Consider the following 72,089-nt stretch of genomic DNA (forward strand, 5'->3'; position numbering starts at 1 on the left):
AGGTGGGTGATGACGCACAGAAACCTGGTTGACTCATCGAGTTTGTAATGGTCAAACACTTCATCCACAATTTTGAACCAGGTTGTTGCTCTGTCGGGATTAAATGGCGGCATCGTCGGTAAGCGTTGTAGAATGTTCGGAAGAACAGGTTGAGTTGAGTTCATTGGGGCACTGCCTGAATCGAGCTGTTGTTGCTGTAGTATTCCAGGAGAGTGTGGCTCCAGGGGGTGTGGCAACGACGGCCGTTCGGGTGGCAGCATGAAGGTGACTCGTTGTGTTGAGCACGATCCGTCGCGACGTGGGAGAGACACCGTAATGTGTCGATTGCGGTTGCAGAAGCTCAACATGTTGCGGGTGTGTTCAGATTGACGCATCGCAGAAGACCGACATGGATGAGGCACCGAGATGTGCCGAGAATGGTAGCGGATGCTCGACTGGAGCCGGCATGGGGGCGACAGGTAAGAAAAAGTTCAAGGTTTGAGAACGCATGTTAGTCCGCAGAAAGCTTGACGGATGATCAGAGCCGGGGCCACCTGTGTTGCAGGGAGGCTGCGGAGGTGCAGGCTGTCCAGAAGCACAGTGTGGGAAATGATGTCGAACATGGGATGGAATGTGTGAATGTTCACTGTTCATAGTCACTTCACTCAAAAAGGTGTGCGGATAAGGTGAATGTCGTGGCACAAAACACTGAGGCATAGCAGTGGGACGGAGGTGGAGTTCAGGCACAGATAACAAGTTATTGTTACTGTTGCAGGCCGAGGTATCAAAGTAGGAAGGCATGTGCTGATGCTGAACTGAGGCAGGCGCGGGCATGGTCGGATATTGAGGAAGTTGACCTGTGAACGAAGCAGTTCCGGCCATGTGGCAGGTATCCGTGTGGTACTGCACGGATTTTGGCGTGGCAAATCGTTGTCCTGGCGGTAGTATGTTGTCCGACGAAGCACTTGCAAAAATCGGCATTGGTCCCGCACTGCACGGAGATCTGTAAGAGGTAACTGCACAGTCTATGAGGGAGGGCACATGTGGCGGGAACAAAGGCGTTTGATAGCCGGAGTCATGAGCACTCCTAACCTCACTTATTGTTGCAGGCTCGAAAACGTCTGGTGAAATCGGCGGAATCATCGAGTGAGAGGCATCCTGTTGCAGTCCTGGCGGGTGTACATCACCTGCAACATGATGCATGTTGATCACAAAATCCAGCGTTAGGCGCTGGGCCAAAGTCATTGTTCGAATGCTGTGTCGATGTAATACACGTGAAAATAACCGACGTGGAAGTCGTGGACACAGTAAAATGGTGAAAACAGAAAACTTTACAACACGGGCTCACCAGTGAGGGAGAAGTTCAGGTTGGTTACATCAAACAACACCCATTTAGCAGTAGTTCATTTATTCACCTAAACACATGCAAGGCTCACAAAGAACTGAACATGGCAGAACAGCCCAAAGACAATGCTCAGAGTCCAAAGACGAATGCATATCGATACTGGTGTCGACGTCATCAGCGCCACATATATATTCATTCACACAAACAAGCACAGGTCCCGCACACATGGCCACCATTTCTGGTAGTTCGGACAGAATGCAGCTGTCATATAGCATAGCATCAGTCTACAGATGGCAAGGAAGGGGAAGGGATAGCGATGTACTGGTGGGAGGAGAGAAGAGTGCTGTGTGGCAGTGTGTGCAGAGGCTACCAACGGGTGCAGTGTTGGTAAGTTGTGGGCCAGGGAGGTGGGTAGGGGAAAAGACAGGGAGCAAAAAAGGGGAGGAGCAGGGCAAAATGGGCAGGTGTATTGGCAGAGGATGGCACATGAAGAGGGTGGGAGACAAGAATAGGGAGGAGGAGATTGGACAGAGGAGTTGGGACCTGTTGGGTGGAGGGTGTGGGGACAGTATGTTAATGTAGGCTGAGGCCAGGATAATTTAGGGAATTGAGAATGTGTTATAAGGATAACTTCCATCTGGACAGTTCAGAATGGCTGGTGGTGATGGATAGAATCCAGATGGCTCAGGTAGTGAAGCAACTATAGGAATCAGGTATGTTATGTTTGGGGCACCACTATCCAACCCCTATCTTATCCACAGTGTTCCTCTCTGCCAAACCCTCATAGCATCCAAACCCTGCATAGCTGAGCTTTCCATCTTGTCACATCCTCCAAAACTCCACCAAATGCAGAGCTGAAACATTCTCATAACAATGTTGTTAACCTTTCAACCAAAACTCTCGGCCCTACAGAAGTTTCAGTCCTATCCAAAGGTCTCATCTTTAGCCCTACGCTTAAATTTAACCATGCTGGATATGTCAAAGACCTACACTCCTCCCAATCCCTGCAGTGGAAATACTTCTTTGCCATTGATCCCTCCTATCAAAGCCTATATAATCCCAACATTGAACCTTGCCTCACCTTGTTCATACCACCATTCATCTATGATCTTCCTCCCCCCCCCCCCCCCCCCCCCCTCCCTCCCACATAACAACCCATTGGTCATCTTCTAGGAAAGCCTTACCTCCAACTTGGCCTTACCATCCTTCCCCAGGTCCCTTCCTCTGAATACCAACCATTCAGCAGAAAAAATGACAGCAATATGCAACCTCAAAACAAATCCTGACATAATCATCTCATTTGCAGATGAAGGTTCCACTGCTATTGTTATGAATCATAGTGACTACCTGGCAGAAAGCCTCTGCCAATTACCTGACTCCTCCACCTATGAACTCTGCCAGAGTGATCCCATCCTAGAAGTCTAACATAACCTCCAATCCCTGCTTAAAGCCTTAGGTCTTTCCCAGAACCTCTTCTGTGAATCTGTTTCCATCCTCATATCTATGAGACCCTGCACACCTACTTTCTACACACTCCCCAAAATCCACAAACTCAACCACTTGGATGCCCCATTCCATTGTGGCTGGTTATTGTGCTCTCACTTAAAAGAATTTCGGCCCTCATTGACCAACACTTTCAACCAATTGCACATAATCTAGCTTTCCATGTCAAAGATACCTACCACTTCCACCTCTTTACTTCCTGGATCCATACTTGTCACTATGGACACCATCTCCCTATACACGAACATCCCTCATGTTAATGATCTTGCTGCTACTGAAGACTACCCCTACCAACATCCTTCAGACTCTAAACCCACTACCTCATTCCTCATACACCTTAACTGACTTTATCCTAACTCACAACTACTTCTCCTTTGAAGGGAAGGTGTACAACTAAATGTGCAGTACAGCCATGGGCACACATGGCCCCCTCCTAAGCCAAGCTGGTTATAGGCCATCTAGAGGAGACCTTCCTAGCCTCCCAAAACGCCAAACTACTGGTGTGGTTCGGGTTCATTGATTATGTCTTCATGATCTGGATTCAGGGCCAAGACACCCTGTCTTCATTCCTTCACAGCCTTAACACCTTCTCTCCCATGCACTTCACTTAGTATTTCTCAATACAGCATGCCATCTTCCTGGACATTGCCGTACTCCTCTCTGATGGCTCCATCCACACTTCTGTCTACATTAAACCCACCAACCACCAACAATACCTGCATTTCATCAGCTGTCATCCCTTCCACACCAAAAAATCCCTCTCATACTGCCTAGCCATCATGGGACAGCATACCTGCAGTGACAAGAACTCCCTTTCCCATTATGCTGAGGGTCTCACCAAGGCCTTCACAGACAGACACTGCCCCCACACCCAGTCTGCAGACAGATCTCCCATGCCACTTGCCCTCACAGCCCCAATCCTCTCACCATTACCGAGAAACAGCCACAAATGAATGCCCTCTTCACCTCCCAATATCACCCTGGAATGGAACAACTGAACTACACCCTTTACCAGGATGACCACTTCTCTGATGGCTCCATCCACACCTCTGTCTACATTAAACCCACCAACCATATCCCATCAGATGCCTGGCCACCTTTGAAAGTAGCCATATCACATATCAGCTCTGCGGAAATCATTGCACACATTTTTATGTTGTTATAACAAGCAACCAGCTGTCGACCAGAATGAAAGGCTGTCACCAAGCTGTGGCCAAGAACAAAATAGACCACAATGTGGCTCACCATCAGCTGAACATAACTTGATTGATTTCAATGGTTGCTTCACAATCTGAGCCATCTAGATCCTCCCCTCCACCACCAGCTTTTCTGAACTGTCCAGATGGGAGTTATCCTTACAAAACATTCTCTGCTCTCAAAATTATCACAGCCTCAACTTATCAGAAATATACTGGCCCACACTCTCCACCAACAATTTCCACACCCTCTGTCCCGTTACCTCCTCTCTACTGTCATCTCCCACTCCCTTCGTGTGTGGCCTTTCCAGATGCACCCAACCATCTTTCCCCACTCTTCTCCTTTTTTGATCCCTCCTCCCCCCCCCCCCTCCCCCTGTCACCCCTCTCTCCACCTTCCTGCCCCACTGTTTCCTGATGCTGCACCTGTTGGCAGCCTAGTCTCTGCATGTTCTATCATACAATGCTCTTATATATATATGATATGTCCGCCAGTGTCTGTATATGTGCGGATGGATCGGTGTGTGTGTGTGTGTGTGTGTGTGTGTGTGTGTGTGTGTGTGTGTGCGCAAGTGTATACCTGTCCTTTTTTCCCCCCAAGGTAAGTCTTTCCACTCCCGGGATTCGAATAACTCCTTACCCTCTCCCTTAAAACCCACATCCTTTTGTCTTTCCCTCTCCGTCCCTCTTTACTGATGAAGCAACCTTGGGTTGTGAAAGCTTGAAATTTGTGTGTCTGTTTGTGTGTTTATTGTCTTTATCAACATACCAACGCTTTCGTTTGGTAAGTTACAGCATCTTTGTTATGTGACTTACCAAACGAGAAAGCTCTGGTAGATAGACACAATAAAAAACACACACACAAATGTCAAGCTTTCGCAACCCAAGGTTGCTTTATCAGGAAAGAGGGAAGGAGAGGGAAAGACGAAAGGATGTGGGTTTTAAGGGAGAGGGTAAGGAGTCATTTCAATCCCGGGAGTGGAAAGACTTACCTTAGGGGGAAAAAAGGACAGGTATACACTCGCGCGCACACACACATATCCATCCGCACATATACAGACAATGTAAATTCAAAGAGGTTGGGCAGAGATGTCAGTTGAGGCGGAAGTACACAGATAAGGATGATGTTGAATGACAGGTGATGTACAAGGGGCAGCAACTTGAAATTAGCCGAGGTTGAGGCCTGGTGGGTAACAGGAGGAGAGAATATATTGAGGGGCAAGTTCCCATCTCCAGAGTTCTGATAGGTTGGTGTCAGTGGGAAGTATCCAGATAACCCGGACGGTGTAACACTGTGCCAAGATGTGCTGGCTGTGCACCAAGGCATGTTTGGCTCAGGGTGATCCTTATTACCAACAAACACTGTCTGCCTGTGCCCGTTCATGTGAATGGACAGTTTGTTGCTGGTCATTCCCACATAGAAGACTTCACAGTGTAGGTACGTCAGTTGGTAAATCACGTGGGTAACCGGGGGCGGTTACAAGGGTAGGAGCCAGAGGGTAGGTCTCCCTCTATTATATATAGATATATTTTTCCCACGTGGAATGTGTATGTGTGTTTTTTTTCCTGATGAAGGCTGCAGCTGAAAGGTAATGTGTAAGTTTCTTTTAAATGTGCATGTCTGCAACTTAATGTGTCATCTGCATGATAAGTAGCAATCTATCTTTTCCTTACATTGCTGAGTTTCTAAATTTATTCCTTCTGGATACAATTAATCAGATGTAACAATCCTGTTAATGTTATCTATAAGTGAAAAATTTTGAGCACATGAATTATATAGTTTCTTATTTTGCATAAAACTTTGGTTAAGTAAGTTTCTATCAGAAGAATTGATTTAGTTCAGCTTACTTTAGCAAAATGGTTTGGTTGGTTAAAATTAGTCAGTCTAACATTAAATCTACATGCTTCATCAGAAACAGAAAACACACACACATTCACAAAAGCGCATCTCTCACACACAAGGTCACAGTTGTCTATTGGTCCCAAAGCCCAACTGTGAGTGCATTGAATATGAGCATCAATCTGGCTAGGGTAGGTAGTGGTGGTTTGGAAGAGGTGTGGGGCAGGGCAGATAGCTAGTAAGTTTTCATTCTCTTTTGTTTGTGCCTGTCAATGAGTCAACATTCTTCTGTTCAGTAACTGGTCCCCTTTACTCCTAAATTGTTTTTATCCTGCCAAAATTTTCTGTACTATATTTAGAGATTGAAAGTAATCATACAGTAGTTACTGTAAATGGTTTGAAATATACCTCTATTTGTTATTACTTTTTAAAACTAATTTAAAATGCACTCTTTGTATCTCTTCTTTATTTGGAACTAGCCACCATTCAATTTATTTTTCAAGTGCATTTCATCAGCTGGGGACATTAATTCTCCCATTCTTGGGAGAAGTCTTCTTTGTATAAAATAACATTTTCACTCATGCTTTTATGCAGGGATATGTCTATCATTTACCACTGGGTGCTTATTGTAAATCGAGTACCATACACTTCAACAAACTCTTTATTGTTGCTGTCAGGCTCTTCAGTCAGAAGACAAGTTTGATGCAGGTCTCCATGCCACTCTGTTGAGGAAAACGACTCCTGTTCTGTTTAGTAACCCAGAACAATGCTTTTCCAAATGTAAAACGTGCATATGTTAACCATTTAAAATACCCAAAGCACCTGGGTTAGGATGAAGTGAGGTGGACAGTCTTCTCCAAGCACTGACAACATTTCTGTAAGACACTTTTCCAGTGCTAGTCCTGTAGAAAAATTGTAACATAAAATAGTTTGTCTATCTTTTCTCTTCAGCTCATGCTGTTAAACAATCAACAGCTGCATCAAAATTCACAGGAGTGCTATGTCCAAACACAGGCAGAAGTATGCTATGATCTGTCCATTTCTGGCTCCACAATGCATGAAATTGTCTAATACCCTTTATATTTATCAATACAACACTAATGTAATAGATTTTCTAGATTGTTGCATACTCTAGCAAAATATAAATGGAGAGAGATTTTCAACATCAAATTGAAATTGTCACCTACTCATTGATATCTGTTCCATGGCTACTAGGCATTGGTGCAAGGCATATTTCAGTGCCCAGTACTTTGTCTTCTAGTGCTGGAGAGATCATCGGAAGCTATAAAGAAGGGGTTAATTGATTTTCATTCTTAGCTGTAATTATGTCTTTATAGCATTATGAGACAAAAGATCACACATCAAAACATGCTTAAAGACCAATGCCGCTAAAAGACAAATTATCAAGAATGTAAATACCAGTCATGAAAGACTTTGTTAGAAAAATGTGCACAAGACATCATATACTGTTTGTGAAAGCTGGCCAAGAAGTAACATTACTTCATCATGGATTATCAAGAATGTGTCAATGTAGGGCTAAAGGTATCCTTAGTAAAGTACACAACTCCGTTTGCTATGTATTTTCGGATGCTATTTTTTTTCCCCCAACCATGTCCTCGGTTTGTGGGATTTTTCGATGTGTGTGCTGAACAGTGATAAGCATTTCATACTGGGTTCCAGTGCAAGTGATGCTGCAACAGTTCATTTTTTTGGAAACCTTAAGTACATATACAATGTGGTGACGGTGATGAACACTGTAAAGAATGAACACCGTAAAAGAATTAGCACACCTCTGTCACGGCCAAGTAGGCTATGCCTGTGTTGTGAGCTTTTCTCAACAAAATTAAGGAAAGAGTTATGGTCATGGTACTCCCACTCTGGTGTAAACCGTACGTGGTTATCTAGGAAAATAGGCTAAGTATGTAGGTGATTTTATCTGGGCTACCTTGCTCTGTGCGTATATGATTATGGTTACAAACCACGAAAGTGGTCAACAATACTGTGACTAAACTGGTGGAGAGTTACGTATGTCTTGACTAGTACACGCCACGATAAAATTGTGAGATTCAGACTAGGCATCTTTTTAGAATCGCCACGGATGTTGGATTAACTCCGATTCAGTGTTGTCAAACTATGATTCTGTTATGTTACGCTTCAACTTTTATTTACGAATTAAGGTTCGGTACGAAGATTATTTCAAAACCGTTTTGACACAGACTGCACGCCACGATATGAGTTACGAATATGAGCGTTTTATTGCGGATTCTTAAAGGTGATATCCAACTCTTCATCGAACGAAAACAAAGATAAACAACATACAGAAATCTTATTATATCTTATACACGAAAAAACTCCGTAGCAACCTCGACATATGTCCTTGACCAAAGATAAATTAGAAAATCGGGGCATACGGGAAATTACTGCGAGCGCTGCCCCGCGCCATTTCATCTATGGTCGTCCATATTGACCTGAGAAGAAATAGTAGTCAATTGAAAGACATAAATAAAACGCACTAGCAATATGTGATAAGTTAAAATCAGAATTTGTATTTAATGAAAAAAATATTTTCTAGTTGTTACTTACGGTTAATTTATCCGCAAGTATTATGTCATTTAAATATAAAATATATTTCCATTCCACATGGGTACAGCGCTTCAGTGTCGTAGTAAACGTGATAGTCGGATAGAGCGGCATGTGTCACGTTCCGGTTTACATTTATGTTTCTTGTTGAATGTAAGCAGTTTAAACATTTATAATATTCTGTGTGAATAACAGTGATTATATTAGGAAGACGTAACATATGGGTTAGTTTGAATTTGTACTGACTGCTGTTTTTCGCTGTAATACCGTTTGGCGCGGTTGAGTGAGTGTGTGTGTATAGTTCATAACTGAACTTCAAATGGTGTCTGTAAATATAGCGAGTTATTTGTAAACAACTAGTGGAAGTTTTATAAGATCTATACATCGTTTTATGTACGATTCTTGTTTTATGTGTTTACATTAGATTTGTGGTATTGGCAAACACTGTGAATTTGTGAAGTTTGTAGTCTTCGGTACATTTCTAAGCCGTATCTTCAATGTAATGAATAGTAATGTAAGCCATTCACTATTTCAGTTATGTGTTCAAAAATATTATGCCTGCTTCTGGGGGAGATCCAGTGAGTACAGCACTTCGCTTGTCCTTAACAAGTGAACGCACTGGAGATCTTGAAAAGCGGTTAGTGGCGTCCTCGGCGAATGTCCTCCTGTCTCATATAGAATATGAGTCGTCGGGCACCTTTAAGTCTTCTATGTTGGATACTTTGAAGGGAAAATATACTGTGCTACGCACTGGTGGGCCCATTTCGAATGGCAGTACTTGTCTGAAATCCTGTAACAAAAAATGTGAGTAATGGAAGTGCAAACTAACCTTAGTATAGTCTTTAAATCTTTCTAGTTGCTTACTATTGTTTTGTTCCTACAGTAAGCGACGAAATGAGGCCTGAGCCAGATGCTGTGCTTCCTACTCCAGAGAGAACTCTGTTCCCAGCGGAAAAAGTGCAGCTGGGATGGCGGGGGACTTTTCCAGTTGGAGCAGGGATGATAAATATGGGGAATACCTGCTACCTGAATTCCACATTACAGGTAAGCTAGTGTAGATTTCCATATGTCTTTCACCGTAGACAATCAGCTCGTTTTGTGCACTATTTTGTAAGGCATGTTCGTCAGTATTTAATTTGTGTTAAGTAAATTTCCAAAAGGACATGTCACAGATCACTTGACCCCGTAATGTTAAAGATGAACTCAAATCTACTTGCACATTTTAAAAATTTACATTATAATAACACTCCAATGGAAGTGGAGTTTGCGTGTCATGCATTTTGCTGTCAGTGCTAGGAAAAGTGTGAACACAAATTTTATAGGAAAGTAGTCAGTAATGTCTTTTTTTTTCTTTTATTCGTATTATTACTATGATTATTTTCTCTTTCATTAACTGACATTTTGCCTTAACTGTACACGATCTTAGAGTAGGAAAGTTACATTGAGAAAACATGCATGATAAGTAAGCTTATTATGTAGGTCATGATGCAGACAGAAGCATTATTCCTACAGAGCTTTTTTCCCTCCTCTGTTATAAACTACATTTCAGTGAAGAGATCATTAGCTTATGCTGTATGATATGGCGTTACTGCTTTATTCACTGTCAAGTTCTCACCCTATGTCAACCTTGCCATACATAGATTTAGAGGAATATTTGGCGTGTCAGCTTCGACGAGTGACATAGGAAACGTGTCAAACATAGTAAACAATACAGTGATTATAACATGATATTGGCAGCTTTTTTTTCAGATGGGCAAGGCTAGAGATCAGTCTGTCACCCCAAAGAGATTTTTTTAAATATCCCATTCATTGGCTTCACAAACTCACAACCAAACTATCACATTCCAATGACAACAAATGAACTAGTGAGAAATGAGTGGAACACCATGACTAGGGCCAGTGTGTGTTTAGTTTTCAGATTCACCAATTTCTTTTTTCAGAAACTGACATCATTGGAACACGAACATATGATCTTCCTCAGCCACGGAAGAGAGTGTGTGCCTGTTCTATGTCAGCTTTTGAAAGCAAGTTGGTGAGTTTGAAACTGTTCAGTTTGTATTGCTAATAAAGTGAGTGGTGATTTCTCTGTTTTAGATTTCTCTGTTAAACATAGTCACAACTTCGTTAACTCTACACAAAGTTTTCATTTTTTTTTTTTTTTTTTTTGTTATTGTAATAATAAAGTAGTGTACTTTTGGCCAAAACTTCTGTATGTGGTGGGTATTATACTAAAATACTTGTCATTTCAGGCACTATTCCATGTTCCCGCTCTAGTCAACTGGTTGCAAAGTGATTCTGGTCATCTTGAAAAATGTTCCATAAGTAAGTTGTTTAAAGTTAATATTTACATTACCAGTTGGTCTATGTTTAGTAATTTTCTTATTTTCATTCTCATTGTAATAGCTAAGGTTGTCGCTCATTTTCTACATTTCTTGTTTGTATTAATAAAAATGGCAGTGTATAGTGGAATATGAGTCATTTAAAACCTGTCAATGTTGCTGCTGTAAGCATGTAGTGAAATGTGCTTCGTGAAATAAGTTTGTATCATAATTTTCTTTTCCTGGTACATGTGATATGTTATATTTCTGACTGTTGAGTTAAGTACATAGTTCCATTCTTCTGCATGTTTCATAAAGTTCTATTGCTTGCAGCCAATTAACAAGCTGACTTAAGTTAATTTTTGAAGCACTGTGCATAAAATATGACATTATCCTGGCTGGATACACAGAAATATGTGAATATATTGGATACATATTGCATGAAAACTTTGAGACATCACGATCATGTTAGGCACTTATCACGAAACCCTTATCTTGACCTATCTATCTCCAGTTAAGAAGGGTTTTTATATATAACATTTAATATCTTAATTAGAAGCACAATATGATTCACAAAAGCAGTCAAGCTTTTAAGGAGTAATTTACTGCACATGACGTGAATGATAACGGGACCTGAAGATGAACATAGGGCATTTCACACCATAAGAGTACATTACCATTGATCTATCACTTGGGAAGTTGTAGTTTCACACCAACAGTGAATGACAGACTTCCCTCAATGTGTATAGGAATTTATTACACTCCACATCCAATGATTTTGGAGTATTTCTGAGGAAATAACAAATATTTGTTTCTTCTAATTATTGTTTTATTACCACCAGCAATAACATGTCATATACCCACATCAGCGTTTTTCTAGGAAGTACTGGTCATAATACAAGGATACCATCATACTCTTAAATCAGGAGAAATTTTGTGGGTCTAACTGAACCCACTGTGAAAACATAGGTGTCCTGTTGTTATGGTCTTAAGCCCGGAGACTGTTTTGACACAACTCTGAATGCTACTCTATCCAGTGCAAACTTTTTCATCTCAAAGTACTTACTGCAACCTACATCCTTCTGAATCTGCTTAGTGTATTCATCTCTTGGTCTCCCTCTACGATTTTTACTCTCCACACTGCTTTCCTATACTGAATTGGCGATCCCTTGATGTCTCAGAACATGTCCTATCAACTGATCTCTTCTTCTAGTCAAGTTGTGCCACAAATTCCTCTTCTCCCCAATTCTGTTAAGTACCTTCTCATTAGTTACGTGATCTGCCCCTCTAATCTTCAGAATTATTTTGTAGCACCACATTACGAAAGCTTCTATTCTCTTCTTGTCTAAAATATTTATCGTCCATGTTTCACTTTTATACATGGCTACACTCCATACAAATACTTTCAGAAGAGACTTCCTGACACTTATATCTATATTTGATATTAACAAATTTCTCTTCTTCAGAAACGCTTTCCTTGCCATAGCCACTCTATATTTTATATCCTTTCTACTTCGACCATCATCAGTTATTTTGCTCCCCAAATAGCAAAACTCATCTACTATGTTAATTGTCACATTTCCTAATCTAATTCCCTCAGCATCACCTGATTTAATTCGACTATATTCCAGTATCCTCGTTTTGCTTTTGTTGATCATCATCTCATGTCCTCCTTTCAAGACATTGTCCATTCCATTCATCTGCTCTTCGAGGTCTTTTGCTGTCCCCGACAGAATTACAATGTCTTCAGCAAACCTCAAAGTTTTTATTTCTTCTCCATGGATTTTAATTCCTACTCCAATTTTTTCTTTTGTTTCCTTTACTGCTTGCTCAATATATAGACTGAATAAAATCGGGGAGAGGCTACAACCCTGTCCGATTCCCTTCCCAACCACTGCTTCCCTTTTATGCCCCACTCATATAACTGCCATCTGGTTTTTGTACAAATAGTAAATAGCCTTTTGCTCCCTGTATTTGACCCTGCCACCTTCAGAATTTGAAAGAGAGTATTCCAATGAACATTATCAAACGCTTTCTGTAAGTGTACAAATGCCAGAAATGTAGGTTTGCCTTCCCTTAATCTATCTTCTGAGATAAGTAATAGGACCAATATTGCCTCACTCGTTACAACATTTCTATGGAATACAAACTGATCTTCCCCGAGGTCGGCTTCTACCTGTTTTACCATATGTCTGTAAAGTATTCATGTTAGGACTTTGCAGTCATGACTTATTAAACTGATAGTTCAGTAATGTTCACACCTGTCAATGTCTGCTTTCCTTGGGATTGGAATTATTATATTCCTCTTGAAGTTTGAGGGTATTTCACACGTCTCATAGATCTTGCTCACCAAGTGGTAGAGTTTTGTCAGGACTGGCTCTCCCAAGGCTATCAGTAGTTCTAATGGAATGTTGGCTAGTCTTGTGGCCTCACACAGTATCATATCTCCCAATTCATCTTCATATACATCCTCTTCCATCTCCTTAATGTTGCCCTCAAGTACATTGCCCTTGTGTAGACCCTCTATATACTTCTTCCACCTTTGTGCTTTCCCTTCTTTGATTAGTACTGGTTTTCCATATGTGCTCATGATATTCAAACAAGTGGTTCTCTTTTCTCCAAAGGTTTCTTTAATTTTCCTGTAGGCAGTATCTATCTTACCTCTAGTGATATATGCCTCTACATCCATACATTTGTCCTCTAGCCATCCCTGCTTAGCCATTTTGCGTTTCCTGTCAGCCACATTTTTGAGACTTTTGTTTTCCTTTTTGTCTGCTTCAGTTACTTCATTTGTATATTATCTCCTTTCATAAATTAAATTCAATATCTCTTCTGTTACCCAAGGACTTCTGCTAGTCCTCGTCTTTTTACACACTTGATCCTCTGCTGCCTTCACTATTTCATCCCTGAAAGCTACACATCCTTCATCTACTGAATTTCTTCCCCCGTTCTTGTCAAATGTTCCCTAATGCTCTCTCTGAAACTCTCCACAATCTCTGTTTTTTAAATCCAGGTCCCATCTTCTTAAATTGCTGCCTTTTTGCAGTTTCTTCAGTTTTGATCTACAGTTCATAACCAATTGCTTGTGGTCAGAATCCACATCGGCCACTGGAAATGTCTTACAATTTAAAACATTGTTCCTAAGTCTCTGTCTTACCATTACATAATCTATCTGAAACCTTCCAGTGTCTCCAGACCTCTTCCACGTATACAACCTTCTTTCATGATTCTTAAACCCAGTGTTAGCTGTGATTAAGTTATGCTCTGTGCAAAATTCTGCCAGGTGTCTTAAGTATCGAAAATGTATTTTCTGGAACATGAGAAACAAAAGTCCACTGTAACTTTCCACACCATATGGCTCTTTCAGTATGTTATTGATGACTAGCTGATTCTTTTATCTCTGCATGTTTTCTCATGAGTCTCTTTCTTGCTGTCAAGTCCTTCGTAGTGGCTTCAGCAGGTCTTCCTGCTCCAACCATTTGTGAACAATCATGATCAAAGCTATTATCATGTTTGTTCCTGGCTGAATGCCTAAAGTATTAATCATTCTTACTCCTACTTTCACACCATCATGAGAATATATTATTTCATCCAGTATTTTCAGAAGTTTCCAACTAACAAAGACAAGTTCTTGATATTCAGTTCCATAGACACCTGTTGAAGCTTTTGTTAGAGTTGTGCATACAGCCATGTAGACACTTACCAAGTAATTTGAAACATGCGAAATGGTTGTATAGTGGCTTCATTGCTTCCATGATGATGGAAGGGAAGAAATGTGGGTATATTCTGTGCGCGTGACTGCACCATTTGCTTGCTTCATAAAGCGTTCCCTTTTCGGCACATTGTATGCTGCATGTTTTGGTTTGTAGGTATTTTAGGGTGGTACACTGACTGTTTTGCTCTGTTCTACGCACACTCCAGCATTTATTATTCTTGCTAACACATAATAGTAGTTAAATTGTTTATTCCACACTACATAAGACAGCCAGGTCATCTTATGCGTTTATCACACATAACTTTCTTCCTACGAAAGTCTTTACTTAGCTTACTTAACCCGGCTGCCATTTGCTTCTGTTAATGTCCTAAACACTCCAACCCTTGTTTTTGTAACATTGCCATATGATCAGTTATGAACTACATGTGTGTGGCCCATACAGTCTGCTAACATAGAAAGCTTGCAGTACCAGATAAATCTTCATGGTGTCCTTGGTGATTGCTGCAGCTGTCAATTTATTGCTATATTACTCTGATTTGTTATTACATTTCTTCACTGTTGCTATTGTGAACATCACAAGCAGAGAAATAAAAACTGAAGTCACGCTCTGCAGATGTACACAATTATATCGTTATTCATGACAAGAGAGATTAAAATTGCATACAGATAAGCTCTGTTACTGGTGATCCCCTTCTTGAAAACCTACGGAAACATTTTGGCCATTTGATGACCATCCAAACTTGAGAAAAACACATTTTTTCTTTTGTTATACATTGTCGTTAAAGTAAAATAGGTGTGGCCTGTTTTTAATCTTTTATTCGATATGCTGCCAATAAGAAACAGTGCAAATGTTATCAAGTGCAATATATTTTTAAAACTGGAAAAATTTCTTATTCTCATATAATGAAGAAGAAAAGTTAATTTTTTTGCCCTGTTGATACCCAGATCCCTCTAAAGATAAAAACAAGAAGAGGGAGTGATATTGTAACTGTGAAATTAAATATTTTGTTTTACTGTTAGTCATGTGCTAAATTATTTTATTTTGTTTAATTTTAGATGGCGGCATTCAAAGCGAATGCATTATTTGTGCCCTCAACAAAACAATGAAAGCGTCTCATAATAAAGGTGCCGGTATCATCAAACCACTTCTGATATACAGTAAACTGAAAAGTGAGTAAAACAGATGTTCAGGACTTGCTTCATTTTGAATTAGTGTGTGCAAAAATGTTGATGAGTTGATCACGTCTTTCAAAACAAGACTCTCTCTCTCTCTCTCTCTCTCTCTCTCTCTCTGTGTGTGTGTGTGTGTGTGTGTGTGTGTGTGTGTGTGTTTGTTTGTGTGTTTGTTTGTTTACTCTGTGGCTAATAAAATTATTGTGTTCTGCAGCAATATGCAAACATATGAATCAAGGTCAGCAAGAAGATGCTCATGAGTTTATGCGTTACCTCATTGAAAGTATGGAGAAGGCATACTTGCTTCGGTATAAGGTTTACAAGTAAGTATCTACATCCATTTAGCATCAGTGTTAGTTTAATGATGAGTTAAGAGCAGTATACAATATCATATACATGAGAGTATGGAAGATGCGCACCTCAATTTTCAAATTTTCAGCAGCTGTATAAACAAGAATCTGCACAAAAATGAAAAAGGAAAGAATATAAATTTGAGATTAATGCAGATCTCTGAAGAAAAAGGAGTTATGTGTTGCATTAATGGAATGATTCAGTTTTACAAGTCTAGCACATCTTTCCAGCAAAAAATAAGGCAATTTGATGACCATTTATAGTTACTCCCCTCACCCCAGCAGAATCTCTGTCTGTCCCACACTCCCTGCCCTTTCTCATATTATCCCCACTGCACTTCCATCATGTTTTCGCCTGGCTGCATTGGTTTCACAGCATTCCTCTACTATTAGTTGGCAGCCCTGCAGCCAGGCGGACGCGCGTGTACGAAGCTCTCACTAAGTTAAGCGATTAATATTGAAATTAGAGCTAATTTAGTTAATATTACATTTTAGACTAATGCATTTACTTCTTATCTAATCTATCTATTGAAGGTTTCGCTTTTCTAAACATAATTACATTGAAAAGGTAGTATTTCGTAAAGGCCGGCAGTCACAAGTTTGTTTACATACTTAGGTGTAAATTTTGTATGTGTTCTGTATAGACTGTAGGTTGTGGTTTCATTGGGGGCGAGTGCAACGGAGAGGAAACGAGGATAGATAATGAGGTTCTTCCATGGCAGTGTAGGTTATGTAGAAAGGACAGAAAAATTGTGGAACAGGAGGCAAAGATTTGTGCCCTTAAGGCTGAATTAGAAATCACAAATTTGGAATTATGTAAGCTAAGGGAGGTAAAGGACTCTGGATGCTGGGAAGAGGTAGCAAGCAAAGGGTGAAAAAGGAAACAATTGATAAAACTTCTGAAATTCAGTTAGCAAATCAGTTTGGGTTGCTATCTGAAGTAGTGGAGGAAGGGCCTCATTAAGATGTAGTTGAATGTAAGTTGAAGCAGAATACTAGCTTAAGAAAAAAGACGGGTCAGGATCAAACCAGAATAGGAAAAGAAAAATGCTGCTTTATAGGTAGCAGTCATGGGAGGGGTGTGGGCTAACAGCTTCAGGAGAAATTAGGGACAGAGTACCAGGTCACAAGTTTTGTGAAACCAAGTGCTAGCCTTAGCCAGGTGACAGAAAACTTAGGTCAGCTATGCAAGGACTTTCAGAAGGAAGATCACGTAATTATAGTTGGGGAACAGGAAACAGCCTGGCTATGAATCCAAGATACAGTATTAGGAGTTATCTGGACAAAATAGGAGCAGAAACTGGGCACATGAATGTGGGCTTTGTGGAGGTCTTTCAGTGCCATGATCAGCCCTGGGTAAACACTGCTGTAAGGCATGTTAACACTGAGCTGAATAGGATGCTCCAGACACCGGCAAAGTCTCACATGAGTGTTGTTCCAGTTGATGCTGTTGGTAGGTGGGGTTACACTACACATGTCCTTGCACCTTAATAGGAAGGGGAAAGATAAGTTAGCTTCTCTATTAGCAGATACTGTAAGGGGGGCCACAGTCACACAAGTTATTTTCTGCTTTTTGGTTATGTTTTACTATCAAACCATGTGTGACAAGTGTGGTGGTTGCCGTAGAAATTTGAGACCAGGCAGGTTAGGTTAAAGCCAAATTCCAGACAGACAACAACCAAGGAAAGTAGAAGAAAAGAAATTGCATGCGCAGCAAATAGGGATAAAGCTAAGAGTGGTATCAACTTACTTCACCAAAATATCAAGGGAATGAAAAATAAAGTAGAGCTGATAATGTATTTAGATGATCTCAAAAATGAGAATGAGATTGATATACTTTGTCCATCTGAGCACCATGAAACTGTGGGGATGGAAAATGCCAGTATAAATAGGTATAATTTAGCATCTTACACTTGTAGATCTAGTATGAATAAAGGAAGAGTTGCCATTTTCATAAACTAAGGGTATAAATACAGAACTGTTGAAGTAAGCAAATTTTGTGTTGATCAACACTTTTGAGGTTTGTGCATGTGAACTTCAGCTAGATAATGTAGTGTTGATATTAGTAACAGTGTACAGGTCTCCACTAGGAGATAGGGAGCTATTCATAAAAAAGTTTGACTCCCTATTATGCTGTCTGTCAGACAAAAAGAAGTAGTTATTAATCTGTGGTGATTTCAGTGTTAACTTTCTAAGCAGTTCTGATAGGAAAAGTGAACTGAAAGTGTTGTTAACAACATATAACTTAGAATCAATGATCAATTTCCCTACACGTACAGCTCAGGACAGTATTACTCTAATAGATAATGTATTTGTACAGCAAGAGGATGTAGAACAAACACACACTTTCCCTGTGGTAAATGGATTATCTGACCATGATGCACAACTGATTAACTTACAAAACCTAACAGGGTGTACACTTCAGAAACCATCAAGTAAAGTGTGAGGGCGCTCAATCCGGTATCTATAGATAGTTTAGGAAATGTAAACTGGGAAGATGTATATAATGAGCCAAATGCTAATGATAAAGGCAGCATATTTTGTGATAAATTTATATCCTTTTTTGTACATTGTTATCCAAAGACAATTGCTAAATGTAACACCACAAACTTTTCAAAGAAACCTTGGATTACTACAGGTGTTAAAGTGTCTTTAGAAAGAAAAAGAAAACTATATGAGACAGCAAGAACTAGTAAAGATCCAGAAGTAGTTTTACACTATAAAAATTATTTTACAATAATAAGAAAAGTTGTAAGGAAATCAAGAAATATATATGTTAGAGAAGAAATTAACAACTCAGCAATAAAATCAAATCAATATGGAATGTTAACAATCACTTCTTAAGTGTAGGAGAAAAAATTGGTGAGAATAGTTCAAGAAAAAGCCAGGCAGTACATGGAAGAGTCAGTTTTGAAAAATTTTAGTCAGATTAAGCTTCATCTAACAACCTCTTGTGAAATAAGGAAAATTATTAAATCTTTGAAAAATAAATGTTCTGTTGGAGTAGATTACATCTCTAACAAGTTATTGAAACAATGTGGAGCAATTACAGCTGATGTTTTGAGTCACATATGTAATGCATCACTGGCTCAGGGTATTTTTCCAAACAGGTTAAGATATGCCATTGTCTGGCCCCTCTCTACAAAAAGGGGGAAACCACAGATGTCAATAATTACTGGCCAATATGCTTGCTTACAGCATTTTCAAAAATCTTTGAGAAAGTAATGTACTCAAGAGTAGTTAGCCATCTCAACAGTAATGGGATACTTAGTAAATCACAGTTTGGATTTCAGAAATGCTGTTCCACTGAGACAGCAATATACAATTTCACTGTCCACATAATAGTGTTTAAATAGTAAAATGTCACCAGTAGGAATATTCTGTGACTTATCCAAAGCATTTGATTGTGTGAACCATGACATTATGTTAGAGAAACTACAATTCTATGGTATAAATGGAACAGCATATGAGTGGTTTAAGTCATATCTACTGAACAGAAGCAAAAAGTCTCTTTATATGCTTCAAGTGATTTAAAGGAGTTTACCACTTCATCTAACTGGAGTGAAATTACATTAGGTGTTCCACAAGGTTCGATCATGGGTCCCCCTCCTGTTCTTGATATATGTGAATGATCTCCCTTCTTATGTGAAACAAGATGCTGAACTGACACTGTTTGCTGATGATACACGCATAATTATTAATTCAGTAAAAGAAAGTCGGATAGAAAATTATACGAATAAGGTCTTTGGAAAAAATTACTAATTGGTTTTCTGCGAATGGGCTTGCTCTGAACTTTGAAAAAACACAATACATCCAATTTTCTGCTGCAAAAAGTATAATTCCTTCAATAAACATAACACATCAAAAGAAGTCAGTAGCCAGGGTAGAGCATGCTAAGTTTTTTGGTGAACATATAGATGAGGATCTTAATTGGAAAATTCATATTTTGGATCTCCTAAAGCGACTAGGCTCAGCAACTTTTGCAGTCAGAATAATTGCCAATTTTGAGGATGTAGAAATTAGTAAGCTAGCATACTTTGCATACTTCCACTCTCTGATGCCATACGGAATAATATTCTGGGGCAACTCAACACTTAGGCAAAAGGTATTCACTGCTCAAATGAAAGTAGTTAAAATAATGTGTGGGGTTCATGGTCGCACATCTTGTAGGCATCTGTTTAAAAGGTTAGGAATTCTTACAACTGCTTCACAGTACATTCACTCAGTAATGAAATTTTTTCTCTACAACATGGACCAGTTTAAAATCAACGACGACATTCATGATTACAATACCAGAAAAAAGAAAGACTTACACTATACTATACTTAACCTATCTTTGGCACAGAAAGGAGTAAAATATGCTGCTATAGAACTTTTTGATAAATTACCAGACGAAATAAAATGTGTGACAGACAGCAGTAATAGTCTCAAAAACAAATTGAAATCATACCTCCTTGACAACTCCTTCTATACCATAGGTGAATTCTTGAATATGAGTAAATAAATCTGGAGATATAATATATGCATTTTGTGCCATTTAAGTGAATGGGATAGATAATACAAATATTTAGATATAACACTATATTGTAAACAAGAAAAGAAAAAAACTTGCTTCCTGTGTGCATTTCTTGTGCATTTGACACGTTCCACATCATAATGGTTTTTCCGTGCTGTTGATCAATGGAACACGTAACTAACTATGAACCATTACCACTTCCATAGCCTGTGAGACGTGATCTTACCTCCATATGTGCATCAAGATTGAGATTTTGTAGCTCATACTTCATTCCAGATAAATTGCAGAGTAAATATACTAATAATGATGCACATTCTTTACCAAGAGTAATGTGTTGTATGTACAAAATTGATAAGTATAATAAAATAATTTAATAATGCCTTGTCATTACATTTGAGACAATCTTAAATATCTCAAGTAATTTTTTCTGCAATCTACTTTGTGCGCATTGCTGATAATACATCCTGTGTGTATAATAATTCCTCCAGTAAGATTGAAGAACTTGCAGTTTATGATATGGTGATTCATATTACCTTTCCTTTCTAAGGAATGTGTGTTGTTTTAGGTTGGACAACTACAGCAAAGAAACAACTCCATTGAATCAAATATTTGGTGGCTACATTCGATCAGAAGGTATAACTTCTTTATATTATATATCCTGTATTTGCATTATTTGTACAGAAATGAAAACATAGGAAACTGATATTATTAGAACGATTGAGTGAGAAGTTATTCTGAGGCAAAGAGCAAAGCAGACAGAAAGTAAACTCCTAATCTGTTTAGTTCCAGTTACGTAGTTGAATTTCCATTCTGAGCTAAACACGACAGGAACATTTGAAAACCTTGTGCTTTATTAGTGCTCGTATAAACTTTGTTCTCTGCTGTTTACGAACAGGAAAATAATTAAAGGAAAATTTAAAATAAAAGAATAATAATAATTGTGAGTAAGAAAGTAATAAGCTTTATGATGCTTTAATTTCGTATGTATGTAAATGTATCATTAAAATGAAACTCAAATGAAACGTAGATAATTTTATGACACTGTACCATTTGCTGTAGAGACAACGTAAGTTGTCAGATTCTCAGAGACAGTAGCTTTTGGGACACTTTGGAAATGAGATTATGACAAGGCGAAATACTTAGCGCCTAACTGATTATAATTCTTTCTCATTCTGAGGATAAACTTCTTATTAAGTTAGCTGTCATATGGATGTTACTACCTCTTTCTCGGTTTACATGATTTTCACCTTTCAGGGATATCAAGAAGGCGTATATTACCAACATAGATATGCTGTAGATCTATTTAAACATCATATGTTTGCATATTAATGAAATTTTTGTAGTTCATAAATCTCCACTGTAGGAATTAAGTTATTCTGCAAAGAGTGATCTGGCAAAAGTAGATAACTGTTTGTCCAGGGGGTATAGGAGAAAGTAGGTAATGGCACATGGGTTGTAGTTGTATTCCTCGACTTAGGTTTATCTGTATATTTCAACAGAAAGCATTCATTACTTCCACACTGTCTTTAAGTGAACAAAGTATGAACTTAAGAAATATCAGACCAGCTTTGTGATTGGATTGAAGACTTACAAGCACATTGTTTTTAACTGGATGAAATTATGAGATGGAAATGTTGGTTTTGTTTTAACCCAAGAAACTGTTGTAGGACAGTATTGTTAACAACAGATATTAATGACCTTGCAGGTAACGATGCATCTCTTTGATGCTGTTGTGTATTGGGAAGTTGCAGCGCCATATAATTAGTGAAATGCCGGAAGATCTGCGGAGCATCAACACTTGTGAATGAAATTTAATTGCAAAGTCTCTGTAAATCTGTGTAATACATTCCTCATTACTAGCCAGAAAGAGTTCCCAAACCACACACACACACACACACACACACACACACACACAAGTTATAAGTATCCAATGCCAGTCAGTAACTGTAAACAGTGACAGTCTCAATCACTAAATAACCAGTGTTTCTTTTTAATTTTTTTTATTTTAAATATCCACAGCCAAAATTTTGTTGAAGGATAAATCATCTTCCATGTTGACCATACTTTTTTGGTTGTTACATGTTTAGGTTTTCACTGTTGTTGGCTTTAACCCAGACTGAAGTGGACATAAGAAATATGCTAAGCACCATAGTGATGTGCTTTTTTTCCTTGGGCCATGTCAGTGTAAAAATAAAACCCAGTATCATCACAAAATGAGAGCAAAATTTCATGCTCACCAGTAACTAAAGAGAAAAAATATTACTGGTAACACATGATGGATTATATAAACCAGCTGAATCACTGAATAGCTATTTCATTTCTTGGGATCGCTTGTTTTATGATCAATATTAAATTGCAGTAAAAGTTCTATTCAACGTGGACAGCTTAACTGTTGTTTTAATACTATACGGTATTTGTGTTTAGTAGTTCTTATGCATATTACTAGTTTTTGTTGTATTATAAATAAATGATAAACTGAACCTTCGTAATATATATCTGTGTCTTTACAGTGACATGCTTGCAGTGCCGTGCAGTTTCCACAACATTCCAGCACTTTCAGGACCTCCTCCTGGATATACGGAGGGCCAGCACGTTGGAGGATGCTCTCTCTGCATATTTTACACACGAGAGGCTGGAGGGTGATGATGCTTATAGATGTGAAAGATGTCATCGGAAGGTACCTGCAAACAAGAAATTTTCTCTTGAGAAACCTCCAATGGTCCTCTGCATACAACTTAAAAGGTAAATACATCTATTATCTGCCGTTTTGTTGTTACTTCAACAAAACTGCAATGAAATGATTGTGTGATATGCATGTGGTCATGATGAGTCTTACAAATCAGTGACCCCTACTTTTCTGATAATGTTGGAAGTTTTGTTACCCAAAGGTAAACACTAATTTGGGCCTTCAAAGAAAATGTTCAGTATTAAAACTGTTCAGATGTGTTCTTAGATTTTGCCGTTTAGCGGGACTACTTTTTTTGTCTTTTTTTCTGAAGTATCGGCATTAGTAATTAGTTAAATATTATAATAAACTGTGGGGATATAGAAGTGCTTAAATTGTATCACATTGTATATCATTGTAAGAGGATCTCCAATGTAGGAAAAGATAGATTGCTACTTAACATAAAGATGACATTTTAAGTTGCAGACACGTATAGTTAAGACACTTACACATAAGCTTTTGGCTGCAGCCTTTGCCAGAAAAGGAAAGAGAAATGTATACCATTCATTCATACAAACATGCATGCCTCACGTACACGTAACCGCCATATACGGCAGCTCAGACCAGAATGTTTCTGTCACATGTAATGGGAGCAGCAGTCTGGGTGGGGGAGTGCTCTCTGGCGGACAGACAGAGACTAAACTGCCAGCAGGCACTGCTTCGGGAGATTGAGGGGCAGGGTGGTGATGGTTGGGGGGGGGGGGGGGGGGCACATGGGCGGGTACTTTGACAGAGGGCGAGATACACAACGAGGGTGGGAGACAAGACGGAGGAGGAGGTGATGGGGCAGAAGGAGTAGGAACTGTTGGTTGGAAGGTGTGGGGCAGTATGCTACCTTAGGTTGAGGCTGGGATAATTATGGGAGCAGGGTCAAAGCTTAGCGGTTGCTGTTCTTCCTAGTGGACAGCTGGTTAGTAGATATACCAATATAAAAAATCTGTTCAATGATTGCAGCAGAGCTGATATGTGACCTGACTGATTTCACAGGTGGCCCGGCCTCTGATAGGGTACGATAAGCATGTGACAAGTCTGGAAGTGTGGAGTGGATGGATTGGGCAGGTCTTGCACTTTGATCTTCCACAGGGCTATGATCCTTGTGGCAAGGGGTTGGGACTGGGAGTGGCATGGGGATGGGCTAAAATGTTGTGGAGGTTGGGTAGGCAACAGAACATCACTTTGGGAGGGTTGGGAAGGATCTTTGGTAGGATGTCCATAATTTCAGTGCATGATGATAGATAATCAAAGCCCTGCTAAAGGATGTGGCTCTCCTTTGTGGCTGGCTCTTGGGGGTATTGGTAGGATTGTTTGTGTGATGGAAAATGGCACGAGAGATCTGTTTGCAGGTTTGTCTGGGGTAGTGCTTGTCTGTGAATGCCTTGGTGAGACCCTCAGCATACTAGGCAAGGCAGTTCTTGTCACAGCAGATATGCCGTTCAGTGTGGCAAAGAACAAAGTAGACCACCCTGTGGCACAACATGTAGCTGAACATAACATGCTTGATTTTAATGGTTGCCTAACTACCCGAGCCATCTTGATGGTCACCTCCACTGCCATTTTTTCCGAACTGTCCAGATGGGAGTCATCCTTAAAACACATTCTCCACTCTTGTAACTATCCTAGCCTCAACGTACAGTAGTGTACTTTCCCTACACTCTCCACCCAAAACTTTCCACACCTCTGTCCTATCACTCTCCTCCCATTTCTTGTCTCCCACCATCTTTGTGTGCCGCCTTCTACCAATATGGCCTCCCATCTTTCCCTCTTCCTCTCCTTTTTTCCCCATCTTTCTGCCCCACAACTTCCTGATGCTGTGCCTGTTGGCAGTCTAATCACTGCACACTCCACCAGACAGCATTCCTCTCCCCCTTCCTGTACACTGCTGTCCCTTCCTCTTACCCACACCCTCCATATTGCTGCTCCTATTCCACGTGACAGTCTTGTCCAAGCTGCTGGAGCTGGTGGTCATGTGTGCTTGCTTGTGTGAATAATAATGTGTGTTTCGCTTTTTCTGAGCAAGGCTATGGCTGGAAGCTTATGTGTAAGTGCCTTTTAATTGTGCCTGTCATCTTTGTGGTAAGTACAATCTATTTTTTTCCTACATTGCTGATATTCCAACCTGGAATTTCCACAGTAAGATCTCAGTATTAACTAAACATTTTACATATGATTTCTCTCTTGGTAACAGATTTACCATTGTGTTTACATGTAAAATAAAGCAGGCTGTATTCCTTAAAATTAAGCTCACTTTTTACGTATGTAATGTGAATTTTCTAATATCAAACATATGTGTTTGAAATTGAATTTTTGTTGCTCTCTTGTAGGTTCAGCATGTTGGGTGCTAAATTGAATAAGCATGTTGAATTTCCTCAGCGGTTGGATCTCACCAGGTACCTCTGTCCACAGTCACAGTACCGTGGAGGACAGCCTTTGACTTACAGATTGACATCACTTGTTCTCCACATGGGCTCATCTGTAAACTGTGGTCACTACACAGCTGTTGCCCAGACATCCACTGGTCACTGGTACCAATTTGATGACAGCTCAGTAAGTGAAACAGTTGCACTGACATTTGTAATGAATAGAATAATTCCCTATCAGTCAGTAACCAACTACATGTAGAACAGACTTAAGTTTACAAGTGGGTAATAGGTAAAAACATATAGACACTAATAAATTGTCCCTGTCTGGTCATCTTTGTCCCTTTACTTTACTAATTCATTTTATTGTATTTTTCAACCTCAGCTCACACAAATAGTAGTTGGTAACTGATTCTGATTTCCTGGAAAATTGTCATATCTGTTTAAAGAGAGAGGAAAATACAGTAAAATACTAGGTAACTAAATTAGAAAACCAAACTAACTGCCATGCACTACTACTGAACTTTAATATGTTACCCATTGTTCTCAAGAAGATGCAGCTGATTGTAATATTATTTGTATTACCTGAGGGTGAAAAATACAATTGAATTTCTTATTGTGGATGGTCACTGTATTCCCCAAAGAACATGCGTAGTCTGTGTAAATATTTCTGAGCCCTTTCTCTGAAAATATTTTAGGAGTAAAGGGGACCACTCACCAAATAGCAGAAGTATTGGCAGCTATTTTTCATTCTGCCTGAACTTTCCTACAGATATAGTATGAGTCTGCAAAACTGTGGCCCAGTATTTTAGATATGTATTTTGTGATGATGCACTATGGCTATATTGGGACAGGTTATAAAACATGTATGCCGTGTCATATTTTAAGTGCATGTTTTCACATCCATGAAAGTAGTAATTTTTCATTATGACATATTTTATTGTTTTAAGATGTATTCTGTTCTCTAGTTTTATTTCATTTCTCCTGTTTTGCTGCGTATCGGAATATAGTCTTGCTGACCAAAACCGGTAGTCGAAGGACCAAAAGTTTTGCCATCATTGGCGGAAATAAATGAAATTCATTCTCCACCTCCTGGATCACTGTTTTAATCTTCAGCCATATATATGGGTGATTATAATTAAACTTTCCCTATTTAACACATTATAACACGAACCTAATTACTGTATGAGTACCAAACTTGGTAGCAATAATGTCCAGAGTATGGGGTGCATGATTTCCATGCATCACAGTGCCACTGTCCAGCTCCCATCGTGGCCACCAGGTGCTGTGATCAGTCATCATGAGCCATAGGCTCACACACTTGACAGTTGCAGTGCACTTCTTGACGTGTCAACATGAGCTTGGACTAAAGGAGCAGGGCATTATTGGTGAAGCTCTCTTATCAAAAACAGTAATGCTGCAGCTGCACTTAGAGAATATTGCCGGCGAAAGTATTACGGAAGTGTCGTCTTTCTCCACGTGTTGTGCGGATCATGATGAAGAAATAGTATGAATCAACTGGAGAACTGGGTGTTGCTCTGAGAAGAGCCTGACAACCAGTTGCACCACAGGCGCACTATTCCTAATCGTCAGGCAGTGCTCATGCTGTGTCACGACAGTTGAACATCTCATGGTCCACTGTACAGAAGGTGCTTTGTGCCATTCTCAAATGGTATCTGTACAAGATCCGTATCGTACAGCAGCTTGCACCACAGGATGCACAGTGATGTGCTGACTTCACTCGCGAGGATTGAAGTTGATGAGGGCTGGCCCTGGACCATTCAATGGACAGACCGACCTCATTTTCCTCTGACGGGTGAGGTGAACACACACAATTGCCGAGTTGGGGTATCTTCACCTCCGATCACTATGCATGAAGTTCCTCTGTATGGTGAATGTGTCACTGTATGGTGTGGCTTAAAGGCTACGTTCATCATTGATCAATTCTGTTTCGAACAGGCTGGCACTGGAGGACCAAAGACGTGCAGTGTGACTGGCCAGCGTTACTGATATATGCTTTGCCAGCAGGTGATACCCACCCTACAGGAGAAAGACAGCAGTTTTCTTGCAAGGTGGGGCTCCACCGCACATCGCTCATAAAGTTGACTTGCTTCTCCAAAACACATTTGAGAACGATCGAATTATCAGCCAATGGTTTCCAAATGATTGGCTGACACGATAACCTGATCTCAGTCTCTATGATTTCTGGTTGTGGGGCAACCTGAAGGGCAGAGTTTACTAGGGGAACATTCACACATGCTGATCTGAAGCGTAGCATACCAAGAGAGGTAGCCAAGCATACCTATGGACATGCATCGTTCTGCTGTGCTGCGTTTCAGACTCTTCTGAATATTGATGGGCATCATATGAGCCCCATTTGTAGCAATAATGGTTCTGTAGCAGCACATTAAAAGTGTTTCAATTGAATTGATTCCACAGTATTTCTTGACATTAATGCTACCAAGTTTAGGACTCGTACGGTAGTTAATGCTACCAAGTTTAGGACTCGTACGGTAGTTAATGCTACCAAGTTTAGGACTCGTACGGTAGTTAATGCTACCAAGTTTAGGACTCGTACGGTAGTTAATGCTACCAAGTTTAGGACTCGTACGGTAGTTAGTTTTCATGTTATAACGTGTTAAAAGGGAAAGCTTAATTACAACCACACTGTATATCAACTGTCATTCATATGAAATTACAAAATGAATCTTGGTCTTAAAATCAGTTTGCTGAAGTACGTTACTTCAGAGTGATGGCAGTCAGTGCAACATCGAGAATATGGATACTATGCATACCCAAACTGACATTAGGCCCTATAACTGCATTCCATTTAAAACTGAAAAAGGTATGAACATTCAGTTGAGTTAACAAATAACTTTTACTAGTACATATGTAAGATAATTGTACAGCATTATTCGACAATTGCAGAATCTAATTCGTGATTGCCTCTGCTTTTGTTTGACAAGCATTAACAGATTTAACACAGCTATTTTATGCACATCCATTTTTGTAAAGAAACTGTGCAATTTATGCACCAAGTGCCCCAGACTGCTACCGGAGAATGCTGAGGAGCATGTTCTGTGCGATGAAGCAGGTTGATGCAGAGCGTGCAGTAACCATGATGCATGTGCTTCATGATGAGAAACATATACCTTGTGAGAATGACTTCAATCTCTTAAGTTAAATGCCAGGATGATGGTCCCTTTAAAAAGGATCCTAGCAATTTCCCTCCCCATACTTGCCTACCACAGTACATGCTGTGTATTTAACTCGGTGTTGGTTGGATGTTGCACCACAATATTCCTTTCTTAACCCTTTCCTTAATTCTTTCCAAATATTTCTTTGCTTTTGTGATATCAATTGAAGATTTTAATTCAGTTTGTGTATGTGAGTAAGGTGTGGCGATAAACTTGTGTAAGAAATGCCAAAGTCCGCTTTTGGCAGATAGAAGGAAGAGAACCATCTTGATGAATAAAATTCTTCTGGGTTTTGTACTGCATCATTGTGTAAAATTCAATAATTATAAACTGTAAAACCAACGTTCCAGCCGAATTACAGTGGCCTTGTTCTGTAATTGTATTAAACAGATAATTTTAGCAGTAATGCAGCTTCTGAACTATTTAGATTGGAGCTGGAAAACTGAAATTATTACATATGTTTAACTGCTCCACTTCATACAACAGAAATGGTGCTTAGAAAAGTTATTTTCTTGGTCGGTACTTTCAGTTGCTGTACTGTTACGAATATGTGTAGAGTCCTTAATCTGGCCCTGTCAAAGAAATCGAAAAATAACTATAAAATACTTTGACGTTGATTATTAGATGTACACCATTTTTATTATGATTATGATGTTGATTATTACTGATATTATTTTTATTTATTTCAGGTAAGACCTATATCACTAAATTCAGTTCTTGATATGAATGCATACATAATCATCTATGAAATGGATAAATCTGAAGCAAATATACCTCAGACACAGCCTGCAGTGTCTACAAAACCTGCAACAGTTACTTCTGTGACATCACAAAACACTCTTACAAATGGAAGTACAGGTCAGTAGATAAGCTCTGTATTTGTACACTGTGCAATCAATTGCTTTGAAAAGTCACATAATCTGTTCTCATTGCTGCATTACATTACTAAAACTGTAAAAATATAAACACAGTTTATAAATTGATAAGTTTTACCTTGAAAGTGCAATGAACAAAATAAAACATTTTCATGTAGTAGCAACTTAAACTATTACATGAATCTGGTTTCAATAAGGACAAGTTCTATGTAGCCATTTCTGAGTTTGTCACTGATCACATTGAATTTAAGGGATTTCACAGTCAGCTGAACTGTTCTTATAAATATTACACACATTTTTTTAACTAAGAAGCTTATATTTCTTTTACAGTTTGAGAAATTATAAATTTTAAGCATTTGGCTGTCCATACAGTTTGTCATCAATCTTAGTGGTCAGAAAACATTGCACATATTAATTCAATTTTTTTTTAAAGTGCCTGCTTTACAAATGTGGCAGTAAAACTTCTCCCCTTGAGGAATGTTAATGTGTGACACCATCGTAAATTAATCTATAATAACTTCCACCAGGGATAAGTGCAGATTTTTTGACTCTGCACCTTTTCTTGTTTAATAGATTATTGGCTGTATATTTTTCATTATACTATGTCATAAATTATGAAAACTGATCAAATTACACTTTGCCAGTGTGAAACAACAGAAGCTAAAATGGCATAAGAAAATAGTATACATTTCATTATATGGGGTGTTCAAAAAGTCTCTCCGCACTGCCGTATGATTGTTTGCTGCATGTGCCGTATGCCGCAGTGAATATACCGAAATGAAACTCTCTGCAGTATCATTGTGCGTTTATTGTTTCATTGAAAAATATGGGACCCACAATCCAACATTTAGAAATTGCAATCCAGACTCCTATTTTCACAGAATGAAGTTGTTCCTCATGAATACACAATGGATGTGCAGTACTCCACATACGTGAATTTTGCGAGTTCATGTACCCAGATAAATGAAACCATGCCTCATCAGTGAAAAACGTTTCATTAAGAATATCCCTTCCATTTTGTTGAGCGAAATTTTTGAACAATTGACAATAATGCAGTTTCTTGCCATGATCAGTATTTTTCAGTTTTTGCACAACTGTCACTTTGTATGGGAAAAGTTCTTATTTTTTCCTTACAGCTGTGTGACACTAACATCGATTTCCTGGGCAAGTTTTCTTACTGACTTGGTCGGACTCGTGGGCTTTTATCGGAAATATCGCGTAGTTTATCCTCAGACAAAACTCTAGGATGACCACTGCTCGGTGCGTCTGTCACTGAACCTGTACTTCGAAATTTGTTAATCAAATCTTGCACTGTATCACAATGTGGGAATGTTGTCTTCGGCAAAACTGAATTAAATGTTTAACGAACTGAATTTGTGTATTTACTGCCAGCTTCGAACACTTGTTCGACTAAAAACACACGTTCTTCAATGGTTAGCTTTTTAATACTGACAAAAACAAAACAAACAAATAAAAGAACTGAACTTAAACATTCACGTCAACACGTAACAACACCCACCAATGATACTACTGATGCTGGCTGAGATAAATGAAACAATGGAATGTTGGGAGAGTCCACTTGAAGGAAAGTAACCCAGGCAGGTGAACAGTCATATGGCACACACGGCTAACAATCATACGGCACTGAGGAGAGACTTTTTGAACACCCCGTATTATCTTACTTTTGTTGTTTGTACTGAGTAGGCAAAACATATACCAAGTACTCTTTCCATTTTTTAGGCTACAAGACAAACTTACAACGGCTCGTTAGCCCTGCAATGATTCCTACAAGTGTAAAGGCAGCATCTCAGACTAATGGCCTGTTAAATAACCACAAGCCAGCAGCCCCTGTTACAAGCAAACTGTCCCCTGTTAAAAGCCCTGTGAAAGTCACAAAAACGGAAGCCCCCATTGCCATAAATAATGTATCTAGTCCAGCTCCATCATCCTTGAAAGAAAGGTATGTATCCAGAAATAATCACTCAATTGGCAATACATTTTGTTTCATTTGTAAACAAGTATTCATTACTTGTGTGTCGTTTTTAGTAAATGTGGAAATTAACTGCATACATAGATGTAGTTTTCATTTCACAACAGAGTTTTGTCAAGAGAACAAAACTTATATAGTATATGCTTACAACATCAACGACTTTTAGTTTTCCTTTCTATTGTGTATTGTTCATGCTGGAGTCTATTTGATTTTTTCTTTTTAATAGTTATTTAATGTTCATCATAGTTATAGTTAGGTCGAGTGGTTTGCATATGCCACTTATCATCATGGAAGTCTTTGAAATAAGATCACTAAATCTTTTTTCCTTAATGTCATTGTCTGTATTCTGCATTTGAATCAAGCGTTACAATTTATGTTCCTTTTTCGTTTTTTGTAACGCATAAAAGAAATAATTAGTAGGCAACACACAGCTTTGTGAAATGCAATGGCCCCTCTTTTTGGAGTATATACATACTCTGACTCAAACCTCACCAAGCACTTCAGTCCCTCTGTAACCGAACACTGCCACATCTGGGGAAAATAGTTAATGAGGCTGTAGCAGCCATCTGATAAGTCAGTGCAGAAGTCTTTGCCTGTACTGAAAATCTATTTGGAGGAGACAAGACAAGTGCAATTGAGAGGACTGCTGTTTCTCAGCAATTATAGTGAAAACTTTTGGGAAGGCATTCACCATGTCTTTTAGAACATACTCTTCCATTAATTTGGGCACTTTCTGACACTAGATTGATAACCACATCTGTTTAGTGTGTTCGTAGACATATACCACACTTAACAACTGCTTAGTCAATGACAGGTGGTGATAATTTATTAAAAATAAACATTCACGGTATCCTTTTTGTACAGGGTACACTCGTCACCACTGCCACAGAGCTTGGTTCCATACGATCCCGGTGACTCCACCGGTACAGATTCCGAGCCGGAGGGAGATGGAGCAGCCAGAGACTCCAGCTCCGGTGGTCCTGGTGATGACAGTTCGGTCCCCAGCCCCCCCTCCAACAGCCCGACCCCACCCCCGCCCCCTGTCACAACCGCGGCTTCCACCCCTACACCCACTCCCAGCCCCAGACGTACGTTACAAATCCCCCGCGCAGGTTGGCAAGTGACGGAGCAGGGCATCTGCACGAAGCCCCCTCCACCCCCTGCCACATCTGCTCCCGTAGCAGCTGCAACCACAACGTGGTGCGTGTCATCTCTTTCCTCTGCCAAGGACTCGACTCCGGGGCCACCGCAGCAGCCCCAGCGGCCCGTATCTGTGCCTTCTCAGTAAGTACTTCAAATATTCTATCTTCAATGATTTTCCATTGATAGTATTGAATTATGGAAGTTATTGGAGTGCAGTTCTATTGTTGGATTGGTATTGTATCAAAAGAAAAATTAACTGAGGAAACTAAATTGTTAGGAGACAGAATGACTGGTCAGTGCTTACTTTAAGGAGGTGAAAGAGTACCTATACCTAGCCTTTAGAACATCTAGTTCCTATCTGTGGAAGGAAAGGATCCTAGGTTGAGGAAGGTTAGAAAGGGGGAACAAGTAATTCGGACCTCAGATTGACAGGAAGTCACCTGTTGTGAGGATGAGGGGAGACAAAGGAGAAGGAGAGAGTGTCAGGAGTATATTATTGTATGTCTGTCATGCAGTACAAAACATGTCAATAGTCTGACCCCATTTTCGAAATGCTTTTGTCTTGAACTTCTACCTATGGTCCTTGTTACTCTGAGGCAAGAGAGGTATGGCCATGCATTGTAGTTCACCTACCCCAGACAATACACAGCATATGTACGAAGCCGAGAAGTCGGTCCATGACAGACTCTTCACTCACCAAAAGCAAGGTTTAAATGGTCCCGATTCTGCTTTGCATTGGATCCACAGCAACAGGATATCTGATGCAGCCCTCAATCACCATATGTTTGTGAAAAATGTGCTGTGGTTCATTGTATCAACAACTCAAGTTAGTGTTACTGTTCTGGAGAACAGTAGTAAAGAAAAGTTGCTGGATGCGTGAAAGACTGAGCTTTGGTAGATGAAACAGACAATTTGATGGATTGTACCCCCTTCTCTCCTCTGAGACAAATTAACCTAATTTTAGTTCACCTCTTGTTTTGAGGGCTGTGTATTCAGCTGTGCCTTTGCACTAAAAAAGGGCAGCTAGTGTCTACAGGATTTTCACGGTGATAAAAAATGCAACACATTTTGAGAGAGTTTCTATTTTTGTTTTGGGAGAATAAATATCTTGGGTCGAGGGAATGAAGGAGTTTAACTTTGGCTTGAGATTTGCAGTGCATTTTAGATACAGACTCTGCCACACTCATATATCTGTCAAATTTCTTAAAAGGCTTTGTATTGTTCTTAATTTTTTTGGAATGTGAATATGATATCTTTCCAAGATGCTACGACGTATCCCAGCATTTAAGCTTGTTGGATGTGTGAAGTATACGTAGTATTTTTATATTTTACTTAATAATGATTAATATTTTATTCTTGTATTTTACATTTTGTTTGTTTTCTGTTCTTTGACTACAGTTCTAACTGATAGAAATAGAAGGGGGGGGGGGGGGGGCGGAGGGAGATAGGGGACTCTTTGTCAGTGTCAGTACTGTTTATCTTAATGTGTGAAACAATGTGAATAAAATTGTTATACGTGATATGAAATTTTTATGTTTTCAGAGAGACATATTTATTGAATCCAAGTTAAAATCTTGCATAGTACTTGTAATTCTACTTTAAGGAACGCAATAATTTAGTGTCAGGTGTCAAATAATTTGTAAGCCACACATATCAAATAGATTATCTGTAAACACCATCCTGAAGTTATTGCACATGCCACTTATGAATGAATGATGAATCAGTTGGCATTGTAAACCTCCATTTTATGTTCTAACTCATTGACGTTCATACTGGAATTTACGCAACCACGCACCAAATTGAGTTTGCATTGCTGCATTCCCCGGCCTCCCTGTGGCCCCCCTCCTGGTTGGTGATTAGATCTGTGGTGATGTCCTCAGACTTTGTCTACTCATTGTAGCATGTTTCTGTTAATCATGGTTATACATTTACTTCTTAGACTTACAGGTCTTCTGAAAGACAGGTTACGAAATGTTACAAATATTTCCTTCATTGTTTTTTGAAGCAGCTAATGACAGACTGTCTGAAAGTGAGGAATTTTAAGTAATTTTCGAAAATATACTCTTAAGTTTAAGTATAATAGGTCACTCATAAAGATTTATTAAGTAGTGCATTAGCTACTGCAATCTCCTCTAGTGGAGCAATGAAAATGAAAATGTTTTCTTACTTGGTAATTTTGATTTAGCTGTAATCTCCGGACTGGTTTACAGCTGGTTGTACATGGCTCATAATTTTTTAGATATAAAATTTTTCAATTACTTGTAAGTTTCATTTTGTCTATTCAACCAGAGTGGTTCACAGTGTGATACCGACGCAGGATGTTCCCTGCCGAAATATGCCAATGATCTTGCAGTGGGGTGCCTTAAATCCAGCTGTAGTAAAAGCGTAAAATGTAACAACAAAAAGAATCAATTTTTGATGATGTAAGCTAATTGGATAGATAAAAAATCTGCTCACCAAGCAGCAGCAGCAGAACATGCGTGTAAAAGGAGATTATAGTTATAACCATATGTCATGTCTTCGTTCTGCCACAGCTTGGTAAGTAGATATTTATCTATGTAAAAGTGTCAAATGGATTTTCTTAAATCCTACTTATGTAGGACAAGTAGATGGCTGTGCAACTATACCTTGTATACCAGTCCAAATAAGTGGTTGGCTTATGTAGAAAATAATATACGACGACAATCGTTATATTTGGATGAGGTGGCAGGCGCACACACACACACACACACACACACACACACACACACAAGGAGAGAAAGTGTTTACGAAGGAAATATTAGGTTCATAAAACTTCATAGACATTTGTTGAACATGAGGGAAACTCTAAACGTATAATTTTTTATAGGTCAGATCGGCATTGTAATGGCAGTCGGAACAACAGCGATGACAGCCCGAGACTACATCGAGACGAAGTCAGATCCATAGTTGGTAAGGAAGTAGCCAATGGAGATGATAGAGCATCCCCTATTCATCGATCACGAATTCCTCACACTGTTGTCGTTCGGATGCCAAGAGATGAACGATCTGATGGTGATAGCAGGCCAAATAACAGTGGAAAAGGACCAAGTCAGATGTGGGATGGTGCTGCCAGAACAGAAATCACTGGCAAACTGAAGCACTTGTCACACCAAGGCTATGCGGGAGCACAAGGTAAGCTCTTTTTCCATGTTACTTGTATAAAATTGCATTTAGTTGTATGAAACATGGCTAGAATAAGCACAAGAGATGGTATGAGCTGAAACAGGTTCTGGCGCCTGATTCAAACTACTGGGATTTGATGAGGGAGGAGGCTGAGCAAATTAGAATATTTTCAACATCTTAAATGGAGGCTATGCACTCAGCAGTGGGTGAAATCAATCAGTTGGTGCCAAGAGACTATACAGGAATATAGTAAAACCCTGAATTAATGAACTTTCTTTAAGGAAATCCCACTTTTAATGAATGTTTGTTATTTCTGGTGAAACTCCTATAAAACCAGTGTTTTTCCTGGTCATAATGCTATAAGCCTGGTGGTTTTCCTCCTCACTTTTAACAAATTCCACTATAAGTAGTAGTCTTTTAAGGAATAAACATGGAAACATTCTGCAAATTAAAATTCATTTCACATTAAAATCCAGTTTTTATGCAATTCCTAACATGGTTTCCAATTTCTTTCACTTTCACACAGATTGTATTCTTTGTCATGTGACACAGTAAATGATAAATGATTCAATTGATTGAAACGTACCTAGAACATAGTTAATAACTAGACTTCTCTTGTAGTAATCTGGCAGATATGTTAAACAAATCTGAAATAGATTTGTGCCCTGCCTAATGACTTGGGTCACATAATCTGATGTCAATCTTGGAATCTACAAAGCTGAAAAGTGTAATTGTTTGTTTATTGAAGTGTTAAAGTTATCAGTTTTACTTTTGTCAAGTTATGGCGTGCCAGCATATAGAGATTACAGTTCAGCGAAAGCTGACTATCATCTGCGATTTTTGTGATAATTGTAATGTAAAACCTTCCAACAAGTCAAAGAAATAAGATCTAGCACCATCTAGGTGTGTGGCACACACAAAAATAAGAAAGTGTTCTTAAATGCCCAAGCCAACAATTTCTGTGGATTTAAGAGGAACAACATTTATGTGTCTACATTCGGTAATATGGGAAATATTCCTTTAAAGTGGTTTAAAGGAATAAAAAAAATCAGCATTCTTATCAGCAGAAATATACTGCAAGAGATGGCTTGTGAAATCACCCTGAAGTTCAGTGTTCGAAAATTTAATTGCATTGCTTGACATGGCTGGTGAGATCATTTTAAATAAGTCATAATCTGTCATTTCAAAAAGGGTAAGTTGAGAAAGTGAGGTGGTCATAGAAAGAGTAAACTATATGGAAGAATGTTACATTGCCATAACTGATACAGGGCCTCCCGATCGGCCCACTACTGCGGCCTAAAGTGCTACTGCATGCACTGAGTTTGACCCCTCAACTGTGGTTAAGTGGGGAATGGTTCAAAGGTGTGTCAGGCAGCAAAGACTTTTGGGGAGGGATGGGGTCGATAGTAAGGCCTTCCCTGTTCGACTGACAGAGCTTTCAGGTGCTATCTGGGACAGAAAAAGATTGTGGGTCAGATGCATTCACTTGTCCTGTTTCACAAGAAGCCTCAAACATAGGTGCGTAATGCTGCCCCTTACGAATTTGGCCACCAAAGAGAGGCAGAAGTCCAGTAAGCATTCTGTGTACATACCAGTGAGAGTCATCTCACATGTAAAATGGGTCTTCTTGGATGCCATGAAGAGCACAGGGTGCAGCCACTTGCAGATGGTGTCTCATGGGTCAGGGGTCCGTTACACACAGAAGGTGTTTGTGGTGGATGCTGCGTGGAGCGGACTGGGCAGTTTTTTTAAGTTAGAAAGTTTCAGTCTCAAAGGGAAGCAGCAAGCACTAATAGAAAACACTGAATCTCAAATCATTTTTGGTACCGAAAGCTGGCTAAAACAGGAGGAAAAGGCAGTTGAAATTTTTACGAAGTATCTAACAGTTTTCAGACTGTATAGATTAGATACATTTGGTGGCAGCATGTCTGTTGCTGTTAGCAGTAGTTGATCGGGTAGCAGAATTGAAGTAAATAGGTCCTCTGAGTTAGTATGCGCAGAGATTATATTTAACAGTTGGATTAATTGATAATTGATTCCTTTTACCAAACCCCTTTACTCAAATAATATAGTTGCCGAAAGGTTCATAGAAAACTTGAATATCGTCTCAGATAGATAGCCCACTGATAGTTATAGTTGGTGGTGACGTCAATCTACCTTCGATATGTTTATGAAAATGTGTGTTCAAAGCCGGTGATAGGTGTAAAACATTGTCCAAAATTATACTAAATGCTTAGTTCAAAACTTGTTTGAACAGTTAGTTCAGGAGCCCACGTGTAGTGAAGTGTAGTGTAGTGTGTGTGTGTGTGTGTGTGTGTGTGTGTGTGTTGCGGCTTATGGGCGCTCAATGTTGAGGTCATCAGCACCCTGGCACACATTAAAAGAAACAAATGTGTCCAAATTTAGTAAAATGGAAGCATACACACAAAGAAAGCGGGAAAAGATGAAAAATGCTGTACAAGAAAATGAAACGTCAGGAAAACTAGAAAGGAGTGTCAAGGATGCCACAAGAAATTGTCACTGGCTGGCCACTTACGTAAAATAAGGGTGAGCCAGCCACCCTGTGAACAAATTAAGACCCTCTCCCTAAAATCTCAGTAAAAACATTGGACAAGTTGCAGAACTTTAAAACTTTATCTACATTCGTTTGAGTATTTCCTAAAAGAGGTGACGGATCCGCCGGCAAGACAGCCACGGCCCACTGATCAGAAAATAAAACTCAATCCAATAAAAGTGGCGCACAGTGACCTGGACACCACAAGTACCACAGATTGGAGGGTCCTTTCGCCAGTGCAGGAAGCCATGCGTCGTAGGACTGTGGCCTGTCCGAAGCCGAGTGAGGAGAACATCGTCCCGTCTGCGTAGTTGGAAGGAAGTACACCACACACACGTTTTGGGCTTGACTAAACTGAGCTTATTGTCAGTCATTTCCAGCCACTCATCCTCCCACTGACGCATGACTCGTGAGCTCAACAGTGAGTGCGTGCAGGAGGATGGCACACTGAAATACTTGTGGATTGAGCCACGCCTCCTAGGCTGCAAGGCCTGCCCTTTCGTTCCCAGCAATGCCGACGTGTCCTGGAACCCAACAGAAAGCCACCTCCTTCCCTAGTCATTGTAGTTGGAGGAGGGCATCCTGGATGGTCTGGACTATTTTATCTGCTGGACACAAACATTGCAATGAGTGAAGGGCACTTAGTGAATCGGAACAGGCAAGAAATTAAGTGCAGGAAGAGCGTCTCATCTACTCCAGTGCCCGCTTGACTCTGTAGATTTTTAGCTTGTTGGGAACTAGGGGATTTCCACCAACAGCGTCCCATTACGCAATCACGTAACAGATTTCAAACTACTAGCAATGCCCTCGAGCCCTTTGTGAATATAAAAAGGGGAAACTTTCTTGAAGCTGCCCTCTTTCCTTGTAATGACTAAAAACACATTCTGACCGCCAGCATGTGTTCTGTTACTTGTCATGATACTCTCAGATGTCATTCCTGAGTCAGGAGGACTATCTACCCATGTCCTCTTGTTGGATTGGCTGTTGGAACCTACCTGTGGCAAAACCTTTCCGCTGGCAGGAGGCAAAGATGATTTCGAAGGATATGGTTGCCAAAATATACTTCACCTCTTTGCAACAAATAGGGAGCATCATGATGGATACAAGGGTTAGAGACCACAATATTGTTGCAGCAAACCTCAGCAAAAATATATGCAAAATATATCTGTTTTAAAAAATTTTTAAAAATTCACTTGGCACCTTCATAAGAGGCAGTCGATATACCTTATGAACCAACTTTGGAAGCATACACCAGATACGTCTTAAATTCAGAGAAATATCATTGACGACAACTGAAAGATTTATACCAAATAAATTAATAAGAGAGAATTATTGCCCCACAGGACACAAAACATTGTCGGAATTATTACCCCACAGAACACAACTATTTTCGGAATTATTACCCCACAGTACATAAAACAGATCAAAACATTGTTACAGAAAAAAAGGGCATGCAAAATTTAAACAAATGCGAAATCACTAAGATTAATGGAGTTTAAGGGAAGTTCGAAATTAGTTTAGATTTCAGTGTGATGTGCTTTTGACAGTTTCCCACTTGAAACCCTGTTCCAAAATGTGGCAGAAAATCCAGATAAATTCTGGCTGTACATGAAGGACACCAGTGGCAAGACATTCAATACCTTCACTGCGTGAAACCAATGGTAGTGTTGCTGATGACAGTGCCACTAAAGCAGAGTTACTAAATAGTTTTTTAAATTGCTTCACTAAAGGAGAAGAAATAAATATTCCAGAACTCCTGTCAAGAACTGCTGCCCACACGAAGTAACTTGGAAGTAGATATCCTTGGTGTAGCAAAACAACTCAAATCAAGTCTTCTGGACCAGATTGTGTGCTAGTTAGATACTTTTCAAGATACACTGATATAATTGTTCCGTATCTAGCAATCATATACAATCATATACAGTCACGTGCTCTATGAAAAATCTATACATAAAGACTGGAAAATTACACAGGTCAAAGGAAAGAAGAGTAATCCACTGAATTATAGACCTGTTTCACTGATGTCCATTTCAGTGAGATTTTGGAACATACACTGCAGATAAACATTAAGAACTGCCTTGAAGAAAACGATCTATTAACACATAGGCAGCATGCAGTCAGAGTTGGCAGTCGTGTGTGAGATGTGCTTGCTTGTGTGAATTAATGGCGTGCATTTCTCTTTTCCTGACAAAGGCTGAGGCTGAAAACTTATGTGTAAGTGTCGCTTTAATTGTGTCTATCTGCAACTTGTTATCTTTGTGGTAAGTAGTAACGTATCTTACATTGTTGATAATCTTACCAGAAGTGATATCTGGTATTCCCCAAGGAGGTGTTACAGGCTCTCTGCTGTTCCTAATTTTTATAGATGATTTAGGAGACCTTTCGAGCAACCCTCTTAGATTGTTTGCAGATGGTCCTGCCATTTACCATCTAGTAAAGTCATCATAAGATCAAAATCAATAGACAATATATTTGAATGGTGTATAAAGCAGCAATTAACACTAAATAATGGAAGATGTCAGGTCATCCATGTGAGTTGTAAAAGGAATCCATGAATTTCAGTTATAAATAATAAATCAAAGGCTGTGAATTTAACTAAATACCCAGTGACTACAGTTACAAATAGCTTAAATTGGAGTGATCACGTATATAATGTTGTGGGGAAGGCAAACCATAGACGGTACTTTATTTGTGGAACACTTAAAAGGTGCAGCAAATCTACTGAAGAGGCTGCTTACAACTACAGTTGTCCATCCACTTCCAGAGTACTGTTGCACATGGGATCCTTACCAGGCAGAGTTGATAGAGAACATCAAAGAACATTTAGAGAAGGGCTTCTTGTTTTGTGCTATTCCGAAATAGGGGAGATAGTGTCACAGATAAGATATGTGAGGTGTGGTGGCACTCATTAAACCAAAGGCATTTTCTCACTGCAACAAGATCTTTTCATGAAATTTCAGTCTCTTCCAAATGTGAAAAAATTCTGTTGATGTTCACCTATGTAGAGAAAATTGATCATACGATAGTTGTAATAAAATAACAGAAATTGTAGCTTGCATGGAGAGATTTGAGTGTTCATTTTTCCTGCATGGTGTTTGAGAGTGGCACAGTAGAGAAATAGTGTGAAAGTGTTACAGTGAACCCTCTGCCAGGCACTTTGGTGTGAGTTGTAGATAAGTTGTGTGGATGTAGATGTTTTGAGCCCAGAGGTATTTTCAATGCATGAAAGTGGCATCCTTTATTGATTCATACAAATGACAACTTTTGTAATTTACTTGCTGCAAAATCATATTTCGTTAAGCGAAAATATGCTGCAGGTAAAAAAAAGGAAAGGATGGATGATGATGCTAGAGTGTGTAAATATGGATGAAAGTGAAAAGTTTCCAGGTGTTTCAAAAACGTGTAAAGATACTTTGTAACCCTTGAGTTCAAAGGCAGTGCTTGGTTGGTATCAGAAATCTTTATCACAATTTTTCAGGTTTTTAGATGCCAAGATGGGTGCAGAAAATTGTAAATATTGTTGACTGATAGCTTTTACATAGCAAAGAAATTTTATTTATTTTTCGAGTCCAGGACATAAAATGTTATTTCTGAAGGTTGTAAACATTGTGTTCCTTCCTCCGAGCTGTGGATGTCAACTACAGCTCTGGACTTGGGCATAATATACACTGTTAAAGCCAATAAAAAATAGCAGTTTTGTGGAAGTCAGTTTCATTTTTTGACGGGTTAAATTTTTAGCACAGGATATTGATAATTTTGTAATTAAATACCACCTATGTTACCTAAACTTGCTTGAATTATGATTCTGGGTCATTCCTTGTATGTACTCGGGCACACCCCCATGTAAGGAAAAATATTTGAGTCTACAGTGATTTAATTAAGAAGGGGTTTTACTGTACATCCTGTATTATACATTGTGGTGGAAATGAAGAATATGCAGATGATGTATCTTCACTGGCACTAGTGTAACCTCTGGTTGCAGTTGGCATTATTACATCATTTACGTCCATGTGATTCTTTTACTTCTGCGAGTCAGTTGCTTTTTTTTGCGAAGACAGTTTTAGGGAATTAACATTATAGTTGCACAGAGAACATTTAATGTAATTAGTTTTAACTTGATGTGTTGCCTGTCGTCTTTCATCTCTGGATTTTTTACTTATATTTACTGAATGATTTTTCTGGTGCTTCACCAGCAATGAGAAATGAATCTTTCACATTTCGAGCCATTGGTTCTGGTGAAATGTCAGAAAAGCCATTAAATAAGTGCCAGATCAAGAACCCAAGGCAAAAACCAACAGACAAAAATGTCAGCAACTGGTTGTGAAAACCTGAACTGTATTTTTGTTTTTATTTGGTTTGCTCTTGGCTAGCCTGAGTGGTAGATCCGTCAGCAAATGCTGAAAACTTCCAGTCACTTATGATTTCAGTGGTTTTAACATATTATTGGTATATAATTTCAAGACTGTTCCAAATAATATTATCCATGAAAATAGTCGTGTGGTTGGTTATAAGGGCTTTTAGCGTAGCAGATAGTAAATATGAACAATGATCAAGCAGTTTAAAATCTAGTCATAAAGACCAGTTTGTCCGCAGCTCGTGGTCTAGTGGCTAGTGTTGCTGCCACTAGAGTGCAGCAACACTAGCCACTAGACCACAGGCTCCAGGGTCTGATTCCCGGCCAGGTTAGTGATTTTTCTCTGCTCGGAGACTGGGTGCTTGTGTTGTCCCCATCATTTCATCATCATCATCATCATCATCCATGAATGTGGCTAGAATTGGACTGTGTAAAGATCGGGACATTGTACGGGTGCTGATGACAACACAGTTGAGTGCTCCTCAAACCAAACATTATCATCATAAAGACCAGTTTAGTTAATATTCAATGCCCTGAGTAACACTGTAAAATTGCTTAATGAGAACTACCCTCAGGTTTGCAGGAAGGTGGGGAGGTGAGGAGACCAAAGATAATCTTTCTTTTCATGAACAAAGTAATTTACATCTTCGCAAAATTATTTAATTCTTAAAGAAATTACAAATATGTTCAGTGCAAACCAATCACCATATGTTTTCCAATTGTGCTTTCACATTCTGCAGATTAATAGCTGGACCAACACCCCACAAGTTTAGATCTCTTAAACACTTCTTTAGAGGATTGCTTTGAACATGAGACTACACACAGTGTTGGTGTACATCAGTATTTTCCATTCTATATTGTTTAAATCTCTAGGCTTCCTATGTCAGTACAAGGAAAAACCAGTCTAAAGTTGCAAATTTCACTTTTTGTATTCACTTGATGAATATTTTCAGCAATGAAAGATTTAGACGGAAGACAAGTTGCTGTTTGAGTAGGGGTTGCACATGCCACACTGTCTGATGCTGTGTACAAACGATTCTGTGTAATAGGTTTGTTTCTCTAGTCAGTACCCAATTTATATTATACAGATATGCAACATTCTGTATTTCTCAAAATTGCATGGCCCTGAAAGGCACTCTGGGGACCAGAGAAAGTGGGAAATTGGTCTTAAGTAGCATACAGTCTCTTTTTTTTATGCAACTTGTTCTTCCAGTTTTTTCATTATGTAAAATAACCCTGGCACTTTAGTAAAGATTGTCTGCTCCCTCCCCCCAATATTTCATTTTTTAAACAAAAAAAATGTCAAATTGAAGCTGTGGTGTGTTGTTTTGTTAAGTGTTGGTTTCACTGTGCCCTTCTTGTCTTAATTTTCTACGTTGTTCATATAGTTTCTTTCTCTTGCAGTGACTAGTTGGGGTGGTGAACGGAGCTACGTGGACATTGAACTGGAGAAAGAGCGTGATAAGGAACGCAAGAGGTCTTTAGAAAATTTGTATGATGAAGAGCTCGACAGAGGAAGGGTAAGTTTGTTTGTTGATAAATTTCTTGGCTTCCAGTGACAGCCAAGTTTCTGATAATGCTCAGTGTGAGTTGTAATCAGTACATTAATTTAAGACTAGGGTTTATACACATTTAAGGAAGAAATAAATGTATGATTCATACCTGAATAAAAAATGTATGAGGGCATATTTGTTTGTAGAAATGGAAACACTGCAAAGGTCAATAGGGTTACAGAAGAATGGATATGAAATGGCATGAGAGGAGTTTCTTAGTACTGAGGATCATAGGCCTAGGAGGTAACAGTTGAAAGACAGTCAATCATGAGACATGAAATCACTCAACAATTTGCGCAGTGCCAGGGGAAAATGTTTACTAACCTGTGAACTTCACAATTGTTACAACTCTTTCTGTAGTTATTCTTTCATCTGATCAACTAGTAAAAAAAAAAAAAAAAAGAAATCCATTGTGTGTTTAGATCTTTCTCTCATAATCTGTTTCGTGTTCCTACAAAGGAAATGCAGCAGCACATTGTGGTTTTGAATTTTCATATTTTCTTTCTTCAGTTTATATTTTGTCCTCATTGTCTGTACTAAGATTTGTAACATGTTTGAAACAGTGAATAAGAAAACATTATGTTTACAGGCAAAGAAGATGAAATTCAACAATAACAGCAGCTCGCAGCACAATTCCCGACCCAAGTACAATTCGTTCCAGCAGTATCACAATGAGAAGATTCGTTGGAATAACTCTGGCAACATGTTCAGGCCACAGGTCTATTACCGCCCACACCATTCACATCCTCATCCCCCACCATACCATCACAAGGGATTATATTACAAGAACCGTGGTGGCCATTCCTTTCACAAATTCAATGGTAGTGGGAGATTTGGTGGTTCAAAACAAGGGTCTCGTTGGCAGCGCTGACATCTCTCCTGTAGAGGAGAGATGTACCCTCGAGCAGATATCTCAATGGATGTAAATATTTTTCTTTTTCTTCAGTACCTTTTATTTTTACTCAGTTGTCAGGCAGTCACATTGTAAATTGAAGTGTTTTTTAAGCTGTGACAGTAGATGTTTTAAATGTATTATATGAACTTCAGTGGAATAACAGATTTGATTGTGTATGTAGCTATATATTATTTTCCTTTCGCTTGTAAAAGACTGCGTTATGTGGAGAGGTATCGTTGATACTGTGGGAAGTGCAGAAATTGTATTCAATGTGATTCTTGTGTTTTGCATTTATATGTCGTGTGTGTGTGTGTGTGTGTGTGTGTGTGTGTGTGTGTGTGTGTGTGTGTGGTGAGAGAGAGAGAGAGATTGAGATTATCGTGAGTTTAAAATGAACTGTACATAGCTCAGAACTCGGTAGTAAGTGTACTTTTGAGTCATAATGGTCTGAAAGACCATATTCTGCCCAGTTTATTTATTTGTAAATGTTATTTCTTGTAGAAGATGTACAAGAAATAGCATGTTTACCCAGTCTTGTGTTGCTAGTGACAAGTGTTCCTGCCGTGGTAAGTGTAGCAGTTACACTGTGTTAAAAAAGAAACCAGAATTATTATTTTCCATTCTTTATGCACTGCATGTATTTAATTCTGTTGCTGTTCATTAACAGCTAGATGGAATCTGTGTAACAAATCTTTATCAATGTGATACGTGACGTAATAAGTGTTTCAAAAAATGAGTGGTTTCCCCAATGCAGATACTTGAATATTTCTCTGTGTTTACATGTTTATACATATTTGTGTGCATAAATGTCTGGATCGTTGCAGTATTATACAGACTTATGATACCTGCAAAAGGTGGCAATAAAATCAAATGACTAAACTGGTTTCATTTCTACTTGATTTTTATTGTGCAGAACATAGGAGATAAATTTGCAGATGTTAAACAATTGTTACAAGAGGTAAAACTGTAATATGTTTCATGGTACATTATCAGTATGCTCCACTTTTCTTCTATTCTTTTAAATAGCAGTTTTAAAATTGTTGTGATGACGTCTTGTCTGTGATTTTCAGCAGTTAGGCATGTTCCCAAGATAAACATATCTGGTACTATTCACATTTATTTAGTCTAAATTGACATTGTTGTTTTATTGTTCCCCCCACCGCCATTGATATTACATGAAAAAGTGTCTACTCATTTCAGCCTGTGTGTGGGGAAGGGGAATGTACAGATTAATGAGATGTCCTGTTCAGTATATAAAATGTTGAACATGATATAGAAGTACCACTCAAGGATATGAGTTAAAATGGTCTCTATTGGCAAAAAACATAGCAGACGTTGTCTATAACTGTCAAAACGCTTTTTCATCAGAACAGTCTACATTACATACATCGGTGCAAACATGTTTCCAGAAAACTTCACCATTTTCTCTGATATGTATATATATGATGAGGCAACAGTTTGTTGCGAAAGCGTGAATTTTGTTGTATGTTTGTTTGTGTGTCTATCGACCTGCCAGCGCTTTCGTTCGGTAAGTCACTCATCTTTGTTTTTAGATATCCATCCACACATACACAGACACAAGCAGACATTTGTAAAGGCCAAGGCCTAAGGTAAGTCTTTCTGCTCCCGGGATTGGAATGACTCCTTACCCTCTCCCTTAAAACCCACATCCTTTCGTCTTTCCCTCTCCTTCCCTCTTTCCTGATGAAGCAACCGTTGGTTGCGAAAGCTTGAATTTTGTGTGTTTGTTTGTGTGTCTATTGACCTGCTAGCACTTTCATTTGGTAAGTCACATCATCTTTGTTTTTAGATATATAAACACAGTACTACCACATATTTTGTTTGATTGAATAATAGCATTAGAATAAATGTGAAAGTAAATGGATGTTGCAAAGCAAATGTTGTGACTGTTAACATTATTGGTCACACCACGGATGCTCCGTTCAGAATGTACCAATGTAAGAGTTCTGTGACCACTACACAAATTAGTCTAGGTGCAAGAACACTTATTTATTGTAACTCAGGAAAAGTACCTGAACACCCAACTCTGGTTATATAATGATTCTGTACAGACTAAGGACTAAATTTGCATAACTCAAAGATTCTGAAGAACTGTTTAGTATTGAAAGTGACTAATCTCGTAGCAATTTTGCTGCGCTGTGGCTGTGACATTTCCAGTTGCACAGGATAATATGTCCCACTACAGTGTTTGCCAACTGTAGGGTGCACTTGTGAAGACTGCCAACTGTAGACTGTACACTGAAGACTGCAGGCTGTGGGTTTTATTGCTGCTCAGATTACTACATTGAATCCATGCAATTGGTTGCTGCACCTGGATACTGTATGCTCCCTGTGTGTAGGCTGTCCAAGCAATGTGGCATCGTTGCATCTGGTTGGTGCCCGTGATGGGCATGGAAAAGTAGTTCGGCCACTGCTGGCAATCTTTTATGAGCAACCACCAAAGTGTATGGTGCTGCTGGCCTCGCCTGTGATGTTTGTTATGCCAAACTGTTATAGTGGAGTAATAGGGGAGGCCTACCAGGCAGAGGTAGTAGCATGGGGTTCAGTAGTAAAGGTGTCCTCGATTTGATTTGAACACCAGAGTATTAGTAATCTGATCGTATTGTAATGGAGTGGTATGCTCTTTTATTTTCTCCGACTTGACTTTTCCAACTAGTTATTTTAACGATGCTGTGGGAAAATTTAAGGTTTGTGGCCAACAATGCATATGGTGGAATATTTAATAAAAATTTCTCGCTGCTAGTTTTGCAAGTGAAATCAGTATGTTATTGGTGCGGGCAAACGCTAAGAACTTCTACTAGTTGGTCGCACAGGAAACAATGAGAGCCTGTGGATCGATAATTAAAAGCTATGAGATCTATGTGGGTACTGACCAATATCAAGTACAGTTGTGAAGTAGAACTGTTCTAAGTTACCTTTGGATTGTGTCTTTTCAGCTGCAGTAAGCTTCTATTTTACTCTTAGTGTTCTCTCTGGTTTTCTCATGACTTATTAATGTGCTTTTTGATGTACACATGAAAGCACACCATTAAAATTACTCTTTAGTGAAACAAGTTCAGAAAAAGACATGCTGCAGACCAACAGCACTTCTAAATTTTCCGTAGTTGTATGAAATTGTAATACAAAATAGCAACATATCCTATGACATTTAACCTGCTAATTTGGCATCAAGAAAGATTTGGAGACCAAAGTTGCAGTTTGTGCCAGATACTTGCAGAACTAAATGAGAAGTTGGGAAAAAGAGGTTGTTCTTTTTCTCTACATTTCTTGATGTACAATGTGGTACATCCTACTTGGGACTTCGAAATATCTATTGAAATAAGCACTGAAATTTTCAATTGAGAGATGTCTGTGAAAGACATTTAAAACTTTCTTAGAGTTCAGATTCAGAATGTTGTGCAGAAAGTGAGTGCTGTTGGTTGGTATGCCCTCCACTATTTTTTACACTGTAACTCCATACCAAGTTATCTTATTTTCACATTATTATGTCCTATGGTATAATCTGGGGTAGTAGTTGTGGTCACAAAAAGCATATGCTGAGTCTTCAGAAGGGCCAAAGCCATGGTCTTAATCTGTTGCTTTGGCCCTCTTTGACCAAATTAACCGTCATTTGACATCTTAGGATGAATGTGATCAACTTGTCCCTTCATTTCCTAAGGTGGTGCCCATTTCCATTATTCATGTAGGCCAGTTATTAGAAAAAACATTTAATGGCAACATGATCAAATTTATCCCTTCAAGATGGAGCTTCACCATTAATGGAGCAACTGTCATTCTTCCATGATCATACTATGGTCGTATTATTATTAATTACAGTAATTGTAGGTTATGCCCTAAGTTATATATTATTTATTGCCTATACAAACCGAAAAATACTTCAAGGACATTTAGTTGAAACCATCTGAACAACATTATCAGCAATTACCCTAATTTTTATTGCTCTACCATCACTACGAGTGATTTATATATTTGATGATTCAGTAGATGCAATAATCACAATTAAAACAATTAGACGACAATGGTACTGAAGATATGAATATTCAGACTTTATAGACGTAGAATTTGACACCTACATAACACCAGAACAAGATTTAGAAAACGACGGCTTTCGACTTCTAGACGTAGATAACCGAACAATTTTTCCAATAAATACAGAAGTACGAGTATTAACAAGAGCATCAGACATTCTTTACTCATAAGCAGTACCTGATCTGGGGGTTAAAATTGATGCCACACCAGGTCGACTAAATCAAGGAACATTTACAATAAACCGACCTGGACTATTTTTTGGCCAATGCTCAGAAATTTGTGGAGCAAACCACAGATTTATACCAATTGTAATTGAAAGAACTTCAGTAAATTTATTTATCAAGTGATTATCCAAGATAATCTAAGGAGTTAGTTAAAATGTATAACATTAGAGTGTCAATCTAAAATAACTAAACAACTAGTACACCTTGAAACATCAGATGACTGGAAGTAAGTAATGGTCTGTTAAACCAAACAATAGTAAATTAACGACTACTTCTGATGGGGAAATTTGAATCTAAATCCCTCAAATACCTCCTATCATATGATTCTCCCTATTCATTATATTTTCAGCTACTTTAATCCTATTCAATCAAATAACCTTATTAAAAGAGCAGAAAAAAGAACAATCGAGATAAAGAACTTAAATTGAAAATAATAACAAATTTATTCTCAATATTTGATCCATCAACTAACATCTTCAACTTGTCATTAAATTGAACAACAACATTCTTAGGACTATTATTAATCCCATGAATGTTCTCACTTACACCACCACGAATTAATATTATCTAAAATAAACTAAACTTAACTTTACACAACGAATTTAAAACCCTACTAGAACCAAAATCATTTAATGAAACAACATTCTTCTTTATTTTAATAATTTTGTAGAACTATTCCCTTATATTTTTACTAGAACAAGACATTTAGCATCAACATTTGCAATCGCTCTGCCTATATGATAAAGATTTATATTATTTGGATGAATTAATCATACTAACCATATATTTACACATCTTGTACCACAAGGAACACCACCTGTAGTAATATCATTTATAGTATTAATTGAAACAATTAGAAATGTCATTTGACCAGGTACACTAGCAGTACAACTAGCAGCAAACATAATTGCAGGACACTTATTATTAACCTTATTAGGGAACACAGGACCGTCTATAGCAATAAACTTAATTTCACTACTAATTATTGGACAAATATTTCTATTGATCCTAGAATCAACAGTAGCCATAATTCAAGCTTACGTTTTCTCAATTTTAAGAACTTTATATTCTAGAGAAGTATATTAAACCTATGTTAACAACTCACTCAAATCACCCATTCCGCTTAGTAGACTATAGACCTTGACCACTAACAGGAGCAATTGGAGCAATAGTCCTATTATCAGGATTAGCAAAATAATTCCACCTATTTAACATTAATTTATTTATAATTGGATTTGGAATTACCTTATTAACTATAATTCAATGATGACGAGATGGAGTAAGGGAAGGAACCTATCAAGGATTACATACAGGATTTGTATCAATTGGATTACAATGAGGAATAATCCTATTTATTGCATCAGAAGTATTATTCTTTGTATCATTCTTCTGAGCCTTCTTTAGAAGAAGACTAGCACCAACAACTGAGCTAGGAATATTATGACCTCCAATAGGAATTCAACGTTTTAATCCTATACAAATTCCATTACTTAATACAGCTATTCTTTTAGCCTTGGGAGTAACTGTAACATGAGCACATCATAGTTTAATAGAATCTAACCACACTCAAGCATTACAAGGATTATTCTTCACAGTACTATTAGGATTATATTTCACAATACTTCAAGCAAATGAGTATTGAGAAGCACCTTTCACTATTGCAGACACAGTATATGGATCAACATTCTTCGTTGCAACAGGGTTTCATGGTCTCCACGTAATTATTGGAACAATCTTCTTAACAACATGTCTACTTTGACACTCAAACCAATTCTCACCAAGACACCACTTTGGATTTGAAGCAGCAGCACGATATTAACACTTCGTAGATGTAGTATGATTATTCTTATATATTTCTATTTATTAATGAGGTAGATAATTGTTTTTCTAGTATAAATAGTACATTTGACTTCCAATCAGAAAGCTTGATATAAATCAAGAAAAACAATCTTAATCCTATCTACAAGAGTTTTTATTAGATTTATTATACCAGTAATTGTTATAATCCTTGCAACAACATTATCAAAAAATTAATCAATGACCAGGAAAAAAGATCACCATTCGCGTGTGGATTTGATCCAAAAAGATCAGCACGAATACTGTTCTCCCTTCGATTCTTCTTAATCGCAGTAATTTTTCTAATCTGTGATGTAGAAATTGCATTAATTCTACCAATTGTAATTATTTTCGAAATTTCAGACATTATAATTTGAACTGTACCACAAATGAAATCAAGGAGCTTTACAATGAGCATAATAAATGGTTGCAGTTAACTATAACATTTGGTTTGCATTCAAAAAGGGTTGATATAATCAATCTACTTTAAATAGAATAACAAGCGAAATATTGCAGTCAGTATTGACCTGAAAGATTGGTAAATATTATACCCTTATTCTTATTAATTGATGCCAAAAAGAGGCGTATTACTGTTAATAATATAATTGAACTATAAAGTTCCAATTAAGGAAATGTAAAGCCATTATGAAGGCTGCTAACTTTTTATATTAGCGCTTTAACTTCGTTAACAGTTATAAAATTTATATAGTTTAAATAAAAAATTACATTTTACTGTAAAAATAATTTATTCATATTTATAAATACCTAAAAGTAAAAATACTTCCTTAACATCTTCAGTGTTGCGCTCTAATTATAAGCTATTTAAGTATAAGAAAAATAACATTACTCAAAATAAACATTCAGAAAATAATAGTTAAAAGATAACTCTTAGTTAGAATCATATCAACCTTGGATATAACTAATTAAATAAATAACCTATATAAACCTTGGCCACCAAATAACTCACCTCAACCATAATCAAATGATTTTGATGAATAATAACCCAACTTTAAAGGAACATATCTAACAAACTTAGTTGAAAGAAAAGGTATAAATCATATAGAACCAGCAAATCTAACAAAAGAAAGCTTACTTAAAGAAAATAAATTATGAGAAAATCAAACTTAGAAATAAGATAACCCAAATAAGCACTTAACAACTGTAATCGTCAAAAACTTGAAATAATAAGGCAAAACAATCACATGAGGAATAGGAAAAATCAGTCAAGATAAAAAACTACCACCAAAAACAGCAACAAATAATAAACCAATCATACCAAATGAAATATAATAACCCTTATCAAAAGAAAATCTAGAATAAAAATTATCATCCCCAGATATTGAATAATAAAATAAACGAAAAGAATAAGAAGCAGTTAAACCAGTAGAAAAAAAATAAAGAAAAAAATTAAACAATTAATTCATCTTAAACAAACCATTTCAAGAATCAAGTCCTTTGAATAAAATCCTGCCAAAAGAGGTATACCACCCAAAGATAAACTAGAAACATTAAAACAAACAGAAGTTAAAGGTATAAAATTAACAACTGAGCTCATAAAACAAATATCCTTAGATTCCTTTAAATTATGAATTATTGAACCTGCAAACATAAATAAATGAAAGAATGCAAGCTTTGGATAACCTATAGCCAAAATTCTTATTATTAAACCAAGTTGTCTTAAAGTAGAAAGAGCAATAATCTTCTTTAAATCAAATTCAAAATTAGCACCCAATCCAACCATTAATATAGTAATACAACCAATTAAAAGTAAAAATCAACCACAATTATAAGTATCTAATATTGGTCTAAAACAAGTCAATAAATAAACTCCAGCAGTAACAAGATTAGAAGAATGAACTAGAGCAGAAACAGTAGTAGGAGCAGCCATAGCAGCAGGAAGTCAAGAAGAAAAAGGAATTTGAGCTCTTTTAGTTATAGCTGCCAAAACAATTAATATAGTAATAAGCTTTAGAATTAGATATAAAATCATAATAATAAATATAATTTCAACCACAAAAATTTAATATTCAAGCAATAGAAATTAAAATAGCAACATCACCAATATGATTAGAAAGAGCAGTTAATATACCATCACTATAAGATTTTACATTTTGATAATAAATAACTAAACAATAAGAAATCAAACCTAAACCATCCCATCCTAGCAAATTCTAATCAAATTAGGACTAATAATTAAAAACCCTTAGAAAGAATAAATACTAAAACAATAATAATAAAATGATTTATATTTTTTTCTCCTGATATATAATCCTCTCTATAGTAAATCACTAAAGAAGAAATATACATAATGAAAGACATAAAAATAAGAGATATTCAATCCAAAATTAGAGTTATAACAACCATGGAGCCATTCAAATTAAAAAGTTCTCATTCAACAAAAACTCTATAATCAATTCTTAAATAATAAATACCTAAAATAAAAATTAGAGTTCTAGAAAAGAACAAAGAAGAAAAACTCAAAGAACAAATAGAAAATAAATTCACGGCCTAAGATGAAAAACTTCATATCATTGATTCCACAAAACAATATTTTAAATTAAAATACTGAAGCAATTTACACAACGAAATACTCACCCTTTAAACAAGGAATATTTAAAGGCAATCAATGCAAAAGTAAAAGATGATATTCACGAAAATAACAAAGAGAACAAGTATAAACCCCAGAATAATAATTTCCATGCTGAGAATAAGAATATATATACAAAGTATAAACAACTCTAAGAAAACATAAAAAGAATAAAGCAAAAAATCTAAAAGAAGATCAAGACATAATTCTATTTAATAATCTAAGTTCACCTACCAAATTCAATGATGGAGGAGCAGCCATATTTGATGATCTTAAAAGGCATCACCATAATGCCATTCTAGGTATTAAATTAATTATATCCTTGTTAATTAATAATCTTCATCTACCTAAACGTTCATAAATTATATTAGATAAACAGAATAATCCAGACAAACATAAACCATGACCAACCATTAAAGAAAGTGAACCCATACAACCTCATCAATTTATAGTTATCAATCCACCAATAACCATTCTTATATGAGCGACAGAAGAATATGCAATTAAAGACTTCAAATCAACTTGACGAAAACAAATAAATCTAACAATAACTCCACCAGATAAACCTAAAGATAATCAAAAATACTTAAACCTTAAACCCAAATAAGAAATAACCTTTATAACACAGTAATTCCATAACCAAATAACTTTAATAAAACACCAGCAAGAATTATTCTACCTGAAATAGGAGCCTTAGGAAGTCATAAATGAACCAAAAATATTGACATCTTAACTAAAGAAGCCAAAATTATAAATACATAAAATATAAAATAATAAGAACCAAAATCAACAAATAAAGGGAAATATAAAGTGTTAGAAAAATCATAAACCTTTAATAAAACCAACAACAAAGGTAATCTAACAACCAAAGTATAAAAAATTAAATAAACACCAGCCTGCAAACGCTCAGGCTGATAACCTCAACCTAAAATCAAAAGCAAAGTGGGAACTAATCTAGCCTCAAAAAAAAATATAAAAAGTAAGAAGACTCAAAATAGCAAATGAACAATAAAGCATAATTATTAAAATAAAAACCATAAAAACAAAAAAATTAGAGTGATAAGAACTTAAAATAAACTGAACCTCTAGCAGTAATTATTGAAGAACAAATTCAAAAACTCAACAAAACTAAACTAAAAGAAAAGTAATGAATACCAAAATAATATCTATTTATGTTTCAATCAGCATATGAATACACACAAATTATAAAAACAAAACTCGACAGAAACATTAAAGAATGAACCAACCACCAACAAATATTTAATAAACAAAGAGGGATCAAAAAATAGTTATAAATAAATACTTTAACATAAAGATAAACCAAAAGAATCCAAAAAATCATTACCATGAGACTGAATTCTTGAAACCAAAATAGAAATACCCAAAGCACCTTCACAAACAGAAAAAACTAAAAAAATAACAGGAAAAAATCAAATTCAATAAGAAATACAATAATTAATATAAAGAAAGAAAGAACAATATAAATACAATCTCAGAAGAACGATTAATAAATGCTTACGTTTAGAAGAAAAAACGTAAACCCCAGAAAAATATACCAATAAAGAAGTAAAAACAGAAAATATAAACATTAGTTTCAATAGTTTAAAAAAAGCACCATTCTTGTAAACTGGAAATAATTCTAGCCCCCACTTTTAAAACTTCAGAGGTGGAAAGTTCCATCATCGGTCCCCAAAACCGATATTTTAAATAAACTAACCCCTGAAATGATTAAAATCATAATTATATCATTATCAAATGTAATAAATATTAATTTTATTAAATTAAGACACCCTATATCAATAATACTTTTCATTATCCTTGAAACTTTCTTAGTTGGATTCATAGCAGGAACAATAATGGAAAGCTATTGACTATCATATATTTTATTCTTAATATTTCTTGGCGGTATATCAGTTCTATTTATTTATATTACAAGAATTGCATCAAACGAAATATTTCAACCTAAATCAATTACCATAATTATCACCCTAACAATATGAGTATTTATTATATCAATATTAATTATCCTAGACATAACAATATTTATAGACTTCTTCAAAAATACTGAAACTATAAATATAGATAATTCAATCAATTACCAAGAAATAACAATATCCTGAGAAAAATTATATAATAGAGCAACATTCATTATTACAATAATAACAATAATTTACTTATTTTTAGCACTATTAGCAATAGTTAGAATTACTGATATTAACTATGGGCCTATTCGTTAAATAAGATAATTTACTAATGAATAAACCCTTACAATTAAGACATCGTTTAATTGAAATTATTAACAACACTTTAGTTGCTTTACCTGCACCAACAAATATTTCATTTTGATGAAATTTTGGGTCCCTAGTAGGATTATGTTTGGTAATTCAAATCGCGACTGGACTATGTTTAGCTATAAATTATACATCAAATATTGAAATAGCATTCAGTAGTGTAGTACACATCTGCCGGGATGTAAATAACGGTTGAATTATTCGAACTTTACATGCAAATGGGGCATCTATGTTCTTTATTTGTATTTATTTGCATGTAGGATGAGGAATTTACTATGAATCTTATATATACATGCACACCTGAATAATTGGTACAGTAATTCTATTCTTAGTTATAGCAACTGCATTTGTAAGATACATTTTACCTTGAGGTCAAATATCATTCTAAGGTGCAACAGTAATTACTAATTTATTATCAGCAATTCCGTACTTAGGAACAGATTTAGTTCAATGAGTGTGGGGAGGATTTGCTGTTGATAACACAAAATTAAATCGATTCTTTGCATTTCATTTTGTATTACCATTTATTGTTGCAGCTATGGCAGCAATTCACTTATTCTTCCTTAATCATGGACTCTATTGCTATCTCCAATACCTTGGGCCACTATTTTGTGGAGGTTTCGAGCTTCACCCATTATCACCTGCCTTCCTCCATCGCAAACAAGTGGAGGAGACTCAGGTGATACCCTTCTCTTCTCAGAATCGTGAGTGCTATAATGCCGCCTTTACTATGAGGGAGCTTGATTGTGCTCTCATTTCATCCCAATCCTCCACCCCAGGGTCAGACGATGTTCACATTCAGATGTTGCAGAACCTTTCTCTTGCATTCAAGCACTTTCTCCTTTGTACGTACAATCATATCTGGGCAGAAGGCATGTTTCCAGATGCTGGAGTGAAGCCAGTGTCATACCCATACATAAGCCTGGCAATGACAAACACCTTCCTTCTAGTTAAGGCCCCATTTCTCTCACCATCTGTGTTTGCAAAGTGGTGGAATGTACGATTCATGGCCGGCTGGGATGGTGGCTTGAGTCTTGCATATTTACTAACAACTGCACAGTGTGGGTTTTGTGCGCCCCATTCTGCAGTTGACCATCTCGTCACTTTGTCAACCCATATCATGAATGGTTTCCTGCAGAAATACCAGACTGGCCATGTTTTTTTGTTTTGGAGAAATCCTATGACACCTGCTGGGGGACTGGCATCCTCCATACTCTCCACACATGGTACTTCAGTGGCCGTATGCCCCACTCTCTTCAGGAATTCTTAAAAGACTGAGTTTCCAAGGTACATGTGGGTTCTGCCTTGTTGAACACCTTTATCCAGGAAAATGGTCTGCCACAGGGTTCTGTCCTGAGCACCGACTTCTTTGCTGTTGCTACTAACCCTACTGTGGCCTGTCTTTTGCTGGCCATCTTCGGTTCCATCGTTGTTGATGGTTTTGCAATCTCCGTGGACTTGTCTCCTTGAGTAGCATCTTCAGCAATGCCTTGATCATCTTTACTCATGGAGTATTGACAATGGCTTTCGCTTTTCCACTGACAAATCTGTTTGTATGAATCTCTGGCAGCGCAGTTGGTTTCTTCCACTATCTTTACATCTTGAGCCTGTTGCTCTTCCATTCATTGACCCTATGGAATTCATGGGGCTCATGCTTGATAGGAAACTTTCTTGGTCTTCCCACGTGTCTTACCTGGCCGCCCACTGTATGTGGCCCTTCAGTGTCCTATGTGTCCTCAGCAGTACTTTCTGGGGAGCAGATCGGACCACCCTTCTCCGTTGGTGTCAGTTATCAGTCCCTTGTCTGTTCAAAACTAGAATAAGGGTGTTTTGTTTTGTAACATGCCCGGGAGGAAAGGGGGTAGATATGCAGTACCAATAACAGCTAGCCTTTAGCAGTCAAGACTGTACAAGCCTCCCTAGACACAGGAACAGGGCTGGATATTTAACTACCATATGCCTAGGCCCACCTACCTGGTCCTTCCCATGGCAGTTGATCTGCTGCTCTCTGCAGTGCCTGCTATGATGTGTCCTGTAATAACTATTGTCTAGCAGGACGAGGAGCCGCTCACACCAACAATACAAAGTTGATCTGGTAGAATTCACTGCATTCTGTTAAATACTCCTACAGGGTGGGGCTGCACTGTTCACAATTAACATTATTCCACAGTGGATGTGATCACTATTTCTACTCCAAGTACGTGTCTGTTGTGACGTACAAGGTCGCTGTCTAAATGATGTCATCCAACACAAAAATATGGTGCATACAACACAAAATCATCACTGTTCATTGGATGTTTTATCATTTGATGATTGGCACAGTTATTCCAACAGTACCAAACAATTCAGTAGCTTATAACACAAGCATGCACGCAATTGAATCATGACACGGATGCTCCATAAAATTTCAGGTACGATATACAAATGAGAAAGTACCTGTGATTGTGATATTCAGCCAGACAAAACAATATGTGAGCCAGACAAAACGATATGTGTTTGTTTCACTTAGAACTTCAAATTAGGATCATAACAGTCCACATTATTTTTCTGTAACCGTTGTGACACAATGATTATTGTTCTCCTGACATGACACATGAAACCGAGAAATATCACCTTTTGGATAAATATTGATGCTGTACATGAGCACTGAAATTAAACGCAAAACATGTGTGGCAAACATTTTCAATTACTTCACCATAACTTGTAAGATACACACTGGAGCCATTGCATCAACACAACACTTCACCCACGCTCCACAAAAGCTACGCCATGACTCCCCCACATTGCTGTGCATTCGGCAGAGAGGCGACTATCTATCGTCAGCGATACAGTTCTATGCTTACATTGTCACACACAAAAGCTATCGAATTTGAGTAAATAATTGCGAAAAACAAACAATTGACAAACAGTCAACTGATTATCGCAAAGCCATACCATGACATGCAAACAAATGTCAAGAAATGTAATATTATAGTACATACAAAGAAATCATAAACACTTACAAACCTACCTACAGTGCAGCCCACTAAAGAAAAACATAATAATAAGATAAAGGTAAATACAAAAGCAAAATACAATATCATTTAAGTCCCTGAGCAACAAGGTATAGACACATAAACACAGTGATCTTAAATACACCGGTGCCACTGTCAGAACAAGAAAAAAAATTTTTTTTTGCACTTACATGTTAGTTAGCACTTGGTCATCCATTACTCACAGCGCTGCACCCCTAGGGCATTCATTACATGGAAAAGTGGAGAATGGGTTGGTCTGCTGCAGTGTTGCCAGCTCGCAGCCACAGGTTACATGACTGCTGACACAACAATACTGCACTTGAACAACCAGACATCAGATCCCCTCCCTCGTCTTGCAGTAATCCATCCATAGTGTACATGAAACAAATGTAACAGTCCCTTTTCAGTGTTGACCTACTCTTAACCTATGAATCATATCTTCAGCTTATATCTATTCATAGTAGCCCTTACAGTTTGCTCAACTAGCTTTAACAGAATTAAAATAATATCTACGAAACTTTAAATGAACCTGTACACACTGCAGATACTGTGCTCACTGAAGATATACATTGTCATGCCTAAGCACGATAGCAGCTAGTCTCTTTGTTGGAGCGAGGAAAAAAAAAATTCTGCAAGTTACCCACATATTAAGAATACCACTTAGCATGTTAACACCTATCAGTACTATCCAAAAATATTACTTTAACTCAGCACAACCACTCAGCTCTAAGCACACAAGAAAATCTCACTAAATGCTCCCATAAGAAATAAACACTTATTCACACTGTTCAAAAGTTGTCAGTCTGCATAAACAATTAACTATATAATCACATACACAGCAGAATTATTTTGCCTTACATTTTGATTAGGGACTTTAAACATATTAGCACTCAATACCGCTCATAATATGGTTTAATGTTTTCGACATGATGTTTGTCCTCACCTCTACCAGACTTTACAGCTTCCAACTTGACAGTATTTGGACACTCAATACCTATAATATGACACGGACCCTTGTAGATATTGTGGAACTTCTGTATCTCTTTGTTTACTTTGCTTGAATGCATATGAGTCTTAATTAAAACAAGGTCTATCTCATACCTCATGGGCCGCACTATTCTATCGTGCTTCTGCTTTCTCTGCTGAGCTTTCTCATGTAACTGTTCTATGGCTAACTCTATCTTTTCATCTCGCATTTGATCTGTGGCTGAGGAGTTAACCAAAATCTCAGAAAATATACTTTCAGGTGGCTGGTTAAGCAGAATTTCACATGGTGCAAATCCCATCAAAGCATGAGGCGTACTGTTGATTACTCCTTCGAAGTCCTCTAAACAATTCTTCCATTTACTGTGCTTGTGGTGACAATAAGTATGGCACATGCGGTTCACTTCCTTCATAATTTTCTTTGCCAGATTGGATGCCAGTCTGTTTTGCTATTAAGACTTGTTCGACATTGTTCCTCTGTAGCATCTCCTTCCACTCTCTTGAAATAAACTGTGGACCATTGCCTGTCAGAATTTGCTTGTGTTTGCACACATTTACAAGGTAATGGTTCTCCACTTTACTGGACATTATCTTACCATTTGCTCTTCTTAGTGGGTAGAACTTCACATACTTTGATCACACCTCTAATATTACCATAAGTTGTGTGCAATTGCCATGGGATTTTGGCAGAGGACCACGTAAATCGACAGCCACAATATCCTTGATGCCCTTTGGAACTACGGGGTGCATAGGTCCTTGATGTCTGACGGTAGTCGTCTTCACCTTCTGACATACATCACATGTACGTAGAATCTTGAAAATTTGGGTATTCATGCCAAAAAATATACACTCCTTCTTGAGTTTCACTAAACACTTATCTGTGCCAAAATGGGCATTACTGAAATGTGTGCACCACGCCAGCTTTTCCATTGTATGTTCTGGAATACACAACCTCCAGTCTTAGATGCTGATACAGAATATTTTGATGAATCAAATAGTACCTTCTCAGTTTCTCTTCCCCTGACAGCCATGCTTCACCTTGACACTCTTTAGTGCAGGATCTTGATATTTTCCCCTTCTAATCTTCTTTAGCAACTTGGTCACAAAGGATTCGTATTGAATGCCCTTTATCAAATTAATTCTGAATTCCAATCCTTGCGGACTACTCACATTGACATCTTCAGCAACCAGTGGCATCCTTGGAAATGCATCTGGTATGATAGTTTGGTTTCCAGGTTGGTAGATAATACTAAACTCATATTCTTGTAAGGCAAGCGCCCAGCTAGTGAGGCATCTATGATGTAGCTTGCTCTCAAGCAGGAAAGACAATGCCTTATGGTCTGTTACAATCTTAGTGACTCTGCCTGCCAAATAGTATCTGAATTAAGTAAATCCCCATAGGACTGCAAGTGCCTCTCTCTTTCTCTGTTATACTGTGGTGTCTGTCCCATTTTGTCAGGGCCCGGCTTGCAAATGCAATGGTCTTAATGTTTTTAGGATCAGCCTCATCCACTTGGTACAAATGCACACCCAATCCAAAATCCAAACTATCACAGGCCAGGTAAAATTCTGTACTCAAATATGGGTGTGAAAGTAATTGTGGTTCACATAGCTGTTGCTTAATTTTGTCAAATGCCTGCTGGCATTCCTCACTCCATTCCCACAACACCTTGTTCTTTAACATGTTCAAGAAATGTGGGTTGTTAAGTGACTGCCCACTAACAAACTTCCTATACCAACCGCATAACCCAAGGAATACTCTTAGCTGTTTTTTACGATGTGGAGCTGGAAAATCTTCAACTGCTTGTAATTTTGCGTCATCAGGCTTGATTCCTTGCGCATTGACAATGTGTCCTAGATACCAGATTTCGTCCTTGCCGAATTCTGACTTCTCTAAGTTTGCTGTGACACATGTCCTTTCAAAGGCTATGACCACCTCTTCGATTACTCTCACATGTTCTTCTCAAGTTCTGGCTGCAATTAAAATATCATCAACATACATGGTCACCTTTTTAATTAAATGTTCACCAAGAAGCTTGTCCAGTGATCTATCAAAAGTGGAGGTAAAAATATTTAGACCAGACAGTAGCACATGGTAATGGTAGCTCCTTCCTACATACAAGAATGCAGTGTATTGTCCAGAGTCCTTGTGTAGGGGAGTCTGCCAATACCCCAATCTCAGATCAGTACTACTAAACACCCGTTTCCCAGAAACAGGCAACTCTCACAAAGTGATTTAATGGACTGCCACATTCAGCACTCAATACATCTGTCATTAATTTCAAAAGGAAGTTGAATAACTGGTTAATAGACCATCCATTCTACAGTTTCAGAGATTTCTTGGATGCTTGTAGTGTAGAAATGGAATTTTAAGACTATGATCGTTATTCTGTGTAACTGGTTAATGAAAGATAAATAATTTGTACATGTAATATGAACATTAATTAATATAGTGATTCTTATTGTATCATGTCATCAATGTAAAGCCTGCCCCACTATATCATTGTCTTTGGATCCGTTGTGGTTGAAAGTGTATGAAATATCTCTGGAAGTAGAAAACGAGATCAATTTTCAATTGCTAGTTCACACAATTAGATTCCTAACATGATTCAGAGATGTTTTATGCCCAACTCACATGGCAGGGAATGGTTCTTAACTAGCCAGGACAATATATACACAAAGTTTTGAGATTAGCTCTGTTGCCGGGGACAAATGGTGAAGTAATATCAGTGCAGTCGTGATGACAGTGGGTGTGCAGGCATAAACTGGCACAGTCAGCATGGGGCCTGAAAACAGACATAAAGGCACCAGAAAATTAGGAATATCAACGTTACTATTGATGAGAGTAACTGGAGTTACTACCATTACGACCGACTGCTTCAATGATGACCCCATTACGTGGTTGTGACTCAGTCATAACGCACACCGATCGTTGTGAGTCAGATGGAGAATCACCAACCAGCATGCTGTCTTCTGTTGGCACTGTCATCTCTGTGAGGGGTTGCTGACGAAGCAGCGCCGTCTCTTCGAGTCGTTGCTAAGTGATGTCGGAAGCCGTGAAGAAGCTCAGTTAGGAAACAGTTCTCTCCACTTCCTGTGGCACGGATTTTGGGTTGAGTAATAGAATCATTTTGATCTAAAAAGCAGTTCTTCATAGTGCCTATTTAGTCATAATACTGTGTTTGAGTGAGGCAGATCTGTGGCTTAGGAATATCATAAGTAGTTAGTGATGTAGTAATAGTGATTTTCATACTTGTGTTTGGTGTAAAACAACCCATCAAACTGAAGCATACTTACCAGCTGAGGTCGAATCTTGACATCAACATGTCAGATGTCGAATTCGACGATGCTCATAGTGATGAGCGCTGTATAGAAAATGTGGCAAAACATAATAACATGGAGATTGAGGAATATGAAGTAGTTAATAGAGGTTCAGTGTGTGCAAGAGAGACTAGCTCTCAGAATGAACATGATGAGCTAGATACTATTTTTTCAGCCAGTACGTTTACACTGAGAACAACAAGCAAACAAATAAAAGAAAGCAGGGAATGTTGTCATACATGGTGCCATGACATGAGGACTATTTTATGTGGGCACAATAAATTAGGACTAACGAACTTTGACAGTGAAGGGTAAATTAATAGTAGTTTATAGTGCAGTGATGCAACAGCCAATCAGCATTTGGGTTTCATGGCCAAAGCATGACAGCAGCCAATCAGTGAGTGGGTTCTATGGAAGCAGCCGTTGAGTACAGGAGCAGCCAATCAGCATACAGGTGGACACTGCTGACCGGGATAAACAAGGCGCTTCACCAAGAGAATTACAATTTTCCGCAGCCGTGCAGACCCAGATAACAACCACAACCACAACAGCAGAAGCAGAGCAGCAGAAGAACAGTGAATGAGATTAAGGTAATTTCATAGAAAAAGCTGTTTTGTATTAAGCGATACATAATGAGTGACTTAAACGAACAAGACAGTGTGAAGGGACAACAGGAGTCTGGTGCTGTAGACGACAGTGCTTATCAATGTGGCATGAACATAACTTTGATTGATGGGGACGAAAATCCTATTGTAGATTGAATGATAATAGTGTCACATACATTGTGCGGTGATGTGAGTGAAATGGAAAAAAAACAGTACTGAAGTGGATAAGGTTGTTAGAGTTAAGGAGGAGGAACCTAGTAGTGAAAATTATCAAGAGCAGAAGTGTATGGCAGATGGAAAAGTGGAAGCAATGTTTAGGCAAATTATGAGTAGTTTCAATAGTATGGAAAGTAGTATGAGAGAAGACATTAGCAGTATGAAAAAAGACATTAAGAGTATGAAAGAAGACATTAGCAGAGTGGAAAAAGAAAGCTGATATCATTAGAACTGACATGGTTAGCTTAAATGATAAACTGAAGAAAGAAATTAAAAAGGAGATTAAGGTAGTCAGCTCTAATCTTTCAGAATTAAATAAGAAGTTCAATGTGGTAGTTAAAGATGGTGATAATACTAATGAGAAATCAACATTGAGTAGTAAATGTGTTGAAGAGAGAGACGAAGTGAAATTTTCTGCCTTAAAAGTCAACTGCAATGTGCAGTGTAAATTAACTTTTTGCAACACACAAGGATTTACTATTTTTTTTAAAGCAAGATAGGAATTGTATAAAATAATATGTGTCTTTAAATGTAATCTTTGTGTACCTAACAAGGACATCACTTATGATGAAGATGCCTAATTTTTGTTAAAAGTATAACTTGCAGATATTTTGTGCAAATGTACTATACACTGCATGTAAATATTTTGTACGGGGATTTTCATATGGGCAGTCCATGAAAGTATAAATTTGAAAAAAACATATGTACTGTAGTTTTGATAAGGTTTAATATATGTAATATTTTTGTTTAAGTAGAATTTTAACCCACTTTCTGGGATCACATGTAGTCGTTGAATTGCCCAGTTAGCTATTTGCAATATCTATTGGGTTAATCCAATAAGGGGGTGATGTGATGAAGCAAGCAGGGATAATTTTACTTCCCCTCTTGTTTTGCCATCCACCTCCTTAAAATTCATTTTCTTCATAACTAATTACCATTAAAATACGGGAATATTTTCATAAAAGAAAGAGGTTGGCCATTAGTCTTAAAAAATATAACACCGGATCTAATTTTCTGCTTAGTTTTATGTGTGTAATAGATTTTCTAATTTATTTTGACTATTCCTAGTTAGTATCTTTCATTGTATGATGAAATCAGTAATTGTTTCGTAACTTAAATTCTATTGATGACTTATAAACAAATATAAATTTTATAGTAATTATAGACATTTGGAGGAACAACTTATAGTATTCGTAAAGGATCTTTTTGGCTCTATTTGAAAACATGTTAGCAAAGCCAGCCTGTAATAAATTCCAAAGTAATTAACAGTACTGTCAAAAGTATTCTTTCCATAATGATATCTGTTAATTTCAGCATTTAAACAAATAATTTGGCCTAACACTTGTACTAGAAAGAACTGTTAAAAAGAAGGAATTTTTTGATGTATGCAGTTAATTGAATGAAGTAAGTTTTAATTGTAATTTCTGTAAATTTAACTTCAAACAATGTGTAGTTTCAGTACCTATTACTGTGAGGATGTATAAAGACCTGATTTTTGGTCCCAAGACTGTCAGTACATGGCTGAGTTTCAGATGAGGAACCTGTGTTGGTTAGAACAACATCAACGCATCCACTTAACTGTGAAACCAGTGTAACACAATTAGGCTGTGTGTTAAAACAATGACAATGTCAGTTCCGTATATACCTGATAATTCCAAAAGAACTATGAATTAAGTGGTTATGGTTTTACTGCTCATAGATATTCAACAGTGAACTATTGTAGCAGTATGTGGATGTTCGCCTGAAAACTATCAATGCACCTTACCGAAAGTAAACAGTAGCGCACTGGCCATATTAAGTGTGTATATAGAGGGTCGTGAAAAGTGAAAGTAAACAACTGTGAAATGTAAGTGTGTACCTGTTGGCTACATCATTTACAGTAGATAGTGCTGCATTTCCACGCCCTATTTTTTCAGCCAGTATGTTGACACCGAGGACAACAAAAGGAGAAATAACAGAGGGCAAACGTCATCACTAGGTGCATCAACATGGGGCTGGAGAAGCCACTGATGGCAAAGGGCATGGGTCACATTTCAGTGGTGCCAGTTGAGTCTATCAGTAGATCAGGTTTCACTAGACAGGGTCTGCACCTCAGTGGATATGGGAAGGGAAGGCTGGCAAAGCTTATGTATGACACTGTAGTGGGTGGTGTTGGGATCACTCATGGAAAAATTGGTGTTAGAGCTGCACCTTTTTTAGATTGAATCAGCTAATAGGTATACCTGCTTAAAGGAAGTCCCTCTAAGTGAGGGCTTACCTTCAGAGGTAGTCATGTTTCCAAGTAGAGAAGGAATTAGCATATTTCATCAAAACATATGAGGTATTAGAGATAAAGTTAGTGCACTGCTTATAGATGGTGACTCTGAAAATATTGGTACATCAGAGCACCACTTAAATAATTTGACAATTCAAAAGCTTCTTTTACCAGGATACAGATTAGCTGGCTGTTTTTCAAGGAGTTTCTTGCGGGGTGGGGGAGTGGCCATGTACATAAAAACCAGTATTTCATTTGAGTCCATAGATGTATCATGGCACTGCACTGAACAGATATTTGAATGTTGTGCAGGGGCACTTGAATTTAGTGAAACTAAACTTCTAATCATTGTTTTTTTATAGGTCCCCTAACTCTGACTTCAGAGCATTTCTGCTCAAGCTCGAGAGGGTTCTACATCTACATCTACATCCATACTCCGCAAGCCACCTGATGGTGTGTGGCGGAGGGTACTTTGAGTACCTCTATTGGTTCTCCCTTCTATTCCAGTCTCGTATTGTTCGTGGAAAGAAAGATTGTCAGTATTGTCAGTATGCCTCTGTGTGGACTCTAATCTCTCTGATCTTATCCTCATGGTCTCTTCGTGAGATATACGTAGGAGGGAGCAATATACTGCTTGACTCCACGGTGAAGGTATGTTCTTGAAACTTCAACAAAAGTCTGTACCGAGCTCCTGAGCGTCTCTCCTGCAGAGTCTTCCACTGGAGTTTATCTATCATCTTTGTAATGCTTTCGCGATTACTAAATGATCCTGTAATGAAGCACACTGCTCCCTGTTGAATCTTCTCTATCTCTTCTATCAACCCTATCTGGAACGGATCCCACACTGGTGAGCAATATTCAAGCAGTGGGCGAACAAGTGTACTGTAACCTACTTCCTTTGTTTTTGGATTGCATTTCCTTAGGATTCTTCCAATGAATCTCAGTCTGGCATCTGCTTTACCGACGATCAACTTTATATGATCATTCCATTATAAATCACTTCTAATGCCTACTCCCAGATAATTTATGGAGTTAACTGCTTCCAGTTGGTGACCTGCTATATTGTAGCTGAATGATAAAGGATCTTTCTTTCTATGTATTCGCAGCACATTACATTGAGATTCAATTGCCATTCCCTGCACCATGCATCAATTCGTTGCAGATCCTCCTGCATTTCAGTACAATTTTCCATTGTTACAAACTCTCGATATACTACAGCATCATCCGCAAAAAGCCTCATTGAACTTCCACAAGGTCATTTATGTATATTGTGAATAGCAACGGTCCTACGACACTCCCCTGTGGCGCACCTGAAATCACTTTTACTTCGGAAGACTTCTCTCCATTGAGAATTACATGCTGCATTCTGTTATCTAGGAACTCTTCAATCCAATCACATAATTGGTCTGATAGTCCATATGCTCTTACTTTGTTCATTAAACGACTGTGGGGAACTGCATCGAATGCCTTGCGGAAGTAAAGAAACACGGCATCTGCCTGGGAACCCATGTCTATGGCCCTCTGAGTCTCGTGGACGAGTTGCGTGAGCTGGGTTTCACACGATCGTCTTTTTCGAACCCCATGCTAATTCCTACAAAGTAGATTTCTAGTCTCCAGAAAAGTCATTATACTCGAACATAATACGTGTTCCAAAATTCTACAACTGATTGATGTTAGAGATATAGGTCTATAGTTCTGCACATCTGTTCGATGTCTCTTCTTGAAAATGGGGATGACCTGTGCCCTTTTCCAATCCTTTGGAACACTACGCTCTTCTAGAGACCTATGGTACACCGTTGCAAGAAGGGTGGTAAGTTCCTTCGTGTACTCTGTGTAAAATCAAACTGGTATCCCATCAGGTCCAGCGGCCTTTCCTCTTTTGAGTGATTTTAATTGTTTTTCTATCCCTCTGTCATCTATTTCGATATCTACCATTTTGTCATCTGTGCGACAATCTAGAGAAGGAACTACAGTGCAGTCCTTTTCTGTGAAACAGCTTTGGAAAAAGACATTTAGTATTTCGACCTTTAGTCTGTCATCCTCTGTTTCAGTACCATTTTGCTCACAGAGTGTCTGGACATTTTGTTTTGATCCACCCACCACTTTGCCATAAGACAAAAATTTCTTAGGATTTTCTGCCAAGTCAGTACATAGAACTTTACTTTCGAATTCATTGAACACCTCTCACATACCCCTCCTCACATTACATTTCGTTTCGCGTAATTTTTGTTTGTCTGCAAGGCTTTGGCTATGTTTATGTTTGCTGTGAATTTCCCTTTGCTTCCGTAGCAGTTTTCTACCTCGCTTGTTGAACCACAGTGGCTCTTTTCCATCTCTTACAATCTTGCTTGGCACATACTTGATTCACATGATGGGCAGTACCAAAAATTAGTTATATGTAGTGACTTCAATATAAATTTTGTATTGGGTGGTGCAAAGAAAAAGATTATTGGTAGATCTCCTAAATTCATATGATCTGATGCAGACTGTTTTTTCCAACTAGGGTGCAGGGAAACAGTGGTACAGTCATAAACAATATTTTTATCCATTCTTCATTACTAGATGGGCATTCTGTTAGTAAAAGGGTGAATAGCCTTTCAGATCGTGATGCACAAATTTTAACACTAAAAGGCTTATGTGCTCAAACAAATGTCACATATAATTACAAACTATGTAAGAAAGTTAATCCAACAGCAATAGTGAGTTTTTTAAACCTTGTCAAGGAACAAGAATGGCAGGATGTTCAGAGTGCCAATAACATAGATGACAAATATAATGCTTTCCTTAACACATTTCTCATGCTCTTTGAGAGTTGCTTTCCATTAGAACATTCTAAATGGGGTACTAGCAGTAAAAGGCAGCCTGGGTGGCTGACTAGTGGGATAAGGATATCATGTAGAACAAAGTGGGAATTATATACAAATTTTAGAAGTAGTCACAATCAAGCTACAGTAGCCCATTATAAACAGTACTGTAAGGTGCTTAATAGTGTTATTAGGAAGGCAGAGTATGTGGTATGAAAAGAGAATAGCTAATTCACAGGATAAAATTAAAACCATATGGTCAGTTGTGAAGGAAGCATCTGGTCAACAGTACACGGTCGACAATCTAAAGTCAATTTGTAGTAAAAATATTTATGTTACTGATAAATCAGATTTATGTACTGTATTTAATAATCATTTTCTAATCATTACTGGTGAATTAAATAAAAATTTAGTTTCTACAGGGAATCATTTAACTCTCTTGGCAAATTCCTTTTCAAGATTGATGTCAGAAATATTTCTCTGTGATACAGACAAGGGGGAGATTGAGTCAATAATTAATCACTGAAGACTAAGGACTCTCATGGATATGACAGAGTGCCTAGCAGAATATTAAAGTACTGTGCTGCACATGTTAGCCCTGTATTTAGCCACATTTGTAAATTTTAATTCAGGAATGGTCAGTTTCCTGAATGATTAATGTACTCAGTCATAAAGTTGCTTTATAAAAAGAGAGAAAGGGTTAATTTAGACAATTTTAGACCATCAAAGTCTGCTAAAGTTATTAAAAAGGCTGTGTACATAAGGATAATTGATCAGTTTATATCACACGATTTGCTATCAAATGTACAGTTTGGCTTTAGAAGTTGTTTAAGAACTGAAAGTACTATATTCCCCTTTCTCTGTGAGGTACTGGATGGGTTAAACAAAAGGTTTCGAACACTAGGCATAATTTTTGATTTAACTAAGGTGTTTGATTGTGTTGATACAGAATATTGCTCCAGATGTTGGACCAGTACGGAATACGGGGAGTAGCTCACAACTGGTTCACCTCTTACTGTAGCAACAGACAGCAAAACGTCATTATTCACAGTGTTGAAATTGGCTGTGATGTGGTGTTTTCAGTGGGATACAGTCAAGTGGGGGGAGGGGGGGGGGGTGCCCTAGGGATCATTGTTGGGGTCACTCCTGTTCCTTATTTACATAAATGATATACCCTCCAGTATTTCAGGTAACTCCAAAATATTTCTGTTTCCTGATGACACTAGCTTGATAGTGAAGGATGTTGTATGCAACATTGGCTCAGTTTCAAATAGTGTAGTTCATGACATAAATTCATGGTTCAAATGGCTCTGAGCACTATGGGAATTAGCTTCTGAGGTCATCAGTCCCCTAGAACTTAGAACTACTTAAACCTAACTACCTAAGGACATCACACACATCCATGCCCGAGGCAGGATTCGAACCTGTGACCGTAGCGGTCACGCGGTTCCAGACTGTAGTGCCTAGAACTGCTTGGCCACTCACGCCAGCACATAAATTCATGGCTTATAGAAAATAAACTAATGCTAAATCACAGTAAGTCTCAGTTTTTACAGTTTCTAACATACAGTCCAACAAAATTTGATGTTTTAACTTAACAGAATGGAAATATGATTAGTGAAACAAAACAGTTATATTTTCTAGCTGTTCAGATAGATAGTAAACTGTCATGGAAAGCCCACATTCAGGATCTTGTTCAAAGATTTAATGCTACCATTTTTTACTATTTGAACGGTGTTTTAAGTGAGTGATCATTTGACACAAAAATTAGTCTACTTTGCTTATTTTCATTTGCTTATGTCATATGATATTATATTTTGGGGTAACTCTTCCCATTCGAAAAGGATATTTTTGGCTCAGAAGTGGGTGGTTCGGGCAATAAGTGGTGTAAATTCACAAACCTCTTGTCGACCCTTGTTCATGAGTCTGGGTGTTTTGACATTTGCCTCTCAATTTATATATATATTCATTACTGCCATTTCTTGTTAACAATATTAGCTTATTCCCAAGAATAAGAAGCTTCCACTCAATTAATACTCGTCAGAAATCAAATCTGCATTTGTATCGGACTTCCCTAACTCTTGTGCAGAAAGGCGTGCAGTATACTGCTGCATCTATATTCAATAAATTACTACAAGAACTCAAAAATCTTAGCAGTTATCCATGCGCTTTCAAATTGAAACTGTAGAGTTTCCTCTTGGGTCCCTCCTTCTATTCTGTTGAGGAGTTCCTTGAAAAATTAAGACGATTCGTGTTGTATTGTTGATTGCATTTACTTGAACTTATGGTCTGACTTTTTTCAGGTTCATAAACATTTAATTTTCATCTGTTATCACTTTTATACGTTGTAATTTCATGTACTCACACATTCCATGACCTTGGAGATTTACTCCCCTATTTGGTCCTACGGAACTTTACATGTAAATAAATAAAATAAATAAGTTAATTCGATATTAACTGGCCTCTGTACAATTTATCAAGTTTAATAGTTTTGCTACTTTCCATAAGTTAAGTATCAGTATCCACTGAAGTCCTGCATAAAAGTGCATTTTTAAGCACTGCAGTACAGTATTGGTAGTATATCTACATGCTGTACTGCTA

The 72,089-nt window shown here is 37.9% G+C and overlaps 1 protein-coding gene across 3 annotated transcripts; it reads left to right on the top strand.

Annotated features, from left to right (window-relative positions):
• The first annotated feature begins 8,478 nt into the window (after positions 1 to 8,478).
• On the top strand, positions 8,479 to 45,478 carry LOC126473911 (ubiquitin carboxyl-terminal hydrolase 36). Of its 3 annotated transcripts, none has more exons than XM_050101257.1 (15): positions 8,479 to 8,596; positions 8,979 to 9,247; positions 9,327 to 9,487; positions 10,693 to 10,765; positions 15,533 to 15,646; positions 15,864 to 15,972; positions 21,081 to 21,148; positions 23,026 to 23,257; positions 25,562 to 25,784; positions 29,484 to 29,652; positions 31,410 to 31,629; positions 32,524 to 32,943; positions 35,651 to 35,955; positions 44,259 to 44,374; positions 44,997 to 45,478. In XM_050101257.1, the coding sequence occupies exons 2-15, from the start codon at positions 8,998 to 9,000 to the stop codon at positions 45,276 to 45,278; spliced, it is 2,742 nt and encodes a 913-aa protein (XP_049957214.1). In that variant the 5' UTR covers positions 8,479 to 8,596; positions 8,979 to 8,997; the 3' UTR covers positions 45,279 to 45,478. The 3 variants fall into 3 exon arrangements, with proteins under 3 accessions (XP_049957214.1, XP_049957216.1, XP_049957215.1); XM_050101258.1 differs by having other exon boundaries at positions 8,519 to 8,667; XM_050101259.1 differs by lacking the exon at positions 32,524 to 32,943 and having other exon boundaries at positions 8,514 to 8,596.
• Positions 45,479 to 72,089: the final 26,611 nt, after the last annotated feature.

The sequence above is a fragment of the Schistocerca serialis genome, chromosome 4 (assembly GCF_023864345.2).
Source record: "Schistocerca serialis cubense isolate TAMUIC-IGC-003099 chromosome 4, iqSchSeri2.2, whole genome shotgun sequence".
Lineage (NCBI taxonomy): Eukaryota > Metazoa > Arthropoda > Insecta > Orthoptera > Acrididae > Schistocerca > Schistocerca serialis.

What these genes read in the sequence shown, in the direction of transcription:
- LOC126473911 (XM_050101257.1), top strand. Translation starts at nt 8,998, where the DNA reads ATGCCTGCTTCTGGGGGAGATCCAGTGAGTACAGCACTTCGCTTGTCC. An exon ending in TGGCTACATTCGATCAGAAG is followed by an intron (nt 21,149 to 23,025) that starts GTATAACTTCTT and finishes GTGTCTTTACAG; the next exon opens with TGACATGCTTGCAGTGCCGT. An exon ending in ACCAATTTGATGACAGCTCA is followed by an intron (nt 25,785 to 29,483) that starts GTAAGTGAAACA and finishes TATTTATTTCAG; the next exon opens with GTAAGACCTATATCACTAAA.